Source organism: Salmo trutta, chromosome 29, assembly GCF_901001165.1.
Source record: "Salmo trutta chromosome 29, fSalTru1.1, whole genome shotgun sequence".
Taxonomy (NCBI): Eukaryota; Metazoa; Chordata; class Actinopteri; order Salmoniformes; family Salmonidae; genus Salmo; species Salmo trutta.
The window spans coordinates 15,083,399-15,146,793 of record NC_042985.1 but is presented as its reverse complement, the minus strand read 5'-3'; the positions used below and the strand labels follow the sequence as shown (position 1 = coordinate 15,146,793).

The 63,395-nt window shown below is 42.4% G+C and overlaps 3 protein-coding genes across 7 annotated transcripts; 1 reads left to right on the top strand and 2 right to left on the bottom strand.

Moving 5' to 3' along the window:
• Positions 1–3,909: 3,909 nt before the first annotated feature.
• LOC115166993 (proline-serine-threonine phosphatase-interacting protein 1) lies at positions 3,910–20,393 on the top strand. 4 transcript variants are annotated; one of them, XM_029720986.1, is made up of 15 exons: positions 3,911–4,247; positions 5,185–5,285; positions 5,441–5,515; positions 9,606–9,640; positions 9,719–9,825; positions 9,932–9,994; positions 12,651–12,749; positions 15,070–15,115; positions 15,336–15,415; positions 17,236–17,334; positions 17,561–17,657; positions 17,888–17,984; positions 18,234–18,459; positions 18,497–18,556; positions 18,750–20,188. In XM_029720986.1, exons 1-15 carry the CDS (start codon positions 4,215–4,217, stop codon positions 18,825–18,827), a joined length of 1,296 nt encoding a protein of 431 aa, XP_029576846.1. In that variant the 5' UTR covers positions 3,911–4,214; the 3' UTR covers positions 18,828–20,188. The 4 variants fall into 4 exon arrangements, with proteins under 4 accessions (XP_029576848.1, XP_029576846.1, XP_029576847.1 ...); XM_029720988.1 differs by lacking the exon at positions 12,651–12,749 and having other exon boundaries at positions 3,910–4,247; XM_029720987.1 differs by lacking the exon at positions 18,497–18,556 and having other exon boundaries at positions 3,918–4,247; positions 20,076–20,393.
• Positions 20,394–21,393: 1,000 nt separating this feature from the next.
• On the bottom strand, positions 21,394–30,194 carry LOC115166994 (tetraspanin-3-like). 2 transcript variants are annotated; one of them, XM_029720991.1, is made up of 8 exons: positions 30,143–30,161; positions 29,984–30,053; positions 28,030–28,221; positions 27,840–27,914; positions 27,600–27,701; positions 27,328–27,480; positions 26,396–26,479; positions 21,394–22,539 (listed from the first exon to the last, which is right to left on the bottom strand). In XM_029720991.1, exons 2-8 carry the CDS (start codon positions 30,044–30,046, stop codon positions 22,447–22,449), a joined length of 762 nt encoding a protein of 253 aa, XP_029576851.1. In that variant the 5' UTR covers positions 30,047–30,053; positions 30,143–30,161; the 3' UTR covers positions 21,394–22,446. The 2 variants fall into 2 exon arrangements, with proteins under 2 accessions (XP_029576851.1, XP_029576850.1); XM_029720990.1 differs by having other exon boundaries at positions 29,984–30,194.
• A 22,753-nt stretch (positions 30,195–52,947) lies between these two features.
• On the bottom strand, positions 52,948–60,840 carry LOC115166992 (signal peptidase complex catalytic subunit SEC11A). Its single transcript, XM_029720985.1, has 6 exons — positions 60,653–60,840; positions 59,957–60,066; positions 59,615–59,764; positions 59,201–59,320; positions 53,608–53,665; positions 52,948–53,379 (listed from the first exon to the last, which is right to left on the bottom strand). The coding sequence occupies exons 1-6, from the start codon at positions 60,701–60,703 to the stop codon at positions 53,329–53,331; spliced, it is 540 nt and encodes a 179-aa protein (XP_029576845.1). The 5' UTR covers positions 60,704–60,840; the 3' UTR covers positions 52,948–53,328.
• Positions 60,841–63,395: the final 2,555 nt, after the last annotated feature.

The following is a 63,395-nucleotide window of genomic DNA, read 5'->3' as shown; positions in this document are numbered from 1 at the left end:
TCAACATACAACTGTGTGTTTGTGTGTGCGTGCGTGCGTGCGAGAAAGAGAGAGGAAGAGAGCTTCCCCGGCCCTGCTGCCCAGACCCCAGTAGCCATAGGGAACACAGCAGGGAGTAATGGACGAGGAGGATCAGATTGATTAAGCCCCTCGATCTTAGGAGTGATACGGCTGATTAACCTGCTAATAAATGTTTCATTTGAAGCCAGATTTAGATCAAATGTGAGAAAGCCAAAGGCCTTCAGCTCGCTTTGTTCATTGGCTTCAATGTCTTGGGTCCTGGGTTATAATCAGTGTCCAAAATGGCACCCTATTCCCTACAAAGTGCACTACTTTTGACCAGACTGCACTACCTTTGACCAGAGCCCAGGGCCTTGGTTAAAAGTAGTGCTTTATTTAGGGAATAGGGTGCCATTTGGGACGGTCCCCAGCTGTTGGTTTTATGAACTGTATTATTATGACAGCGGATCATCTCACTAACAACTACAGGCCCCTGCACTGCTGCCTACACATCATTAGCCATCCATCTGTCAGGATACTAACATGTTTCCACTAACGTGACCAATCAATGCTCACTTCACTGCATTCCTATTCACCAGAGTCGGAGAAGGGGATACACAGCTCACACACGCACGCGCACACACGCACGCGCACACACACACACACACAAACACACACACACACACAAACACACACACACACGTACCCAGGGCATCGGAGGGGAGGTGGCGATAAAGGGCTGGTGCCAATAGTCGATTGGGGATTACAGAGGATGGAGAGATGGAGGGAAGGAGGGATGAAGGGATGGAAAATGTGTGAAAGCAGTGAAGTCACTCACACTACCCCAGAGGCACAGAGCTTCACACACGCAAGCAAGCACTCAGGCAGGCAAACACACTCAGGTCAAGTCATAGGAATATATGCATGCCCAGTTGCACAGCACACACACCTACATACTGTATACCAATACACACATACTGAACGGACATAACAATATGGACCTGGAAATGAAAAGAGTGGAAAATAACTTCACAAGTTGAAACGGGTGAAAACTCCATACAGTCATTGGGAAAAACTCTATGGCAGTGGGGACAATGGACTGCGGTGAATGATCTGCCTCCCTGTGTAACCCTATCTGAGGAGGCTGAGGAGGGGGAATACACCAGTGGTTGGTTAATGGGAAGGTCATTCCCCCAGGTAGGAGGCTAGTCCTGGCCCTGACACGGCTCGTTTGTCACAGTTCAATAACTGCAACTCTAGGGAGCCCCTGTGTGGAGGCTGTGTGTGTATGTGGACCCATTGGCCTGGGTAGGACATGACTACACAGCTGATTTCTAGTGCTGCCTGACCCTCCATTAGAGCCCTCACACGGGGTCCAACACGTAGATAGACCTGCTCACACGGACCCTGGGGTGCAGGAATCAGTAGCCATAGCTAATAGGCTGGATAAATGTCAATTCCCCTATTCATCCAGACTGGAAGGATTAAAAACTTTTGAGGATGATGTACACTGTTAGAAAATAAAGCCTTCCAAAAGGGTCCTTCGGCTGTCCCCATTGGAGAACCCTTTTTGGTTCCAGGTAGAACCCTTTTGGGTTCCATGTAGAACCATCTGTAGAAAGGGTTCTACCTGTAAGCAAATTGGTTCTACCTGCAACCAAAAAAGGGTCCTTCAAAGGGTTCTCCTATGGCAGGGGGTGGGCAAACTTTTTGGCTCGAGGGCCACATCAGGATATTGAAATTCAACGGAGGGCCGGATTTTTTGGGGACCTATTGTTTGTTAAAATCAATTTGCGGGGGCCTCCCGAGTGGTGCAGCAGTCTAAGGCACTGCATCGCTGTGCATGAGGCATCACTACAGACCCGGGTTCGATCCCAGGCTGTGTCACAGCTGGCAGTGACTGGGTGACCCATGAGGCGGCGCACAATTGGCCCAGCATCGTCCTGGTTAGGAGAGGGTTTGGCAGGCCGAATTTCCTTGTCCCATCGCACACCAGCGACTCCTGTGGCAGGCCAGGCGCACGCACGCTGACACGGTCACCAGGTGTACGGTGTTTCTTCTGACACATTGGTGCGGCTGGCTTCTGGGTTAAGCAAGCAGTGTGTCAAGAAGCAGTGTGGCTTGGTTGGGTCGTGTTTCGGAGGACGCACGGCTGTCAACCTTTGCCTCTCCCAAGTCTGTACAGGAGTTGCAGCGATGGGACAAGACTGTAACTACCAATTGGATACCATGAAATTGGGGAGAATAAATGTTTACAAAAAAAATATACAATTTTTTTTTTGTAAATGTCTCGCGGGCCGGATTGAAGTGCCCATCGGGCCGGATACGGCCCGCAGGCCATACTTTGCCCCCCCCTTGTCCTATGGGGACAGACGAAGAACCCTTTAAGGTTCTAGATAGCACCTTTTTTTTCTAAGAGTGTAGAGAAGGGGCAAAGCTCCATCACTAAAACCCTTGAGATTATTTAGGGTCCGGTGACATTATTGGTAATAAATGAGTTGATGACAAACAATACCGAGGAGTTGAAAATGTTAACTTGCAAGCCCAGTACCTCAGGCCTATCGTTTTGTCAGACAGAGTGCTATAATTCTAGTGCTGAACTGTCTGTATTGATTGTAATGCCCTCTGTAACCCGTCTCTGTCTCTGGGTAGATAATAGTAACTAGGTGATTCCCCTGCTAAGAGAGAGATTTTCACACATCTTATTGATCAGGAGGACAGTGAGAGACTGAGACACCACACAGCCATCCTTTCTCACTCTGAAAATCAATAGGCTTTCATGTGTTTGTTCACCCATGTGTTACCATGTCCTCAGTCACACATGCCCAGGGCACAATTGAGACATAAAACTGAGATTTAGGTTTTGGGTCGATTTTCGGTCTAGTGGGATTTGGTGGACCTATACAGTATTTTATTGTGCGTTAATGCTTAGTGCCACGAGGAGAGCAGAAAAGGTCTGTGTCTCCCTCTTGTGGTCATATTGTGAAACATACATTTATTGTAGCCCTAATCTGAATAAAGTATGTTTGTTTGCACTCCCGTTGAAATTAGAAAAACAATACTCCATATTCCAGTGTATAAATGCAACAAAAAACAGTTATGGGGACCAGTACCTTAATGTGATACTTAGGCCTATACCCATGGGCAAGTGGGGCAAGTGGCGGCACTGAGAACAGTGCCAAAGAAAAATTTACCAAACGTACACATGCCTTACTATGTCCAGTCCATGGATGTCCATTCTGAAGGATGACGCTGTCATCTTGTCATAGGTACGAGCGTAGGCTAAGCCTATTTAGCAAGTTGTTCTGGTTTACCTCTTGGTTTACCTCTTGGTTTACTTCCCGTCCCGTTGATGGCATTTTACCTGCATGGTCCTTTTCAAGAATTTGAATATGTAACCACAACATGTAGGCCTAATGTTTAACGTTGTGCTGCTACGTTGTTTCAACTTTCAAGGGGATGGTTTTATGTATCTCCCTGAGTAAACCACTAGAGGGCGGTATTTGTTAGCTGTTAAAGTTCAGTTAGTTGTCTGATGTTCACAGGTGGATAGGATGGCTTTTACAAGCAGCGGTTAATTGGAAAGCACATACTGTAGGCATATCAAACATATTATTAAACATAAATAAAAAACTATATTTATACAGATATTATTTATAATACATTTTAGTGTATTTTTTTAAACCTTTATTTAACTAGGCAAGTCATTTAATTTAGAACAAATTATTATTTACAATGACGGTCTACCCCGGCCAAACCCGGACGACGCTGGGCCAATTGTGCGCCGCCCTATGGAAATCCGATCACGGCCAGATGTGATACACCCTGGATATAATCAAATCAATGGCTATTCTTCATGAACAAGGGCACAATCTGTGCCCAATATAGTCTATGAATCCGTTTTAGGTCTGAAATTCTATATGATATATTATTCAAATAATAATCAAAACTGTAGTTATCTACATATCTCAGCAAGAGGCTGTGTCTGTGGATCGTGACATCACAGGGTACTTCTTCCTCATTCAAGCCCAATTCAAAGTTCAACAGTGATATTGCAGTTATAACAGCTGAGGCATTCTGGAGTTGTCCTTCATATATATATATATATTATCTCAATAAGGAATCTGTAAAACTTAAGTGGTTTATGTTTTTTGTAAAAGTTGATAAAGAGGATATTAACATTGAACTTTGAGGAAGTACATGTATAACACAGAATGACTCCCTTGCTGTTTAAAGATGCCTTTTGGGTAAGTTCACTCAGTCTGCTACCTTTGTCTCTTAATGTTCTGCGTTGGTGTGTGTAACTAGATATAACTAGATAGTCTACTGATAACTCATTTAAAAATCTCTATCCAGAAATATTAGTATTTTGTTGATTCTCAACCATTTACAGACTTGAAAGTGTAGTGAGCCTTTTAAAGCAAACAGGTATTAGGTTTCTAAAATATGACAATTGTCTGACAGAATATGATGTCCACAGTAATAACATGCCAATGAAATTTGGAACTGAAATGAGGGATGTGGGAAAGCTGGAATGGTCTGGGTTCAACTCTTACTGCTAACCCCTTAGATATGCACTGTAGGATATGCACTGTGCTTTCACCACAATTTCCTCATTTTAATCTGTTATAACTTATGAGGTATCATAGTATTTTTCCACAGGTGTTCCCCGAGGCGTTGGTTGCTATGGCTCCCTTCCTGCTCACGGTGGTTATGAATTTAGCCCTCTCATTGTCCAGATAGATTTGCATCCAAGGCAACAGTTGATAATCTGTCATCTTCAGACATGAAAGAGAACATATTAAATGGGTTTCTATTATGCTGTCTGCAACTAAAAGTTGTTCAAAGTGAATATTCTACGGTCCTCTGGACAGTCTTCTGACTATATTGTCTGTTGTTTGTAAGTACTGTAACAAGTTATGACGCAAGGCACATTTCAGTGAAAACGTCATATTAATCTTAAATGCTTTGTGAATTTCACCAGGTTCATATACCATGTTGCAAAGACACAAGACCCCATTCTATGGGAACCAATCCCTAAACAAGTTCCAACTTCTGTGGAATCTAACTGTTCAGTATGTGCCACTAAATACAGAGAAAACCAATGGGCAGTTTGAGTCAAACGTTTATGTTGTAACTATTGTGTAACTATGGATTACAACACATCTCTTTCTCTCTCTGTAGGGAGTTGATTTCACTAATCATCTGGGCTATGAGGTTCTGATTCAGAGACTATGTGATGGCAGGCGGATGTGCAAAGATGTGGAGGAACTGCTGAAGATGAGGTAGGGTTTCTCTGACGTCATTAAAACTTCATACAAAATGCACGCAGGGATGTCAGCAGTGATTGCACACTGAATCGGAATGTTCATACAACTCAAAGATTGGTCTACACTACAAAACACAGCACTTTTAAGTCTGCCTGTTTGTCTGTCTACAGGGCCATGGCAGAAGAGAGGTATGGGAAGGATCTGGTGACAATAGCACGTAAAGCTGGGGGACAGACAGAGATCAGGTAAATGGCTGGTTACGTACATATATAGAGATGATATGTTTGGACAATTTCCATAATACCTACTGTGCACAAGTTAGCCAAAATGTTGTCATAACAGATACAAATAACATTGGGGGGGGGGGGGGGAGACGTTGGCCCAAATCAAATGTAATGTTCTTTTTTTTCTTTAAATAATTTGCCATAACCTGGCGTGGCGCGCCTGCTACTTGCTTATATGCCACAACCACTTCACAGGCAATATAATAGGTAGTCAATAGAATAATATAGTGGTATTGTTAGAACATAATAATGATAGAGTCAGGGTTCAGTAGTGGCACACAATGCCATTAAGTCACACATACTAGCCCTCGTGGAATCATTGCCACCAGAGAGAGAGAGAAAATGTGTGTGTGTGCATCCTCAATCCAGTTTCCTGTTCGCACAGTTAATCTTTGCACCATTGCTAATAAGCCAGTCAAGTGACATGGTAAAGTTGGACGCAGAGAAGAGACCAGACGAGGAATCAGTGGTTAAGGATAAACATAATAATGTATTGAGGACGGGAGCTGCAGGATCACAGTACACTTGAAACAAACACTAAGTCTTGAAAACTCACTCAGGAAACAAAGGCACACAGTAAACAATTCAAGCTTCTGCAAAGGACAACAGAAAACACACCTCTTAACAGGGAAATCATTATCGCCTTGGGTCAGGTTCTCCTGTCTGGGCTTGTCGGACCGTGGTCTCAGTACTCCATATCACAGGGTCCACAATGCGGGAGCTGGGGATGATGGGCTGGGAGTCCCTCTCCTCGTTAGAGGTATCGTGTTGGTGGGACAGGACGTATACTTTCTGATTCTTGGATCCTGGGCGATAGGCTAGTGTGAAATCGAACCTGTTTAAAAACAGCCCACCTAGCCTGGCGAGTGTTCAACCTCTTGGCTTCTTGAATGGAGACCAAGTTCTTATGGTCTGTCCAGATCATGAAAGGATGGGGTGCCCTCTCCAACCAGTGTCTCCACCCCTCAAGGGCCCACTTAACTGCCAAGAGCTCACAGTTGCCTACATCATAGTTGCGTTCCGCTGGCAAGAACCACTTGGAGAGAAAAGCGCATGGATGCAGTTTCTTGTCCTCCTCGTTCTGCTATGAAAGGGCCACCCCTGCGCCGGTGTCCGAGGCTTCCACCTCTACCACAAAGAGCCGAGTAGTATCAGGATGAACGAGGATGGGTCCAGAGGTGAAACATCCCTTGAGCTCCGTGAATACACTGTCAGCCTGAGGAGTCTAGTAAAAACGGGCCTGGGACTTAAAAATAATAATAATATAACCTTTATTTAACTAGGCAAGTCAGTTAAGAACAAATTCTTATTTACAATGACGGCCTACCCCGGCCAAACCCGGACGACGCTGGGCAAATTGACTTGCGGGTTAGGACCATGAGAGGCGCTGCCACTGCACCAAAGTTGAGTATAAAACGCCTGTAAAAATTGTTTAACCCGAGGAACCGCTGGACCTGCTTGAGTGAGGTGGGACGGGGCCAGTCGGCGACCGCCTCAACGTTTTTGGGGTCCATTTGGATGCCTGCGGTAGAGATAATGTGACCCAGGAAGGAAACTTTGGATACGTGGAACTCACACTTCTCTACCTTGACATATAGTTGGCTCTGCAGGAGGCATCTCAGGACTTGGCGGACGTGCAGTATGTGTTCCGGAAGGGTTTTGGAGAAGATCAGGATGTCATTGAGGTAAACAAAGAGAAACCGATTCAACATATCCCTAAGAGTGTCATTGATCAATGCTTGAAAGACTGCCGGTGAGTTCAATAATCCGAAGGGCATGATTAAATACTCATAGTGTCCACTAGGGGTGTTAAAGGCAGTTTTCCACTCATCTCCCTGATGCTCACCAGATTTTAAGTGTTGTGGAGGTCCAATTTGGTGAAGAATTGGGCCAACTCCAAGACGGCGGAGGTCAGGGGTAGGAGGTAACGATTCTTGATTGTAATCCAGTTCAGCCCTCTGTAATCGATGCAAGGATTCAGGCCTCCATCCTTCTTACCCACGAAGCCTGCTTCAGGGATTGAGAGATAGTACAGACGGGCCTGGGTAGGTGTGGAGCCGGGTAGGAGTTCTATGGCACAGTCGTATGAACAATGTGGAAGAAGGGTGGTGGCTTGCCTCTTACTGAAGGCCTCCAGGAGGTTGAAGTATTCAGGAGGGAGAGCGGAGAAGTCTTGGACTTCAATGGATGCAGGAGGACATAGCGAGGCTCTTGGTGGGGGTCTTAGACATTTAGTCTGGCAGTCCTTACCCCAGTCTAGTAGGTGTCCCGTGGACCAGGAAAATAGTGGGTTATGTAGTGCTATCCAGGGGTACCCTAGGATAAGGGGGTTCTCGGGAGCAGCGATCAAAAGAAAACTAAGAGTCTGAGTGTTTCACCCCAGCCTGCGGTAGAATATACTTGGTCTGATATTCCACCTGACTGGAGAAAATGGGCCGTCCATCGAGGGCTTGAATCTGCAGAGGGATGGGACATTTCACGCAGGTGATTGGTAATTATCTGGCAAAGTCCTGATCAATAACATTATCTGTGGCCCCGGAGTCCATGAAGGCTTGAATCTGGTGCTGACGGTTGTCCCAGTGGAGGGTTGCGAGTAGTGACAGACAGTGATTGGGAGGTAGCTGCACAGCTCGTCAGGGTCTCCCCTTGTCCTGGCGAGCCCCTGGCGTTTCCCGTCAGCTCTGGGCAGGTAGCACAGAGATGGCCGAGACCTCCGCAGTAGAGGCAGCAGCCGTCGCGGTGGCACCTGTCATGCACCTGTGGACTCAGACGTGTGGGTCCCAGCTGCATGGGCTCCTCAATGCTGGTTTCGGGGGGCTTAAGGTGCTCAGGAAACCGAGATACTGGGGTGGAGTCAAAAAGGCGCTGTCTCACGCATTCTCAAGGCGGTTGTCGATCCTGATTGCCAGCATTATCAGGGACTCAAGGTCCTCTCCCAGTTCCCGAGAGGCCAGTTCATCCTTGGAGTTAGACAAACCCTGGTGGAAAGCAGTTACCAGGACCTTCGTATTCCACCCACTCTCGGAGGCGAGGTTGTGGAACTCAATGGCGAAGTCTGCAACTGGTCTGGCCCCTTGGCAGATGTTGAACAGTCGGCTGGCCACTTCTCTTCCGCCGACTGGGTGGTCGAAGACTCAGCAATGAAGGCTAATATGGAGCTGCAGGATGGTGGCTGCTGTTCCCACACCGCCATTGCCCACGCCAGGGCCTTGCCCGATAGTAGAGAGATGATGTAGGCGATCATGGCCGATTGGTGTGGAATGAGAAGGACTGCAGTTCGAACACCAGAGAACACTGAATGAGGAAGGAACCCCTTGCATCCTCCCGGGTGGCCGTCAAACTGCTCAGGGGCTGGGATCTTGGGTTCCCGGTGCAGGTTCCCTGGAGGAACTACGGCGACATCTGTAGCGCTGGGCGATGAGACTTGGACATTGGCCCCTCTTGGGTTGAGGTTGGACTGTGGTTGGAGGGAGTTGGTAAGTGCCCGGAGGGTCTCTGATATTTGGGAGAGTTGTTCTTGCTGCCTCCCCAGCAGTGCTCCTTGGTGGGTTACAACATTCTTGATCTGAGTGATCTCTGCTGGGTCCATGTTTGGTGCAGAAGCTTGCTGTGACGTGGTAAGGTTGGACCCAGGTGCAGAGAGGAGACCAGACGAGGAATCAGTGGTTAAGGATAAACATACTTTACTGAGAAACAGTAGCCGCAGGATCACAGTACACATGAAAAAACAACAAACACTAAGTCTCAAAACCTCACTCAGGAAACGACCGTACACGGTAAACAATTCAAGCTTCTGCAAAAGACAACAGAAAACACACCTCTTTTAACAGGGAAATCATAATGAATAAATTGGACACACCAGAGTGTCGTTAATGTCTCTAGGACAGTGTCTGCTGCCCTCTGTTGACAGGTGGCACCATGACAAGTCATTGATATCTAGATACAGTTGAATGCAGTGATTTGGCAATCTGTTTATGCATACTGTGTTTAACTAGTATTTAGTATGCTACACTACCTGTTATTGATAAATGCCTCATTCCTATTTTTTCAGCACTCTGAAAGCCTCCTTTGATCAACTTAAAACACGTAAGTTGATCCTGTCTACTGCATCTCTCTCAACAAAGCCCAATGACACTTTACTAAAATAACTGTTTCCTTTGACAGAAATTGAAAACATCGGGAATCTGCATATCCAGCTATCCGGAATGTTACGGGAAGAGATCAAGAAGATGGAAATATTCAGAGAGCGGCAGAAAGAACAGAGGAAAAAGGTTTGAAATGTGTTATTGAGTGCTTATTTCATTTTGAAAATACATTTTGAAAACCTGTGCCAGTAGGTGCCAGTAAATTTCAATCATGTTGTTTGTCCTCGTTCAGTTTGAGGGGATTATGGAGAAAGTTCAGAAGATGAAGGTGTCCTTATACAAGAAGACCATGGAGGTAGGCATACTATTTACTCAGGGAATTACATACTGACTTAATAAGTCAGCTTAAGTACTGAGGTACATACACAGATGGTAATATAACAGTCTGAATGTGGGACTTTATCCACATGCTTAGAAAAATAGGTATCTAGAATTTAAGGGTGCTTCAGATGTCCCCATAGGAGACAGGTGGCAGGTAGTCTAGCATTTAAGTTAAGAGCATTGGGCCAGTAACTGAAAGGTCAGTGGTTTGAATCTCAGAGCAGACTAGGTGAAAAATCTGCCTACGTGCCCTTGAGCAAAGCACTTAACCATAATTGCTCCTGTAAGTCACTGAATAAGAGCGTCTGCTAAATGACTTAAATGTGAAATGAGAATCCTTTGAAGAACCCTATTGGTTCCTGGTAGAACCCTTTCCACAGAGTGTTCTACATTGAACCCAAAAGGATTCCACCTGAAAACCAAAAGGGTTCTAGCTGGAACCAAAAAGGGTTCTCCTATGGGGACAGCCAAAGAACACTTTTGGAACCTGTTTTTCTGAGTGCAGTGTAAGAGTTCATACCCAGAAAAGAGGAAGGCTGACATTACACCCAGTAGACCTAGCTACGCCTCAGAGATGGGTGAGCTACCCAAGAGAGAACATACATCACAGTGCAATTCTGCAAGAGGAAGAGGGTAGGAAACAAAGTATAGACACACACACCTACACACCAACCACAGACTTTGGCCCTATTATAGTGGGGAACTGGTAGGATAACACAGGCCTTGAAAATGAACATTTTGGTCTGCATCAATACGGATCTCACCTCTCATAGTCTCATGATTTATGCTCAATTATAAACCGGGTGATTTGAGTCCTGATGGCTGGTATATCAAACCGTATACCACGGGTTTGACAAAAACATGTATTTTTGTGGTCTAATTACGTTGGTAACCAGTTTATAAAATACTAATAAGGCACCTCGGGGGTTTGTGGTATATGGTCAATATATCACAGTTAAGGGGCTGTATTCCAGGCACTCAACGTTGCGTAAAGGGGAAGAACAGTCCTTAGCTGTGGTATATTGTCCACATATCACATCTCCTCGGGCCTTATTGCTCAAATATACATAAACTTGGACATATTTTCGTGAGTATCATTATAGTATCATACTTACACCCTGTATAACACCCTGTATACAGTGCCTTCGGAAAGTATTCAGACCCCTTGACTTTTAATATTGATGAAATTGTTTTCTTTCCCTCATCAATCTACACACAATACCCCATAATGACAAAGAAAAAAAAGTTTTCTACACATTTTTGCAAATGTATTAAAACTAAAAAACTGAAATATTACATTTACATAAGTATTTAGACCCTTTACTCAGTACTTTGTTGAAGAATCTTTGGCAGTGATTACAGCCTTGCGTATTCTTGGGTATGACACTTGGCACACCTGTATTTGGGGAGTTTTTCCCATTCTTCTCAGCAGATCCTCTCAAGCTATGTCAGGTTGGATGGGGAGCGTCGCTGCACAGCTATTTTCAGGTGTCTCCAGAGATGTTCGATCGGGTTCAAGTCCAGGCTCTGGCTGGGCCACTCAAGGACATTCAGAGACGTGTCCCAAAGCCACTTCTGCATTGTCTTGGCTGTGTGCTTAGGGTTGTTGTCTTGTTGGAAGGTGAACCTTCACCCCAGTCTGAGGTCCTGAGCACTCTGGAGCAGGTTTTCATCAAGGCCTTTCTCCCCCGATTGGCTGGGCGGCCAGCTCTATGAAGAGTCTTAGTGTCCAAACTTCTTCCATTTAAGAATGATGGAGGCCACTATGTTCTTTGGGACCCTCAATGTTGCAGAAATGTTTTGTACCCTTCCCCAGATTTGTGCCTCGACACAATCCTGTCTCAGAACTCTACAGACAATTCCTTCAACCTCATGGCTTGGTTTTTGCTCTGACATGCACTGTCAACTGTAGGACCCTATTTGACAGGTGTGTGCCTTTACAACTCATATCCAATCAATTTAATTTACCACAGGTGGACTCCAATCAAGTTGTAGAAACATATCAAGGATGATCAGTGGAAACAGGATGCACCTGTGCTCAATTTCGAATTTCATAGCAAAGTGTCTGAATACTGTTTTTTATTTTAATACATTTGCAAAAAAATTCTACAAACATGTTTTCACTTTATAATTATGGGGTATTGTGTGTAGATTGCTGAGGATTACATTTTTTATTTAATCAATTTTAGAATAAGGCTGTAACGCAACGAAATGTTGAAAAAGTCAAGGGGTCTGAATACTTTCCGAAGGCACTGTATAACCATATTCTCTATGCGAGCATTTACATACCGAATAGATTAGCTACATCGTTAGGCTACTCTGTGGTGAGACAAGTGACAAGAGCCAATGGCAGAGTGACATAAATGGAGCTAAAGCGGTGAAGACTGATTATCCTGTACAAGAAACAACCAATCTGAAGCCAGAAATACATATTGATCTAAATGTTTGCTTAAACTGCTGAGTGAGGACTGCACCATTCGCCATTTTGACATTGCATACAGTTACATACAGTTTTACAGAGATCCAACATTGCTACAGGTTTTATTGATTGTTACATAAAACATGACACCACAGACCACTGTGGCTGCTTCAATGATGATTCCCTGAATGTCTCTTCTGTCCATCTCCAGTCTAAGAAATCCTATGAGCAGAAATGCAAAGAAGCAGACGAGGCAGAGCAGCTTGCTGACAGGAGCACCACAGCCACAACACCAAAACAGTCTGAGAAGGTAACACCACCTCCCCAAACCCTGGAACTATACAAACACACAGCCCCCAAGCAGTCTGAGAAAGTATTGTAATCCCCCATACCTGGAATTACACACACACAGCCACAACACCAAACCAGTCTGAGAAGGTAACACCACTGCCAACCCTGCAATTATACACATGTAATACACCTAGTTATTCAGTGCATTCGGAAAGTATTCAGACCCTTTCACTTTTTCCAAATGTAGTTACCTTACAGCCTTTCTTCTAAAATGGATTAAATTATATTTTTTACTCATCAGTCTCTACACAATAACCCATAATGACAAAGCGAAAACAGGTTGTCATAATATGTTTGCAAATGTATTAAAAATAAAAGTAGAAATACCTTATTTACATAAGTATTTAGACCCTTTGCTACGAGACTCGAAATTGAGCTCAAGTGCCTCATGTTTCCATTGATCATCCATTGAGATGTTCCTACAACTTGATTGGAGTTCACCTGTGGTAAATTCAATTGATTGATTGGACATGATTTGTAAAGGCACACACCTGTCTATATAAGGTCCCACAGTTGACAGTATATGTCAGAGCAAAAACCAAACCATGAGGTCGAAGGAATTTTCCGTAGAGCTCTGAGACAGGATTGTGTCGAGGCACAGATCTGGGGAAGGGTACAAAAACATTTCTGCAGCATTGACGGTCCCCAAGAACACAGTGGCCTCCATCATTCTTAAATGGAAGAAGTTTGGAACCACCAAGACTCTTCCTAGAGCTGGCCGCCCAGCCAAACTGAGCAATCGGGGGAGAAAGGCCTTGGTCAAGGAGGTGACCAAGAACCCGATGGTCACGCTGACAGAGCTCCAGAGTTCCTCTGTGGAGATGGGAGAACCTTCCAGAAGGACAACCAGCTCTGTAGCACTCCACCAAGCAGGCCTTTATTGTAGAGTGGCCAGACGGAAGCCACTCCTCAGTAAAAGGCACATGACAGCCCACTTGGAGTTTGCCAAAAGCCACCTAAAGGACTCTCAGACCATGAAAAACAAGATTCAACAAGATTCTCTGGTCTGATGAAACCAAGATTGAACTCTTTGGCCTGAATGCCAAACGTCACATCTGGAGGAATCCTGGCACCATCCCTAAAATGAAGCAGGGTGGTGGCAGCATCATGCTGTGGGGATGTTTTTCAGCGGCAGGGACTGGGAGACTAGTCAGGATCGAGGGAAAGAGCAAAGTACAGAGAGATCCTTGATGACAACCTGCTCCAGAGTGCTCAGGACCTCAGACTGGGGCAAAGGTTCACCTTCGAACAGGACAACCCTAAGCCCACAGCCAAGATAATGCAGGAGTGGCTTCGGGACAAGTCTCTGAATGTCCTTGAGCCAGAGCCCGGACTTGAACCCAATCGAACATCTCTGGAGAGACCTGGAAATAGCTGTACAGCGATGCTCCCCATCCAACCTGACAGAGCTTGAAAGGATCTGCAGAGAAGAATGGGAGAAACTCCCCAAATACAGGTGTGCCAAGCTTGTAGCGTCATACCCAAGAAGACTCTGAGTCTGTGATCACTACCAAAGGTGCTGCAACAAAGTCCTGAGTAAAGGGTCTGAATAGTAATGTAAATGTAATATTTCCTTTTTTTATATATAAATTTGTGAAAACGTGTAAAAACCTGTTTTGCTTTGTCATTATGGGGTATTGTGTGTAGATTGATGACACAAAAAAAACTATTTAATACATTTTAGAATAAGGCTGTAACGTAATAAAATGGGGAAAGGTCTGAATACTCTCCGAATGCACTTTAGTTCTTGTTGTGCTACTGCAACTCAATTTCTCAGTATCAGAGAAGGCTATGAAACAGTTCCCTTTGTTACTGTTTTCCTACTACAAGTAAAACAGTGGTATAGTGGAGGAAAACGCAAATAAACGCAGTCTACCCACTTTCTTCTTTTGCCCAACAGTTCATCCACCTTTTGTAGAAAAATGCATTGAAAGAATAGGAAGTGTTACTTTTTTCACCACGGCCAGCGATCAGAGTTTACCCACCTCTTTTTTTCTTATTTTCTTGTAAACTAGACTGGTTCTGTGAGTCTAAATTGGTTATAATGCAAGGCATTTACAAATGAATGTCCAATGAAATGATGGCAATTCCTGGTATTTAGTTATCTATTTATTAGAAATGTTTGTTCTGTGTGCTGTAGAGGAACAGAGAGTCAGGAGAGTAAAGAGAACACATCCTGATATTTTCTTCTAAAGGAGAACTGTCTCTTTTATTTTTTGGTTTAGCAGTCACGTTTTGATTCAGAGCATGACCAGTTCCTCTACTGCTGTCTTTCTCAGGTACAACACAAGGCCAAGCAATGCAGACAGGCCGTCACTGAAGCAGGTCTGAATCATACCATACAATATACTGTGCTTTTCTTTGTTGGTGATCATATCAAAGGATGAATGAATCAATGAATCTGTAAATCCATTACGAATGTATTATCATTGATCTGATTATTTAAAAAACATTTATTTATTATTGTAATCCAAGTAAAGAAGACTGCTTAGGATGCAATAAATGTAAAGTATTCCCTAACCTCTATTGTGCTCCACCTGTACAGAGAAACAATACATGTTGAACGTAGAGCAGCTGGAGAGAGTTCGTCAGGACTGGGAGGGAACACACAAGAGCACATGTGAGGTTAGAGCTCTCTGTTACACAGCAACAACTTTTCACATTGCACCCACCCACAACTGTTACTAGCCCAACTACAACCTCACACCACAGCACACCACACCCCCTTCCGCAGTATGTCTGAGTAGGCCTATATCTCTCAGTATAACACCCCCCTGTGGCTTATGTACATACATCCAGAATAGACTACACTGTTAGAACAAAAAGGTGCTATCTAGAACCTAAAAGGGTTCTTCGGCTTTCCCCGTAGGAGAACCCTTTGAAGATGCCTTTTTGGTTCCAGGTAGAACTCTTTTGGGTTCCATGTAGAACCCTTTACACAGAGTTCTACATGGAACCAAAAAAGGTTACTCTATGACGTCAGCCAAAGAACCCTTTTGGAACCCTTTTTTTCGAAGAGTGTAGGTCAGAGTATGTCATTCACAATAAAGCATGGTGCCTCTCAAAGCACAATATTGAATGTTACCGATTGAGCAGGTAAGCCTGATGAATCAGCTATTACAGTAGCTTGTAAAGCTATTTAGAGCCTGGTTACGCCTGGTTAGCCTCCTTAATGTATGCAGAGCCTGGTTACGCCTGGTTAGCCTCCTTAATGTATGCAGAGCCTGGTTACGCCTGGTTAGCCTCCTTAATGTATGCAGAGCCTGGTTACGCCTGGTTAGCCTCCTTAATGTATGCAGAGCCTGGTTACGCCTGGTTAGCCTCCTTAATGTATGCAGAGCCTGGTTACGCCTGGTTAGCCTCCTTAATGTATGCAGAGCCTGGTTACGCCTGGTTAGCCTCCTTAATGTATGCAGAGCCTGGTTACGCCTGGTTAGCCTCCTTAATGTATGCAGAGCCTGGTTACGCCTGGTTAGCCTCCTTAATGTATGCAGAGCCTGGTTACGCCTGGTTAGCCTCCTTAATGTATGCAGAGCCTGGTTACGCCTGGTTAGCCTCCTTAATGTTTGCAGTCGCTTTTGAGCCAGATTGTATACTTAACAAAAATATAAATGCAACATGCAACCATTTCATTTATTTTATAGAGTTACAGTTCATATTAGGAAATCAGTTAATTTAAATAAATTCATTAGGAACTAATCTATGGATTTCACATGACTGCGAATACCAATATGCATCTGTTGGTCACAGATATCACAGATATAAAAATGGGCCTCAGGATCTCGTCACGGTATTTTTGTGCATTCAAATTGCAATTGCATTCGTTGTCTGTAGCTTATGCCTGCCCATACCATAACCCCACCGCCACCATGAGGCACTCTGTTCACAACGTTGACATCAGCAAACCGCTCGCCCTCATGACAGCATACACATTGTCTGCGGTTGTGAGGCCGGTCGGGCGTACTGCCTAGTTCTCTAAAAAGACGTTGGAGGTGGCTTATGATAGATAAATGAACATTCACTTTTCGGGTAACAGTTCTGGTGGACATTCCTGCAGTCAGCATGTCAATTGCACACTCCCTCAAAACTTGAGACATCTGTGGCATTCTGTTGTGTGACAAAACGACACGTTTTAGATTGGCCTTTTATTGTCCCCAGCACAAGGTGCACCTGTGTAATGATCATACTGTTTAATTAGCTTCTTGATATACCACACCTGTCAGGTGGATGGATTATCTTGACAATGAGAAATGCTCACTAACAGGGATGTTAACAAATTTGTGCTCAAAATTTGAGAGAAATACGTTTTTTTGTGTGTATGGAACATTTTTGGGATCTCATGAAACATGGGACCAACACTTTACGTTACATTTATATTTTTGTTCAGTGTGTATATATAGGGATGATTAAAGGTTTGTACTGTATGTGTGTCTCTGCTGTTCCAGGTGTTTCAGCAGCAGGAGGTGGACCGCATCACTATCCTCAGGTGTGCCCTCTGGGACCACTGTAATCACTTCTCTGTGCAATGTGTCAAAAACGACGAGGTGAGCTCAACAATGACCACACTTCAGACAATAAGCAAATGGATTATGTATGGGTCCATGAACTACTGTCTACATTAAACTCTATTAGTACCAGTACCACACTGTCTAACATGCAATGTATCTGGTGATCAACCGAAATGGATCCTATTTGTCAACCCAGAACAATTTAAATCAATGAAGCCTCTTTGAAGATTGAGCATGAATATGAGAAATGTTTTTTTTACAGTTTTACGAGGAGGTGAGGAATATTCTGGAGACGTGTGACATCACAGCAGATAACAACTGTTTCATAGAGATGAAGACAACAGGTTCAAGTCCACCAGGTAAGAGATCACTGAATACAGGAACAGAGCGTGAAGGGCCAGGGTTGCTGTCAACATTGGCACCAATGGCAAACACTTCTTAGAGTAATTGTAATGGGTTTGTACTGTGTGTCTCTGCTTTTCAAGTGTAACAGTTCCTCTTAATAACATTTGCCATTTGTAATATTATACGCAATACAGCTCTATTGGCTATGCTTAATTTCTGTGGACTTCCATCCTCTTCTCTCTAGACCCCGTTGTGTTTGAGAACTACTATGAGAGGGAGCCATCGCCAACGGGCGACAACAACGGCAGCACTCGCTTCGGAGGGGGAGGGGTCAGGAAAAGGTCAGTTAGCAGAACTTGGGACTCGTAGGGGCAGTTTCCTGAAGACAATCGAGGAGTAGGCTAAATTGTGTCCAGGAAACCACCCCATAGTGTTTCTGCGAAAAAAGCTCTATCACTTTGTAACACTGAAATAACAGTTGAATGCATAGGAATTCTAATATGGACATTGTATCACTACATTCTCATAGCTATACATCATCTACACATTCATATATATTTGAGAATGCGACATGAAAAATATTTGTGCAGGTTCTCCAATCTTCTGCCACGAAACTCTGGTTCAAAGATGAGTATCAGTGAGGGTTCAACTTCCGAGCCAGCGGCGCCACCTGTTGGTCAAACAGTGCCTGAGAGTTCAGATGGAGTGTATGCATCCATACCTGGCTTCCAGTCTGCAGCTGCAGCGGCCCTGCCTGCAGTGACAACCGATGAGGATGATGATACCTTCATGGTGTTCTATGACTACTCTGCACAGGTGAAACCTGCACACAGTTACAGGTGTCAAGTTATAGGTGAAACCTGCACACAGTTACAGGTGTCAAGTTATAGGTGAAACCTGCACACAGTTACAGGTGTCAAGTTATAGGTGAAACCTGCATACACAGTTACAGGTGTCAAGTTACAGGTAAAACCTGCACACACAGTTACAGGTGTCAAGTTACAGGTGAAACCTGCACACAGTTACAGGTGAAACCTGCACACACAGTTAGAGGTGTCAAGTTACAGGTGAAACCTGCATACACGGTTACATGTGTCATGTTACAGGTGAAACCTGCACACAGTTACAGGTGTCAAGTTACAGGTGAAACCTGCACACAGTTACAGGTGTCAAGTTACAGGTGAAACCTGCACACAGTTACAGGTGTCAAGTTACAGGTGAAACCTGCACACAGTTACAGGTGTCAAGTTACAGGTGAAACCTGCACACAGTTACATTTGTCAAGTTACAGGTGAAACCTGCATACACAAATACAGACGCCAAGTTACCGGTGAAACCTGCAAACACGGTTACATGTGTCATGTTACAGGTGAAACCTGTGTACACGGTTACATGTGTCATGTTACAGGTGAAACCTGCAAACACGGTTACATGTGTCATGTTACAGGTGAAACCTGCACACAGTTACAGGTGAAACCTGCACACACAGTTACATGTGTCAAGTTACAGGTGAAACCTGCATACACGGTTACATGTGTCATGTTACAGGTGAAACCTGCACACAGTTACAGGTGAAACCTGCACACACAGTTACATGTGTCAAGTTACAGGTGAAACCTGCATACACAGTTACATGTGTCAAATTACAGGTGAAACCTGCGTACACGGTTACATGTGTCATGTTACAGGTGAAACCTGCACACAGTTACAGGTGAAACCTGCATACACGGTTACATGTGTCATGTTACAGGTGAAACCTGCATACACGGTTACATGTGTCATGTTACAGGTGAGACCTGTGTACACGGTTACATGTGTCATGTTACAGGTGAAACCTGCGTACACGGTTACATGTGTCATGTTACAGGTGAAACCTGCGTACACGGTTACAGGTGTCATGTTACAGGTGAGATCTGCGTACACGGTTACATGTGTCATGTTACAGGTGAAACCTGTGTACACGGTTACATGTGTCATGTTACAGGTGAAACCTGCATACACGGTTACATGTGTCATGTTACAGGTGAGACCTGTGTACACGGTTACATGTGTCATGTTACAGGTAAAACCTGTGTACACGGTTACATGTGTCATGTTACAGGTGAAACCTGCGTACACGGTTACATGTGTCATGTTACAGGTGAAACCTGCGTACACGGTTACAGGTGTCATGTTACAGGTGAGACCTGCGTACACGGTTACAGGTGTCATGTTACAGGTGAAACCTGCGTACACGGTTACATGTGTCAAGTTACAGACGTCATTACAGAACTCTGACATGAAATATAACTAGTTGAGATATTGATGGATCATGTTTACATAAACTTTTCCACTGATCTGTATTATACTGTATGTGTGTACTGTATATGAGCCATACAGTAATTCAAAGCCTCATACTTCTATTACTAACAATATGTTCCCTGTGCTCCCAGGACCCAGAGGAGCTGTCAGTGTCTAAAGGGGATGTGGTGTTGGTGATAGAACAGAGTGAAGACGGCTGGTGGACAGTGGAGAGAAACGGACAGGTTGGGCTGGTACCTGGCTCCTACCTGGCCAAAGTCTAGACATAGTCACACACACATTCATGCATGGACATACACACACGCACCCGCACACACTCATGCACACAGGTACACGGATTCACACACAGATACTCATGCACAATCACCCGTACATACTGTAGTCTTCAAAACCTTACTATGCATAACCCAGATGCAGCTCACAGACGGATGGTCTGACATTCTCCTGTAGAATTCTGATACAGACCAGAATTCATGGTTCCTTCTATTAAGGCAAGTCGTCCAGGTCCTGAGGCAGCAAAGCATCCCCAAACCATCACACTACCACCATACTTGACTGTGGGTATAAGGTTCTTAGTGTAGAATGCAGTGTTTGGATTTCACTAGGCATAATGGAACCCATGTCATCCAAAAAGTTATACTTTTGACTCATCTGTCCATAGAACATTCAAGAGTCTTGATGATCATGCATGTGCTTTTTTGCAAAGTTGAATCAACTTTTTGGATGATATGGATCCCATTTTTTTTGTTTTAGAATGGCCTAGTCACAGTCCAGACCTAATCCCAATTTTGATGTTGTGACAAGACTTGAAACAAGCAGTTCATGCTTGAAAACCCACAAATGTCAGAGTTAAAGCAGTACTGCATGCAAGAGTGGGCCAACATTCCTACACAGCGATGTGAGACTGAACAACTACAGGAAGCATTTGGTTGCAGTCATTGAAGCTACAGGTGGCACAAAGTTACTGAGCATTGGAGGGCAATTACTTTTTCACACAGGGGAATTGGGTGTTGTATAACTTTATTACTTAAATAAGTAAAATAAATATTTTGTTGTCATTTGTAAACTCCGGCCCTTTAATCTAATATTAGGTTTTGGTTGAAGATCTGAAAACCCTCAGAATCAAAAATATGAAAAAGTAAAAATCAGAAAGGGGGAAAATACTTTTTCACAGCAGTGTAGGGAATCTCAGATACCATACAGAAAACTAGTCAAACTTTAACTGTATCAACTGTAAATGTGTGAGGATAAAATAACTGCACTTGTCTACACCAACCTGAGAAGTGATCTACAAGAGAAAGTAGAAGTGTATCTGAATCAAGACCAACAGCTGTACTGTATTTGATGTGATATTTGATTCATAAAATATGTCATGTTTACTTTGAAGTTTCCTTAGTTTGGATACATTGAAAAGGGGTGCTTCAGTTGATCAATGAACAATAAAACATGTTTTAGTTTACATTTAGGAGGTTTATTTCAATCAAAGTTCTTTCCTCTCCACAATATATTTACATGATTTTGTTTCACATTATATTCTGCAATGCTACAAGTCTAAATATCAACTTCTGTTTGAAAAATAATACACAATGCCACAAAAATACAAAACAAAAGTGACTCCCTCAGTCCCAGACCCAATTCTTTGGTGGTTTACATCAAATTCCCAGGCAGGTTTGAATCTCGAGTGACTCAATTGTATTCCTCATGTCCTCCCTCCTCAGCTTCTCAATGCACAGATCTGAGGTTTCTCCACTTGGATCTTCTCCTCCAGTGCATTTTAAAAAGGAGGCAAGGAGAGAGGACAAGGGAATCAAGAAAATACAATTGAGATTCACCCCTTCCCTTTCATACGTGGTATTAGAATGTGTGTGTCGGAAAACACCTACATATGTACCAACTTGTAACACAAAGCTCTATCTACACATGGGTCTTAGGTAACACTGGTAAAGTACCTCTACACTACCTATGAATGGAGACTGGAGATGGGTTGACTGACTCACAATTTAGTGGTAAACTACAGGGTCCCTCATAGATAAAGGTACTTCTAATATTCACATGATTAAATATTCCTTAAATACCTCCAGAGCTCTAGTCATAGTGCAAACTGACACATGAGAAAGGAGTACATTCCACATATTGAGCTGAACAGTAGTTCTCTTCTATAAAGAGCCCCTAATCCTCCCATGGTCCCCAAAAGGGAAAAGAAAATAGGCAAGGCTGTATTTCTTGAGCAAAAGAAAAACAACAATATCTATTTGCCATTTAACAACTTTCGTAGTGTCTAAAAAACAAACATTTAAAATAAAGTTACAAAGCATGTTCAATAAATAATTATTTTCACAGACCCCCCCCAAAATCACCAGTGTATACCCAATAGTTATCCTGTGCAAGGTGTGCTTGAGCTTACTACTGCTGAAAACTACAAATTGTGGACATGTCAGTTGAGGCTTCTTTTCTTTATTCTTATTGGTGGAGCCCTTGGTGCGGGCCAGGCCGGTGTCCTCCTCATGCGTAGGTTGCTCCGGTGACCAGTAGCTCATAGGCCGGGTCGTGCCCCCTCCTGCACAGCACCACACAGGCACACAGCATCCCCAGCATCTACAGGCAGAAGGAGGAGTACAACAGTATGCATAGTTAGCATTATCATCATCGCTGCACCCAGAATAAAATGTCACGTGCACTGGCCAGATACTCAGTCTTGTTGTGAAAGACTAGAATTTCCAGGAGTCCTACTCCTAGAGCGACAGTAGTGCAGAGTTTCTGTCCCTGCCTTGTGCCATGCCATGCCATGCCATCACACGTGATTTCTTTTTGATACCGTCGCAAAGCTAACTAAAAAGCAGCATTCGCAAATGGAGGATGGCTTTCACTTCAGCAGTAATACATATATGAACTTCTTTGAGGAAAAGATCATGATCATTAGAAAGCAAATTACGGACACCTCTTTAAATCTGGGTATTCCTCCAAAGCTCCATTGTCCTGAGTCTGCACAACTCTGCCAGGACCTTGGCTCAAGGGAGATACTAAAGTGTTTTAGTACTATATCTCTTGACACAATGATGAAAATAATCATGGCCTCCAAACCCTCAAGCTGCATACTGGACCCTATTCCAACTAAACTACTGAAAGAGCTGCTTCCTGTGCTTGGCCCTCCTATGTTGAACATAATAAACGGCTCTCTATCCACCGGATGTGTACCAAGCTCACTAAAAGTGGCAGTAATAAAGCCTCTCTTGAAAAAGCCGAATCTTGACCCAGAAATTATAAAAAACTATCGGCCTATATCGAATCTTCCATTCCTCTCAAAAATTTTAGAAAAAGCTGTTGCACAGCAACTCACTGCCTTCCTGAAGACAAACAATGTATACGAAACGCTTCAGTCTGGTTTTAGACCCCATCATAGCACTGAGACTGCACTTGTGAAGGTGGTAAATGACCTTTTAATGACGTCAGACCGAGGCTCTGCATCTGTCCTCGTGCTCCTAGATCTTAGTGCCGCTTTTGATACCATCGATCACCACATTCTTTTGGAGAGATTGGAAACCCAAATTGGTCTACATGGACAAGTTCTGGCCTGGTTTAGATCTTATCTGTCGGAAAGATATCAGTTTGTCTCTGTGAATGGTTTGTCCTCTGACAAATCAATTGTAAATTTTGGTGTTGCTCAAGGTTACGTTTTAGGACCACTATTGTTTTCACTATATATTTTACCTCTTGGGGATGTCATTCGAAAACATAATGTAAATTTCACTGCTATGCGGACGACACACAGCTGTACATTTCAATGAAACATGGTGAAGCTCCAAAATTGCCCTCGCTAGAAGCCTGTGTTTCAGACATAAGGAAGTGGATGGCTGCAAACTTTCTACTTTTAAACTCGGACAAAACAGAGATGCTTGTTCTAGGTCCCAAGAAACAAAGAGATCTTCTGTTCAATCTGACAATTAATCTGGATGGTTGTACAGTCGTCTCAAATAAAACTGTGAAGGACCTCGGTGTTACTCTGGACCCTGATCTCTCTTTTGAAGAACATATCAAGACTGTTTCAAGGACAGCTTTTTTCCATCTACGTAACATTGCAAAAATCAGAAACTTTCTGTCCAAAAATGACGCAGAAAAATTAATCCATGCTTTTGTTACTTCTAGGCTGGACTACTGCAATGCTCTACTTTCCGGCTACCCGGATAAAGCACTAAACAAACTTCAGTTGGTGCTAAATACGGCTGCTAGAATCCTGACTAGAACCAAAAAATTTGATCATATTACTCCAGTGCTAGCCTCCCTACACTGGCTTCCTGTTAAGGCAAGGGCTGATTTCAAGGTTTTACTGCTAACCTACAAAGCATTACATGGGCTTGCTCCTACCTATCTTTCCGATTTGGTCCTGCCGTACATACCTATACGTACGCTACGGTCACAAGACGCAGGCCTCCTAATTGTCCCTAGAATTTCTAAGCAAACGGCTGGGGGTAGGGCTTTCTCCTATAGAGCTCCATTTTTATGGAATAGTCTGCCTACCCATGTGAGAGACGCAGACTCAGTCTCAACTTTTAAGTCTTTACTGAAGACTTATCTCTTTAGTAGGTCCTATGATTAAGTGTAGTCTGGCCCAGGAGTGTGAAGGTGAACGGAAAGGCTGGAGCAAAGAACCGCCCTTGCTGTCTCTGCCTTGCCGGTTCCCCTCTTTCCACTGGGATTCTCTGCCTCTAACCCTATTACAGGGGCTGAGTCACTGACTTACTGGTGTTCTTCCATGCCGTCCATGGGAGGGGTGCGTCACTTGAGTGGGTTGAGTCACTGACGTGGTCTTCCTGTCTGGGTTGGCGCCCCCCCCTTGGGTTGTGCCATGGCGGAGATTTTTGTGGGCTATACTCGGCCTCGTCTTCGGACGGTAAGTTGGTGGTTGTAGACATCCCTCTAGTGGTGTGGGGGCTGTGCTTTGGCAAAGTGGGTGGGGTTATATCCTGCCTGTTTGGCCCTGTCCGGGGGTATCATCGGATGGGGCCACAGTGTCTTCTGATCCCTCCTGTCTCAGCCTCCAGTATTTATGCTGCAGTAGTTTATGTGCCGGGGGGCTAGGGTCAGTCTGTTTCATCTGGAGTATTCTCTTGTCTTATCCGGTGTCCTGTGTGAATTTAAATATGCTCTCTCTAATTCTCTCTTTCTTTCTTTCTCTCGGAGGACCTGAGCCCTAGGACCATGCCTCGGGACTACCTGGCATGATGACTCCTTGCTGTCCCCAGTCCACCTGGCCATGCTGCTGCTCCAGTTTAAACTGTTCTGCCTGCGGCTACGGAACCCTGACGTGTTCACCGGACGTGCTTGTTGCACCCTCGACAACTACAATGATTATTATTATTTGACCATGCTGGTCATTTATGAACATTTTAACATCTTGACCATGTTCTGTTATAATATCCACCTGGCACAGCCAGAAGAGGACTGGCCACACCTCATAGCCTGGTTCCTCTCTAGGTTTCTTCCTAGGTTTTTGGCCTTTCTAGGGAGTTTTTCCTAGGGAGTTTTTCCTAGCCACCGTGCCTCTTTCACATGCATTGCTTGCTGTTTGGGGTTTTAGGCTGGGTTTCTGTACAGCACTTTGAGATTTCAGCTGATATACAAAGGGCTATATAAATAAATTTGATTTGATTAATTGAAGAGAACTTGGTGTGTGAAGTGAAGTTCTTCGAATGAAGGAGAACAATAAGGAGAACCAGAAGAATCATACCTACAAAAAAGGTGGGAAAAAAACACAGGTCGAGGCACTCTAGTCTTCATTAACCGGGTATATTGAGCATTAACACCTGCACAATGTGACGCATGCCTTCATCAGGGTTGGTCTTTAAATGCTCTTTATGCCTGGAGAATAAAGGCTCTCTATATTAAAACCCACTAGAGTGCTTCAACTTCAAGTTTTCTACCACTTTACACCTTTTTGGTGGATATGTTTCTTCTTGATCTCCCCCATCCCAGAGACAACCGTGGCTGTTTGGGATACCTGCAGCTACATTATGACTCATGAGACTGCATTTCAACATCCATTTCATAATCGCATGCATCCAGTGACTCCACAAATAGACCAAGTTATCCTCATAAGGAGAAGGGAAGTGACTGGTCAGCAGAACCCATGTTGTGATGTCCCCGTAAGGTAGTGTTGAAACATTGAAAAAGCGATTTGACACAATCAGGTCAGCTTCTCAGCAGCAGATCAAGGCCTACTAGACTAGAGACTCCCACTGCAGGAGGACATTACTGCAGCTCTAGTTAACATGCACCTGGTTCAGATGTTATTACAGAAGGACTCAAATATCGGTCTAGGAACAGTGGTTTAACTGCCTTGTTCAGGAGCAGAACGACAGATTTTTACCTTGTCACCTCGGGGATTCGATCTTGCAACCTTTTGGTTACATGTCCAACGCTCTAACCACTAGGCTACCTGCCTATATTTGTTTACCTGTATTGCAGCGAAGGTCAGAGCAGCCCAAATGACATACATCATGATTTCTTTCAGCTTTTTCACAACAAGAGCTTCACAGCCCTAGAGGAAAAAATACAAATATTAAAAACATGTGTGTGTATGTCAGTATTTTCTTTAGGAAGGAAATGTGCCGGTCGAATGTCCAACCAAATCAAATAGATTCCCATTTGAATGCCGTCATGTGTTAGGTAATGGTTTTCTAGGAGTGCCCACTGACAATTCATTGACACCACATGCAAGTGACTACAATAAATATGCAAGGAGAAATGAGGGCCTACGAAGTGAACGTTAGCTCCTTGCACAATATCCTGTTTCAGTGTTAATTTAAAAATAAGTTCTGTGCCTCCATCCTTGTTAGCCAACTAGCTAACTTGATTTGCACGGTATCCAGCATTTTAAGATAATTGATTAAGCATTAGATTAGGAGGAAGAGGGGGGAAGCAAAATGACTTCATCTAAATATTCCTCATTGGTGGACTTGTATGATGTCTGTAAATTCTCTTTAAAATACAGTGAACACTTTTCAGATTGACTGGCACAGGAAACCTTGTGGGCCGGTACCAGTTGATACAATGCTGTAAGTTCTCTACTGAGAGCGCACTCTCAAGACAGACAGGCATAGTAGAGAGATGATGCGATTGAAAGACAACCTGAACCAATCACTATGCGTAGCCAATGGGATTTGTAATAAATGCCATTTAGCTGATACTTTTATCCAAAGTGACTTACAGTCATGCCTGCATACATTTTACTTTGGTGTGGTCCTGGGATTCAAACCCACTACCCTGGCGTTACAAGCGCCATGCTCTACCAACTGAGCTACAAAGGTCCATTTATAGACAATATTTATTTTCATTGGGCTATTTACCGGCTAAAGGAAACGCTTGGGTGTGCGTGTTCTCTCTTACCTCTGGGTAGAGGTCACCAGGCCGGCTCATGGTTCCAGTACAGTTGCTGATGTTGGGTTTACAGCAGCTGACTGGAACACTGTTGTTTCTGGACTCTTTGAACCAGCGAGTATTCCTCCAGTCAGAGTAGTTGTGAATGCCACAGCAGTGAAGCTATGACGGGGGAGAGGGTGGGAGAGAGACGGGGAGAGAGAGTGAGACTGTTGTAGGTACCTGCAAATTCATCTATAGTCATCTTTTAAAAAACATGTCAGGAGAAATAAATCTGTCACCTGTCTCTGCACATAGTCGATGGCACGGCTGGGGGCATCTGTGTTGGTGCCATTGTATTCATCATACACCTTCTGAATGGAGTGGTTCACCTGATCTTCCACCTGAGTACAAGCAACAACATCAATTTAATCTGTGCAAGAATTGTAACATTCATATTAAATTCTAACAAACTGCATTCCCATTCACGCTTTTCTATTGTTATTGTGTGATAAGACACTAGACAGTAGGCCAATACTAACCCTAGCTCTGTAGATATAGCCAATAACAACCACAACAACTTCTGTGACAAACACCAGCAGGAGAATGACAGCAAACTGCAGAGCAAAGAGAAGAGATATGATCAATTCAATATCTAGTCCAAAGACTAGAAATTACCTTTACCTGCATTATACAAATTACATTTGTATCCATGTGCTTTTCAATACTTACAGCTGTTAGTCCGCAGGAGCTTTCCCGTATTGTGGCACAGCATCCAATCAGCCCAATGATAAATAGCAGAGTCCCGACTGCTATTATAATGGAGGCTGGGATCAAGGTGTACACATCCTCAAAGAAGTGGTCATAGTCATCATATGTGATGAACACATAGGCTCCAATGTAACACAGAATTCCAGCTGCAGCCTAGAGAGGGGGCAGTGAGAGGGAGACAGAGCAAGAGAAAGAGTCTGGGTGAGGCATGTAACATCAAACGTTTTTTTGCTTATCAGAAAGAAACTCCAATATTGTGTGCAGACTGAGACATAGCTTTATGTGTGTTTGTTAAAACAATGTTGGTATGTGGTCACTGGCTAGCTGCTGGTGTGTAGCAAGGGTATCCTCAGTTTCACTTTAAAAACTTGCACAAAATATACCCTTGCAATAACTTGTCTAAATTCATGGACTTAAGAGGACATATGCCTTTTTGTGATAAAGTGTGACTGAAGTTATTTTGGAGTCAGTTAAGTAATTAAAATGTTTTATTTCATTAATATGACCCAGGTTTTTACAATGAGACAATGTTATTCAAATAAAAACAAAACTACTTGAAATCTGTCCTTAAATGCAATATATTTTCCCTTGAAATTCAATAAAATATCTACAATTAGTCAATGTTTTTAAAAACATACTTTAACTTTTAAAGCTGTTGTCACTGGCAATTCATGTATTGGGATTTTACTTTAATGCTATTTTATGTTTCCTCAGAGAAAAATACATGTGTAGTGATGTCCTATGTTTTTTTGCTATTATATTGCAATTGGAAATGTTGTTTTAAAAAAAACAAAAACGGGAATCCTCAGTCATGTAAAACTAAGCTAAGTGAACATTGCAGCACACTGTATTACCAAGCACTATCAGATTTGTCTGGCTGCTACCCAGACTACTTGCTCGGCCCAAACTCTACGCCCGTTAGTTTCTTCTCGGTAATTAAAGTATGTCGCGAACGATAGAGCAGCGTAATAATTTTGTGTGAGTAGTCAGGCTACTATCAGATGAGATTGGGTGAGAGGTTAGGCCTAAACAATATGAAATGCTAACTTGTGAAAACACTGATACTGCAATGAAATGTCGGGGACATCGGCACATGGCGGCTAGGCGTTAGCTAGAAGGCTAGCTAGGTCTCTCACAGTGATACCAAATGTTTTTCATTATTCTCTGTGGTGATACGTTTTCTGCTAAACTGACTGGCACAAACTACAATCGTGCATATAGTCTTACCCACCGTTATGCAGTATTTCATTCAATCTAACGGGGTTTCATGCAACAAATTGCAGCATTAAATGTCAGACGGTTAGCTAGCTAAAAGCTAGAGCTAACAACAATGGCAAATGCCTGTCCGGCATTAGCCAGCAGATCCGACACGCTTGCTCACAGCTGCATTAGTCTCTGACACCGCGAAGCCGGCGCGATATATAACTCGTTAAATGTACTTTAATCCAGGGATGGGAAATGTGTTGTACTCCGAATTGTCCCATTATCCCAACTGTTACGCTGAGAAGATTGTATAATTAAAACTAGTAGTCGTTCAGACGTTTTCTTCCACATGTTAGCTAACATGTGGCAACAGCAGCCATTTACGGAAAGTGTCTTATATACACAGGAATGCTGTCCTGCCCACCAACGGGTCGGATCTGCCGGCTACCTGTCCTTGTTCTACCCGTGCTTACAATAACAGCAAAACATACATTTCAGAAACAATGTATATTTTAATAAACAAACTAGACAAGATGGTTGGAAAGCTCCACATACTCATTTTGTAGAGAATTAACGTGAGCTAGCTGATGTTAGCAGACGCCTCCCTTTGCTGCAGCTAACGTTAGCAATTTCTGTTGCGTACTGTAATTAATCTCAACCTTGACTACCTAGCGTCAAATACATGTTTTGAAACAAGTTCGTGATATCTTACCCAGAATATTAAATTCAGAAACACCAGGACGGTCTTTGATGAAGTAATCCCACACTGGCCCATGGTTGCGCTGGAATAAAAATATGTTACTGTAATTTCGGCTGGATCATGGATGTTGTTATGATAATAAAATGGCTGTCCTGTCCGTTCTTATTATACCTCAGTGCAGTGGTAGGTTCTGCCCCACTGCCTTCTTCAACAAAATCGCCAAAAGAGCGGATATGTCACGTGTGCAGATGAGATCATCAAAACAACCCGACGGTTGTTTTGTGGGGTTTATCGGCGGATGGCATCCACTGTTATGGGTCATTACTGCTACCTACTGTACTGGAGTGTGAGCTAGAGGGAGAGGAATCATACCTAAATCCTACCTGCCAGCCCTGTTTCTCCTATAAAAAATATAAACAATTATACTGTATTTAATGTAAAAAAATAAAAGGGTGCTGACAGAGTGGGCTACCTCGCTTCTAGTCCTTAGGAAATGTTGCATTATTATTTTATTTTTTTATGTATTATTTCTTACATTGTTAGCTCAAAAAATCTTAAGTGTTATTACATCCAGCCGGGAAGAACTATAAGATATCAGAGCGGCATCAATTTACCAGCACTACGACCAGGAATACAACTTTCCCGAAGCGGATCCTTTGTCCGAACTACCCAGGGAATTTGAGCTGATTCCAGAGGCTGACCCAAAACAACGCCACCAGAGAAGAGGTAGACAGAGCGATCCTCTGGTCAGACTTCGGTGGCGCGCACACCACCCACCGCTTCCAAGTATATTACTTGCTAATGTCCAGTCTCTAGATAACAAGGTAGATTAAATTAGGGCAAGGGTTGCTTTCCAGGGAGACATCAGGGATTGTAGCATACTCTGTTTCACAGAAACATGGCTCTCTTGGGATATGCTGTAGGAGTCGATAATGCCACCTGGATTCAGTGTACGTCGCGCCGACGGGAATAAACATCTCTCCGGGAAGAAGAAGGGCGGGGGTGTGTTTCATGATTAACGACTCATGGTGTAATTGTAACAACATACAGGAATTCAAGTCATTTTGTTCACCTGATCTAGAATTCCTCATAATCAAATGCTGACTGTATTATCTCCCAAGAGAATTCTCCTCGGTTATTGTCACAGCCGTGTATATCTCTCCTCAAGCCGATACCACGACGGCCCTCAAGGAACTTTAGGAAGCCTTGTTCTCAAATTTGCTTTGTTAAAATCCCCAGCTACAATAAATGCAGCCTCAGGATATATGGTTTCCAGTTTGCATAAATTCTATCAGCATATTGACTGTAGTACTCGCGCTGGCAAAACTCTGGATCACTGCTACTCTAACTTCCACAATGTATACAAGGCCCTCCCCCACCCTCCTTTTGGCAAATCTGACCACGACTCCATTTTGCTGCTCCCTTTCCCTTCCTTTAGGCAAAAACTCAAACAGGATGTACCTGTTTTAAGAACTATTCAACGCTGGTCTGACCAGTCAGAATCCACGCTTCAAGATTGTTTTGATCAGGCGGACTGGGACATGTTCCGGGTGGCCTCAGAGAATAATATCAACGTATACGCTGATTCGGTGAGTGAGTTTATAAGGAAGTGTATAGGAGATGTTGTAACCACTGTGACTATTAAAACCTACCCTAACCAGAAACCGTGGATAGATGGCGGAATTCGCGCAAAACTGAAAGCACGAACCACCGCATTTAACCATGACTGGGATTATAGCCGAAAACAAACAGTGTAGTTATTCCCTCCACAAGGTAATCAAACAAGCAAAATGTCAGTTAGAGACAAAGTGGAGTTGAAATTCAACGGCTCAGACACGAGATGTATGTGGCAGGGTCTACAGACAATCGCGGACTACAAAAGCAAAACCAGCCACGTCACGGACACCGACGTCTTGCTTCCAGACAAACTAAACACCTTCTTTGCCCGCTTTGAGGATAATACAGTACCACTGACGCGGCCCGCTACAAAGGACTGTGGGCTCTGCTTCTCCGTGGCCAACGTGAGTAAGACATTTAAACATGTTAACCCTCGCAAGGCTGCCGGCCCAGACGGCATGACTAGCCGCGTCCTCAGAGCATGTGCAGACCAGCTGGCTGGTGTGTTTGCGGATATATTCAATCTCTCCCTATCCCAGTCTGCTGTCCCCACATGCTTCAAGATGCCCACCATTGTTCCTGTACCCAAGTAGGCAAAGGTAACTGAACTAAATTACTATCGCCCCGTAGCACTCACTTCTGCAATTAGGAAGTGCTTTGAGAGGCTAGTCAAGGATCATATCACCTCCACCTTACCTGTCATCCTAGACCCACTTCAATTTGCATACCACCCCAATAGGTCCACTGATGATGCAATTGCCATAACACTGCACACTGCCCTAACCCATTTGGACAAGAGGCGTTGCCATGCACGCCTCCAACTCAATCATCAATTTTGCAGACGACACAACAGTACTAGGCTTGATTACCAACAACGACGAGACAGCCAACAGGGAGGAGGTGAGGGCACTCAGAGTGTGGTGTTAGCAAAACAACCTCTCACTCAACGTCAACAAAACAAAGGAGATGATCATGGATTTCAGGAAACAGCAGAGGGAGCACCCCCCCCCCCCCCCCCATCACCGCCTGGTACGGCAACTGCACCTCCCACAACCGCAAGGCTCTCCAGAGGGTGGTGCGCATCACCGGGGGAAAACTACCTGCCCTCCAGAACACCTACAGCACCCGATGTCACAGGAAGGCCAAAAAGATCATCAAGGACAACAACCACCCGAGCCACTGTCTGTTCACCCCGCTACCATCCAGAAGGCGAGGTCAGTACAGGTGCATCAAAGCTGGGACCGAGAGACTAAAAAACAGCTTCTATCTCAAGGCCACCAGACTGTTAAACAGCCGTCACTAACACAGAGAGGCTGCTGCTTACATACAGACTTGAAATCGTTGGCCACTTTAAAAAATGTATCACTAGTCATTTTAATAATGCCATTTGAATAATGTTTACATATCTTGCATTACTCACATTACTCATACTCATATCTCATATGTATATACTGTATTTTATACCATCTATTGCATCTTGCCTATGCCGCTCTGTCATTGCTCATCCATATATTTATATGTACAGTTGAAGTCGGAAGTTTACATAGACCTTAGCCAAATACATTTAAACTCAGTTTTTCACAATTCCTGATATTTAATCCTAGTAAAAATCCCTGTCTTAGTTCAGTTAGGATCACCACTTTATTTAAGAATGTGAAATTTCAGAATAATAGTAGAGAGAATGATTTATTTCAGCTTTTATTTCTTTAAATCACATTCCCAGTGGGTCAGAAGTTTACATACACTCAATTAGTATTTGGTAGCATTGCCTTTAAATTGTTTAACATGGGTCAAACATTTCAGGTAGCCTTCCACAAGATTCCCACAATAAGTTGGGTGAATTTTGGCCCATTCCTCCTGACAGAGCTGGCGTAACTGAGTCAGGATTGTAGGCCTCCTTGCTCGCACACACTTTTTCAGTTCTGCCCACACATTTTCTATAGGATTGAGGTCAGGGCTTTGTGATGGCCACTCCAACACCTTGACTTTGTTGTCCTTAAGCCATTTTGCCACAACTTTGGAAGTATGCTTGGGGTCATTGTTCATTTGGAAGACCCATTTGCGACCAAGCTTTAACTTCCTGACTGATGTCTTGAGATGTTGCTTCAGTATATCCACATAATTGTCCTCCTCATGACGCCATCTATTTTGTGAAGTGCACCAGTCCCTCCTGCAGCAAAGCACCCCCACAACATGATGCTGCCACCCCCGTGCTTCATGGTTAGGATGGTGTTATTCCGCTTGCAAGCATCCCCCTTTTTCCTCCAAACATAACAATGGTCATTATGGCCAAACAGTTCTATTTTTGTTTCATCAGACCAGAGGACATTTCTCCAAAAAGTACAATCTTTGTCCCCATGTGCAGTTGCAAACCGTAGTCTGGCTTTTTTATGGCGGTTTTGGAGCAGTGGCTTCTTCCTTGCTGAGCGGCTTTTCAGGTTATGTCGATATAGGACTCGTTTTACTGTGGATATAGATTATTTTGTACCTGTTTCCTCCACCATCTTCACAAGGTCCTTTACTGTTATTCTGGGATTGATTTGCACTTTTCACACCAAAGTACGTTCATCTCTAGGAGACAGAACGCATCTCCTTCCTGAGCGGAATGACGGCTGCGTGGTCCCATGGTGTTTATACTTGCGTACTATTGTTTGTACAGAAGAACGTGGTACCTTCAGGAGTTTGGAAATTGCACCCAAGGATGAACCAGACGTGGAGGTCTACAATTTCTTTTCTGAGGTCTTGGCTGATTTCTTTTGATTTTCCCATGATGTCAAGCAAAGAGGCACTGAGTTTGAAGGTAGGCCTTGAAATACATCCACAGGTACACCTCCAATTGACTCAAATGATGTCAATTAGCCTATCAGAAGCTTCTAAAGCCATGACATCCTTTTCTGGAATTTTCCAAACTGTTTAAAGGCACAGTCAACTTAGTGTATGTAAACATCTGACCCACTGGAATTGTGATACAGTGAATTATAAGTGAAATAATCTGTAAACAATTGTTGGAAAAATGACTTGTGTCATGCACAAAGTAGATGTCCAAACCGACTTGCCAAAACTATAGTTTGTTAACAAGAAATTTGTGGAGTGGTTGAAAAACGAATTTTAATGACTCCAACCTAAGTGTATGTAAACTTCCTACTTCAACTGTATTTATTCTTATTCCATCCCTTTACTTAGATTTGTGTGCATTCTGGAGTTGTTGTAGAATTGTTAGATTACTTGTTAGATATTTCTGCATTGTCAGAACTAGAAGCACAAGCATTTCGCAACACTCACAATAACATCTGCTAACCATGTGTATGTGACCATTAACATTTGATTTGATTTGATTATGTTCTAGTTAGTATGCTCATTAAACTCAATTCCTGTATCCCCTTCTCCCTCATACTGGATCTCAGTATCTCTTCCCTTTCATACTGCTCACACTATATCAGCACATGCACCACTGTCTGTTTCCTGGCAAAAATCACACCTTCCTGTTGGATGCTGTCTTATGCAATCAGCTGTGTCCATCTTGAAGCAGGTGGGGACAGTAGACTGGGATAAAGGAGAGATTTAATATGTCCGTAAACACTCCAGCCAGCTGGTCTACTCATGCTCTGAGTGCACGGCTAGGGATGCCGTCTGGGCCGGCGGCCTTGCGAGGGTTAACACGCTTAAACGTTTTACTCACGTCGGCCATGGAGAACGAGAGCCCACAGTCCTTGGGAGCGGGCCACGTCGGTGGCACTGTGTTATCCTCAAAGCGGGCGAAGAAGGTGTTTAGCTTGTCTGGGAGCAAGACTTAGGTGTGGCTGGTTTTCCCTTTGTAATCCGTGATTGTCTATAGACCATGCCACATGCTTCTCATGTCTGAGCCGTTGAATTGCGACTCCACTTTGTCTCTCTACTGACGTTTTGCCTGTTTGATTGCCTTACAGAGGGAATAACTACCCATCACCCAAAGCTCATGTTCCCAGCATGCCTGTAGCACCCCTTTCGCAGGATGAGACACCCCATGTCCCTATAGGTTGAGCCAATCGTTAATTGCCAACTGCTGTCTCCCTAATCTGCAATGGCATCTCCCTCATCTCCACCTGACACTGGGGAGGTCCGAAATGCCCCACTACATATTCTGAGTCCTAGTGCCTGTATGACATCTTTTCAGTGAGGTCCGGGCTGCTAAACCATGCGCTCAAAGTCTATTACAGATGGAATCAATGCAACATACATGGTCCTCAGTGAGGAATACACAGCCCCCATTCCATCCCTGTCAGACAGTGCATCGCATTTAGCACCTTCTTATACTTTCCCACCACTCTCTCAATGTGTTCTGCTCAGGTCAGCCTAGTGTCAAAGTACACCCCAAGGAACCTGAAGACCCCCACACTCTCCAGTTCTCTCGTACAACCTCAGGCGTACCTCATCTACCACTTTCCTCCTGGTAAAGAACATTGTCTGAGTTTTCTCTACAGAGAACCTGAATCCCCACATTAATGCCCACCGCTCTACCTCATCAATTTCTTCCTGTACTTTCCTGACTATGTATGGTACATATCTTCCCCTCTTCCATAAGGCCCCATCATCTGCAAATAAAGACCGCCCAATATCCAGCAGTACCTGCAGACAGTAAACTGTAGGATACTGTAACATTATGAATTGATACAATGTATAACTTGTTTTGTTAAAATAGATTACAGATTAGTTTCAATTAACTCCAACATGCCTAGTAGCTTATAATTATCGAAAATATATCAATCAAACACAAAATATGAGACGCACATACACACATACTGTACATAGTACACACATACAAGGCCTATACTAATAGCTACTTAGGGTTTAAAAACTGATAGGCAGTGAGTAAGCAGTAAAAGATTAGAAAAACTCAGACAGGAAAATGATCATTCATACCAGAAGGTGGCAGTATACCCCCTCAGTTGTTAGCTTTGACTTGCATCAATTTCTGTACAACAGGAGACAAAATATTGATGCACACACACTCAAAACTCCTGTGAGAGGATTGTGTGTTTCTCAAAGCACGCAGATCTCAATGTGTTCCCAATGTCTTTCTCAGATCCACTGGGTTTTATGTGTTGATTATATTCAAACGGTTAAACCCACATACCGGTATGGTCTCGTGAGTTTGCATTATAAAACTGATGAATTACCTCTACCTGACAGCCAACATCAAGGTTTTGAAATTAGACAGAATGAATACCTTAGGGTCTACATTATCTCTGAGGTTGTGGGCTATAGCCCTTGCCTAAAGCCTTTCCTTTATTGAGCTATTAAATGCTACCTAGATCCATCTATCAGTCAGCCAAAGGTAATATAAGCTGGAAGCCAAATGCATTTTTGCATCATGATAACAAGTCTCTATGGCTAACTTTCACCAAGAGTTTCATTGGCATTCAGAGCAAATGTATTTTTTGGATCCGTTTAGGACGGGAAATCATGACCTAACTAACAAGACAAACTGTTAGTATTTCATTCAAATTGTCCAGGCATATGCTATAATCTTTGTTTTACAAACATACATTTGAACCAGGAACAATTGTTGTTATATTGGAATCAGTCTACTCATCATACTGATGTCATAAACAGAAGCGTAATGATTCATTCTCTCTCACCATCAGCATTGCAATGGCTTGACCTGTTCCTTCAGTATAATTTTATTGTGGGGGTAATTAAACCATTCAGAAGAGGGTTAACACACACACACACTAACACACTTAGGTTATTTGTGGTGCTGGGAGTTACTGCCCCAAAATACATTTAAACCACTTCATATCTCCCTGTAAATTTAGAAAAACAAAACATCTGCCAACCCAACATTGCAAAATTATGATTACCACAAAACAACTCCAAAAGCAAATTAAATTGGCTTCATACAGGATATCTTTGAGTCATCTATATGAATGTGATATCTGTGTCACTATCAAGTGATATAAGGACATAGTTTACTTTCTTAATAAAGAAGCTGTCCACCCAATCAACATTAGTGCGTTCATGAGAGCAAATGACTGCTTCCTCGGCTGTCTGTCTGCCTGTTGCCCTCCTCATCCTTAACCTGGTTAATATCCTATCAGCCTCCAGCTAGACACGTCAGCAGATGTGTATGTGACTGTCAGAGGAGACAGATCACTGTGTATATTCTACCACGCAAGGAAGGCAAAACTGGAATTTGGGTATTGGAGTGAGTGGGAAGCAAGGAAATGCCATTGCGATGATAAATTAAATCTCTCTTCCCCAAGGAGAGAAGGAGCATATGTCAGTGGAGATCTAGTGTTGGGGGCCGGCGGGCTGGACTAGCACGTCATATTCTAACTGGGGATGCCGCCTACTACTTACTCAATGACCAACATTGAAAACATTACAGTCATGCACTTCTTAGGGCTCAGACACACCAATAGCGTTTACTGGCCGAGAGTACTTAACACCTCGGAAGGTAATTTGCGAACGCAGTGCGCACCTATTTTACCTGTGGAACCGCTTGAAAAATGTCGGCAGTCAGACGTCTGCAGTGGGTGGTCAAAACAAAGCGCGCGGGACGATCGGCAGACAAACCCTAGATCCACATTCGGTGCGATGTGTGCAGGGCTGCGAGCTATTAGTCACGGAAAGACAATTACATTTCAATTAAATCAACTGTTCATTACGAAATACAATTAAGACTATGGTATGATGTGCTACACTGTAGCCTATACATGGGTGGGTGTTACCTCATCTGACCATTCAAACTGTTGATTGTTTGTTTATTTATTTACTGTATCTACACATTACATCATGATGACACTTTGAGATTTAGCATATCATTCTGAATAGACAGCCTAATTAAATGTAAAAGCATTTCCCCAGAGGTGTCATGCATGTACATAGGCTAGTCGAGGGGCCACTGATTATAGCCAAATTCAATATCTCTGAATGAATTCTGTGTAGGAGAATGTATTCCTCCTACTCCATACTGACGGTGTATCTGGGAGCTATGCAAGGCTAGTAATAATAAGGATAATAACACCATGCAACACATGTTACCATGCATAATATGGTAATATTAATGTGTAACCTACATGTATAAAATATATTATGTATACTTGTGTGTCATCCCCAATCCCCAATAAGGCCTGAGGAGGTGTGGTATATGGCCAATATACTATGGCTAAGGGCTGTTCTTAAGCACGTCACAACACGGAGTGCCTGGATACAGCCCTTAGCCATAGTATATTGGCCACACCACAAAGCCCCTAGGTGCCTTATTGCTATTATAAACGGATTACCAAAGTAATTAGAGAAGTAAAAATAAATGTTTTGTCATACCTGCGGTATACAGTATATGGCCTGATATACCACAGGTGTCAGCCAATCAGCATTCAGGGCTCAAACCACCCAGTTTATAAACAGTAATTACAACTGGGAAACTTTAATCAGAAAACATTTGAAGAGGAACAATCATAAATCAACCACATGAGACAACAATGTGAGAAGAGGTGTTAGTGTATTAGAACTACACAGCTGGAAGTAATCAAAACCCAGAGTGACAAATACATTCATGCTGTGTGAAGAGAACACAAGGACAATACCTAATATACTTCGTTAAAAAACTTCCTAATCTAATCAATCATCTAACCTCTATTATACAGAGACCTCTGACTGGATTGTAGGAATGCTTTTCAGACATTGGGTGCTGAGGATATGGCATTTATTTGTGACATAGGAGGTCACCCAACATAATGATAAAAAAATGAAGAGTTCAAACATCAGACAGTACAGACCAGGGTAGGGGTCCATTCCATTTCAATTCCAGTCAATTCAGGAAATATGCTGAAATTCCCATTTGAATGCTTTTCAATTAGAAAAATATGGAATTGGAATTTGGTTTACTTTCTGAATTGACTGGAATGTAAATGGAATTGACCCCAACCCTGGTACAGAGCAGTGGAGAGATAACTGACGAATACAGAGGCAAAACAATAGAACATCAGACATCAGACATGAGGGAGGAGTCAGACAGGTGAGGACACAAAGACATCAGAGAGAACGCCATTGGGTTATTTAAAAGGAATCCTAAACAGGTGTGTTCTCAGGTGTGTTTTTGAGCGTGAACAGAATGTTTGAAGTGGGTCTGAACTGAAGTGGCAGATGTGTGGTGGGAGTGAGCAGACCCAGGGTGCAGACCTTACTGAATGATCAAGCACCCAGTGTGAGATGGGGAAATGTGGCTATTGGCTACCATAAATGTAAATGTCATTGAAATACAGTTGGCTAATGTTATTGGTTCTGTTTATAATACAATGGGTTGTCTCAGGGCAATAAAGGTGAAATACATTACATTGCCATTATTGATTGAGAAGGCCAGAGATCATCCCTTCATGCAAAAAAAGGCAGATAATAAAAAATTTGTTGGATAATAAGAGATTGAATACTGAGAGACTGGACGATACTGAGAGAAATGGTGAATGTGAGTACCATATTGATTTTTTTCAGTTTGAAGACAAGATTTAAACATTAAATCATGAATATACATTATTTATGTAAGGCGCCCACATGTAGTGTTTATGTAAGTAAGTGTTGCTTGCTTCAACTTGATTTTTAGTACACACTTGTTATATTTGCTCGCATAAAAAGCAAGTTATTTTCTCTCACTCACGCTGTGAGTACAATCTGTTGATTTCTCAGTCCTGCTATAATCCTGAGGAAAAGTGAAGCTTCTCTTCCCTGGATGACTAAAGTCATCTGGTTTAGGCCCCTATGGAATATCAGTCAATATCAGTGTTAAAGGGGGCAGAAACTGACAGAATGAATATCTATCCACTTGTACTGTTTTGTGCATTTTTAATAAACCCTGTTTCCACAACATAATGGGATTTCAATTCTCAAGGACAGAATCAAAGCGTTTATTTATTAGTCAGAGCATTATGGTGATAATGTGATTTATTCTATTCTCAAGTACAGAATCTTTGTATTAAAAAATAAAAAGTTATTTATCAGTCAGATCAATTTGAAGTTTTCTCTCTGTTTCTTCAATTAAAGCTTCAGGAGACAAACACATGAGAATGTAGTCAATTAGTAGACTAGTCTTCCAGTCAACAAGTAGTAATGAGACGATTTTAAGTGAAGAATGGGTCTTGTTCATATCTCTCTGTGTTATTAAATAACTTTATTGGTCTTCTGAAGTGCCTGATGATATCATGCCTTGAATTTCACATTGTGGAATGATTATTACGATGGTATGCTGCGTTCCCCTTAGTTTTTGGTCTATGTGTGTAGGCTATGAGGGGACGAGGAATTATTTTTGTCAGTAAAACTAACGGATTCCGTTCTTACAATTCCCTGGAGTATTTTTTACATTTTTTTATTTAACCTTTATTTAACCAGGTAGGCTAGTTGAGAACAAGTTCTCATTTGCAACTGTGACCTGGCCAAGATAAAGCAAAGAAGTTTGACACATACAACAACACAGAGTTACACATGGAATAAACAAACATACAGTCAATAAAACAGTAGAAAAAGTCTATATACAGTGTGTGCAAATGAGGTAGGATAAGGGAGGTAAGGCAATAAATAGGCCATAGTGGCGAAATAATTACAATATAGCAATTAAACACTGGAATGGTAGAATGTGCAGAAGATTAATGTGCAAGTAGAGATACTGGGGTGCAAAGGAGAAAGATAAATAAATAAATACAGTATGGGGATGAGGTAGGTAGATAGATGGGCTGTTTACAGATGGGCTATGTTCAGGTGCAGTGATCTGTGAGCTGCTCTGACAGCTGGTGCTTAAAGCTAGTGAGGGAGATATGAGTCTCCAGCTTCAGAGATTTTTGCAGTTCGTTCCAGTCATTGTCAGCAGAGAACTGGAAGAAAAGGCGGCCAAAGGAAGAATTGGCTTTGGGGGTGACCAGTGAGATATACCTGCTGGAGCGCGTGCTACAGGTGGGTGCTGCTATGGTGACCAGTGAGCAGAGATAAGGGGGAACTTTACCTAGCAGAGACTTGTAGATGACCTGGAGCCAGTGGGTTTGGCGACGAGTATGAAGCGAGGGCCAGCCAACGAGAGCGTACAGGTCGCAGTGGTGGGTAGTATATGGGGCTTTAGTGACAAAACGGATGGCACTGTGATAGACTGCATCCAATTTGTTGAGTAGAGTGTTGGAGGCTATTTTGTAAATGACATCACCGAAGTCGAGGATCGGTAGGATGGTCAGTTTTACGAGGGTATGTTTGGCAGCATGAGTGAAGGTAGATTTCATTTTGGATTGGAGATGCTTAATGTGAGTCTTGAAGGCGAGTTTACAGTCTAACCAGACACCCAGGTATTTGTAGTTGTCCACATACTCTAAGTCAGAACAGTCCAGTATACAGGACATAATCTGCAACCCTGATAAATTGTTCATACCTCAAGTATGAAAACCTTAACTTTTCCTTTTTGGAACCTTTTAATAATTTATTGTACGGTAAATGTCAAAGAATTAGAAAATAATTGGTTTTATTGAATATAAATAATTTAATATCAACAATACAATGCAGCACATCCTCAAAAACGATAAATACACATGTACATTTGATTCACCCTTCATTTCAGATCCAGTGACATTGCAAATAGCATTTTGGTCAACTGTAAACTGAACAGACATTTTACAATCATGTTAAAGCATATGAGATTTGATTCCATATTGACCAAAACCTTTATAGACATAGACTGGATGACTTCTGCTTGGTTATAAGGAACATTATGATAGACTTCTGCATCACTTTCTGTTGTTTTGAATGTAGCTCTCTAATATCTTCATCAACAATCCAGTCTCCTATGGGATATTAAGAGAATGCCATTAAATAATGCAGTAGACATGTATTTTCTACTGCACAGTTAAATCTCGTCAGACCGGTTGAGGCTCACCTGGTTAAGATAATGCCATTAAACAATGCAATTTTGACACAAGATAGTCTCATTATAAATTGTACAGATAAATCTATGGTCATATACAGGTTGGTGTTGTTGATAGCTCACCTGGTTTTTAGAGCGGTTCTCTGTGTCATCTATGAGTTGTGCTTGCAACGCGACCCTCAGCACATCTTGGAAGAGATTTCCCATCCCGTTCTGCTCCGGACTCAAGGCGACCTCGAACGCATCCACAGACTGCCCATCGGGAGACTGGCGCAGAGGGCTATCCATGACACTCTTCTTGCCCATAAAATGACCTTGGAGGTAAGAGAAAGTTATATTTTGGTCATTTGATTCTCAAGTGAAATGAAATATTTCCTAACATGTTGAAAGTCTATATTCTGAAAGAGTAAATATAGCTTTCTTTGATAAGAGCTAGACTTAATCCATTGTTGTAATTAGGAATAAAAAATATATCATTGCCAGATTTGACATTCACAATTGTATGCTGTGTTGTAGATGAGATTGAGAATAGCCTTCGCATGCCTTACCTGTCGCCCAAAGATTCCCTCTTTGATTAACTTTAATTTTCGCAACTTTATTTCCAAGTTCGGTTAAATCAAAACTCACTGAAGTGGTTACAGAAATGTAAGAAAAAAGCACAAGGTAGGTAAAAAAACCAAGTTGGCAAACGTTCAAAAAAAATGCGGACATCTCTACGGAAGAAATAGGCTATAGAACTCTCCTCCTGGACGCAAAATTTCCAAATGGCAATAGAAGCGCAGTTATTCGTGACAGACTTTCAACCCCATCCGATGCTGCATTTATACCATGCTGATCTGGGTGGGCTCTCTTGCGTGACACCGACACGAAGTCAGGGGAATTTTATGCAGAGCAATTCACAAGCATGGTTGTTGACCAAACCCAAGCGGTCAGTCATTCTCACAGTTTAAATCGGTCACAACGTAATGATTCGTGCGTAATCTTTAAATCTATAAATGATATTTGCTGCGTAAATTACGGGCGATTAGCTCGAACAATAGGTGGCTTAAACATAGCCTATCAGTGTCAACAGTTATGTGGAAACATGTCGATGTCAACATGTCAATGATTTCATAATGAATTAGTCCATAGTAAACTCAATTAAGAGCACTGCAGGGGGAATATTCCAATATTCTTAGTTTAGAAGACTAATCTATAGATGAATAGGCCTATTTTGGAGAACTCTGCAATGCAACTATTGAAGTGGTTGATCATATTACAGACGGCCTTATCAGTCCGCTAATACAGGACTAGCAAAGGCACTACTTTTTTGAGAACATTTTTTTCCTTTAAAAAAAACAACAACATTTTATTCATATTTTTTTAATTATTCAGATGTTTCTGGGGGTGATGCAGCAGCTCTACTAATATATATGTATTATCAACAGAGAAGTCAGTATTAGCCCCTTGAGATAAATGTATATTTTAGGAGAAATGATTGGAGGTGTAAATTAGGTCCATTATCAGCTCTGCCCACAACAGATCCCTTCAGCTTTCCTTACACCATGGATGCATGGCAGGAAATTCAGGCCAACACAAATGGAACCCTATACATCGTGCACTACTTTGACCAGAGCACCATGGGCTATGTAGGGAATAGGGTGCCATTTGGGATGCAAACATTATTTCCTGCCAAGACACCCCCAAGGCCTTAGTTCCACATGAGTAGCCTGACATTTGGCTGTCAGTTGTGGCACACATGCAGTCGTGGTCACTGGACCGCGGACCTCAGCCTCCGGTCTTAGGACAGGAGGGCTTGGACCCCAAATGGCACCCTATTCCCTATGTAGTGCACTACTTTTGACCAGGGCCCGTAGTGCTTTGATCAAAAGTAGTGCACTATGGAATCGGGTGCCCTTTGAGATGCAGAAGAGGACTTGCCTATTCTCACCCTAGAACTAAAGCTGTTGAGACAGTGTCCTTTTTGACACTTCAGGGTGCTAACTGGGACGTTAAGTAAGAGAACTAGGCCTACTACTTGGTTTTGTCCCTTGTCTAACCTTTGACATCCAAGACTCCAGTCACACTGTTCCTTCATTTAGTCTGGGTGCCGTGGGTTTGTGTGACAGAAATTAGGATAATATGAATGGACTATCAAGACAACCAAGTGCATTGATGAAGGAGTTTGATGCAAGAGAGACACAGTACGTTCAGACATTTGGGGCGGTTTCTCAGGGCACAGATTAAGCCTAGTTCTGGAATAAAAGCATGGTCAATGTAAAATCTCCATCAAATCAAATTGTATTTGTCACATGCTGTAACGGCTGTCTGAGGAAGAAGTGGACCAAAATGCGGCGGAGTTAGGGTTCGTCATATTTAATTACACGAACTCTATGCAATTTACAAAAACAACAAAACTGACAGCCAACACAGTCCTGTCAGGTGCAACCACAATGACAAGCACAATTACCCACGAAACACAAAGGAAACGTAGGCAACTTATGTGTGACTCCCAATCAACCACAACCCTCTACAGCTGTGCTTGATTGGAAGTCACACGGCCAAAATCAATGAAACAATAAAAAACACACACTCCCTCCTGCCACGTCCTGACCCAACTACCCCCTCTACTGGTCAGGACGTGACACATGCACCGAATACAACAGGTGTAAACTTAACCGTGAAAATGTTTACTTACGAGCAATTTTCAATAACACAAAGGGGATAAAATGGCTTAAAAGTTGCTTTTTTGTCCAGGACTAAACGCAATCTGTGATCGGGAAACTGCCTCTTAATAAATGAAATTACCTTGACAAGGACAATACTTGAAAGGTTGATTGAGGTCTGTGGTCGAGCTGGACTCGACTCGCATGGATCCATGAATTTGAAGGGCTCACTGATTAGAGGTTATTTCATCTTAAAGTGCCTGAAGGATGTGTGAAGTACCTACAGACTGAGTCAATGCAGGTAATTCCCTAGAGACCTGGAAAGTGTTGGTGTCCCCCAAACATACCTGATTAACTCTTTGGTGGGGATTAGACTATGTTGGAGGGATTTCCAGTATTCTATATAAAGACGTATAGGATTCACCATTAGATAAATTAGAAATGGTATAAGCAAACGAGGACCACATCTAGACTGCATGTCCTTTTAAGATTGTCTGAATGTGAAGTAAAACAAACTGCGGTAACTGCTGTGCTTTAAAATCCCAGTCTACCACCATCAAACCATCTATCACTCTACAATAGCAACATCCTCCATAAATGCAAGATGATTTTAAGACTGTGACCACCCACGGTTATTTAGAATTTTAACTCATACCATCAGGGAAACTGTAAAGGGTGAAGACTGTGAGCAAAATCTGCCTTAATATCTGTTAATAAATAATGTATAAAATATGGTTGTATTTATTGTTTTATTGTGTAACAATTTTAACGGTGTGGGAGGAATACTGTTTGGCCGCGTCTCAAGAATATTTGGATGCTGTACAGTGTTTATTGAATAACGCCCTTTGCCAGGTTGTGTCCCAAAGCTTTAAAACGCTTGATTTGAAGAGGCAAATATTTATCCTTCATAACATCTTCATAGTAACTTTGTTTATTCTTAGTTCTTCCTCCTCACCATGAGAGCATATACAGTGCCTTCAGAAAGTATTCACACCCTTTGACCATACTTTGTTGTGTTACAGCCTGAATTTGAAATGGATAAAATTGAGATTTTGCATCACTGGCCTACACACAATACCCCATAATGTCAAAGTGTAATTATGTTTTTAGACATTCTTACAAATTCATATTTTTTTTTCTTCTGAAATGTCTTGAGTCAATAATAATTAAATCCCTTTGCTATGTATGGCAAGCCTAAATAAATTCAGGGCTAAAACTTTGCTTAACAAGTAACATAATAAGTTGCATGGACTCACTCTGTGCGTAATAATAGTGTTTAACATGATTTTTTTTACGACTACCTCATATCTGTACCCTCATATATAATTATCTGTAAGGCCCCTCAGTCGAGCAGTGAATTTCAAACACAGATTCAACCACAAAGACAAGGGAGGTTTTCCAATGCCTTGCAAAGAAGGGCACCTATTGGTAGATGGGTAAAAATAACAAAAGCAGACATTGAATATCCCTTTGAGCATGGTCAAGTTATTAATTGCACTTTGGATGGTGTATCAATACACCCAGTCACTACAAAGATACAGGCGTACTTCTTAACTCAGTTGCTGGAGAGGAAGGAAACCACTCAGCGATTTCACCATAAGGCCAATGGTGACTTTAAAACAGTTACAGAGTTTAATGGCTGTGAAAGGAGAAAACTGAGGATGAATCAACAACATTGTAGTTACTCCACAAAACGAGAGTGAAAATAATGCAGTCTGCACAGAATTAAATAAAATATCCCAAAACATTCATCCTAAAGTAAAACAGCAAAATATGTGGCAAATAATTTAATTGTATGTCCTGAATGCAAAGCGTTATGTTTTAAGGGCAAATCCAACACAACACATCACTGAGCACCACTCTGCATATTTTCAAGCATGCTGGTGGCTGCATCATGTTATGGGTATGCTTGTCATCGGCAAGGACTGGGGAGTTTGTTTAGGATAAAAAGAAACGGAATAGAGCTAAGCACACGCAAAATCCTAGAGGAAAACCTGGTTCACTCTGCTTTCCAACAGATACCGGGAGACAAATTCACCTTTCAGCGGGACAATAACGTAAAACACAAGGCCATTGAATTAAAGTTGCTTACCAAGATGCCATTGAATGTTCCTGAGTGACCTAGTTACTGTTTTTACTTCAATCGGCTTGAAAAACTATGGCAAGACTTGAAAATGTCTGTCTAGCTATGATCAACAACCAACTAGACAGAGCTTGAAGAATTTAAAAAAAGAATAAAGTGCAAATATTGTACAATCCAAGTGTGCAAAGCTCTTAGAGACTTTCCCAGAAAGACACAGCTGTAATCAAGGCCAAAGGTGACTAACATATATGGACTCAGGGGTGTGAACACTTATGTAAATGAAACATTTCTGTATTTTATTTTCAATAAATGTGCAAACATTTTTAAAAACATGTTTTCTCTTTGTCATTATGGGCTATTGTGTGTTCAGGCTGTAACACAACAAAATGTGGAAGAAGTCAAGGGGTATGAAAAGTTCGGAAGGCACTGTATGTCAAAAGGGCAAACATCGGTTCAGAATATTGTAAAAAAAATAAAAAATAAAATTATTTATATATATATACAGTACCAGTCAAAAGTTTGGACACACCTACTCATTCAAGGGTTTTTCTTAATTTGAACTATTTTCTACATTTTAGAATAATAGTGAAGACATCAAAACTATGAAATAACACATATGGAATCATGTAGCAACCAAAAAAGTATTAAACAAATCAAAATATATTTTATATTTGAGGTTCTCAAAGTAGCCACCCTTTGCCTTGATAACAGCTTTACACACTCTTGGCATTCTCTCAACCAGCTTCATGAGGTAGTCACCTGGAATGCATTTCAATTAACAGGTGTGTCTTGTTAAAAGTTAAATTGTGGAATTTCTTTCCTTCTTAATGCATTTGAGCAAATCAGTTGTGTTGTGACAAGGTAGGGGTGGTACACAGAAGATATTTGGTAAAATACCAAGTCCATATTATGGAAAGAACAGCTCAAATAAGCAAAGAGAAATGACAGTCCATCATTACATTAAGACATGAAAGTCAGTCAATCCAGAACATTTCAAGAACACTTTCTTCAAGTGCAGTCGCAAAAACCATCAAGCGCTATGATGAAACTGGCTGTCATGAGGACCGCCACAGGAAAGGAAGACCCAGAGTTACCTCTGCTGCAGAGGACAAGTTCATTAGAGTTACCAGCCTCAGAAATTGCAGCCCAAAGAAATGCTTCAGAGTTCAAGTAACAGACACATCTCAACACCAACTGTTCAGAGGAGACTGCATGAATCAGGCTTTCATGGTCAAATTGCTGCAAAGAAACCACTACTAAAGGACACTAATAAGAAGAAGATACTTGCTTGGGCCAAGAAACACGAGCAATGGACATTAAACCGGTGGAAATCTGCCCTTTGGTCTGATGAGTTCAAATCTGCGATTTTTGGTTCTAACCGCCGTGTCTTTGTGAGACGCAGAGTAGGTGACTGGATGATCTCCGCATGTTTGGTTCCCACCGTGAAGCATGGAGGAGGTGTGATGGTGGTTTGCTAGTGACACTGTCAGTGATTTATTTAGAATTCAAGGCACACTTAACCAGCATGGCTACCACAGCATTCTGCAGCGATACGCCATCCCATCTGGTTTACGCTAAGTGGGACTATCATTTGTTTTTCACAGGACAATGACCCAACACACCTCCGGGCTGTGTAAGGGCTATTTGACCAAGAAGGAGAGTGATGGAGTGCTGCATCAGATGACTTGGCCTCCACAATTTCCAACCTCAACCCAAGAAAAGAAAATCCCTTGAATGAGTAGGTGTGTCCAAACTTTTGACTGCACATATATAATGAACCAAAATATAAACGCAACATGCAACAATTTCAAAGATTATAAAGTTACAGATCATATAAAGAAATCAGTCAATTGAAATAAATTCATTAGGCCCTAATCTATGGATTTCACAACTGGGAATACAAATCTGCATCTGTTGGTCACAGATACCTTAAAAAAAAAGGTAGGGGCGTGGATAAGAAAACCAATATCTGGTGTGATCACCGTTTGCCTCATGCAGCGTGACACATCTCCTTCGCATAGAGCTGATCAGGCTGTTGATTGTGGCCTGTGGAATGTTGTCCCACTCCTATTCAATGGCTGAGCAAAGTTGCTGGATATTGGCGGGAATTGGAACACACTCTTGTACATGTCGATCCAGATCATCCTAAACATGCTCAATGGGTGACATGTCTGGTGAGTACACAGGCCATAGAAAAACTTGGACATTTTCAGCTTCCAGGAATTGTGTACAGATCCTTGCTACATAGGGCCATGCATGATCATTCTGAAACATGAGGTCATGGTGGCGGATTAATTGCACGACAATGGGCCTCAGGATCTCGTCACAGTATCTCTGTGCATTTAAATTGCCATCGATAAAATGCAATTGTTTTTGTCTGTAGCTTATGCCTGCCCATAACCCCATCGCCACCATGGGGCACTCTGTTCACATTGACATCAGCTAACTGCTCGCCCACACAACGCCATACACTTGGCCTGTGGTTGTGAGGCCGGTTGGATGTACTGCAAGATTCTCTTAAACAACGTTGGAGGCTACTTATGGTAGAGAAATTAACATTCAATTATCTGGCAACAGCTCTGGTGTACATTCCTGCAGTCAGCATGCCAATTGCACTCCCTGACATCTGGCATTGTGTGGTGACAGAATTGCACATTTTAGAGGTCTGTTTATTGTCCCCAGCACAAGGTGCACCTATGAAATGACCATGCTGTTTAATCAGCTTCTTGATTTGCCACACACATCAGGTGGATGGATTAACTTGGCAAAGGAGAAATGCTGAGAGAAACAAGCTTTTTGTGCATATTAAACATTTCTGGGATCTTTTATTTTAGCTCATGAAACATTGGACCAACACTATGTATTTTTGTTCAGTGTATATAAAAAATGTGCTTACCATGAATAAGATATGTGGTTGTCCCACCTAGCCATCTTACAGTTTTTCTCAATTGCTAAAACACTAAAACCCATTGGCTGAACAAAGTTCTCAGTTGCCTGGACTCATTTAGCTAATTATGCAGTCTGTTGTCAATACCTTAAACCATTTCACATGGTAAAACACAATTTGCAGATCTCACTTAGACTTTTCAGCAAAACTCTAAACACATTCTCATTCTCAAAACACATTCTGCACTCTAATGCACATGTCATCCATACTGGTAAACACAAGTGGCAACAATCAAATACAAATAGAGAACACATGTCATTGACTGAACACAACCACTCAAAATTGATTTAACCTGTTTCAAATGATGCGACACAACCAATATAAGCCAGTTCAGAGAGCAAACAGGTTGTTGAAGGTGGGAAGGAGAAAGTCTGAGAATGGATAGAAGAAACAATGTGAGAGGACGAGGACGAGTGCGTATGCGAGGTGGGCGACGAGGAGGAAGAGGAGGAGGGCAAGAAACAGGAAGAGGAGGACGAAGAGGAAGACAAAGAGTGGAAATATCTGATGAAATTCGAGCAACAGTTATAGACCATGTTCTTGTCCATGGACTGACAATGAGGGAAGCAGGACTTAGAGTGCAACCCAATTTGAGCCGATTTTCTGTGTCCACCATAGTAAGGACACTCAGAGAAGAGAACAGGGACAGCATACTACTGTAGTTTTGTAATTGCAAATTTACTGTACTACACTATATGCAGCTGTTTCAATAGACATTTGTAAAGTTAATCACTGTATGTATTGTACTGCATGAATATGTTTTGTAACTGCACAACTACTTTTTGTAGAATTGCGAGGCTGCCACATGCAGGTGGAAGGACAGCTATATTCACTCGGGAGCAAGAGGCCGTTATAGTTGGCATGGTCCTTCAAGATAATGCAATACGACTCAGAGAAATCCAGGAACGAGTGATACAAGACAACACACACGTCCAGGGAATCGACAGTGTGAGCATTTCCACAATTGACCGTGTCCTCCATCGTAACAGGATGCGAATGAAACAAGTATTCAGAGTACCTTTTGAGCGCAACTCACCAAGGGTGAAAGAACTGTGAGCTCAGTATGTGCAAGTAAGTGTACATTCAGAAACATTTACTGTAATCCAGATTGTCTACAGTACTAACACATACTATGTGAATGACATTACTCTTCAGTACATACAATGTATGTGAATCAGAAGTGCATACAGTAGGCCTAATTGTACTCTACAGTATAGCACTGTCTCTGTACGACTTACAAAATCCTACATACAGTATATTGTATTTCTACACAGACAATATTTGACTTGGAATCCTTGGACAGACCCTATGAGTTCATCTTTGTCGATGAAGTAGGCTTCAATCTAACAAAGAGGAGAAGGAGAGGCCAAAACATGATTGGACAGCGGGCCATTGTTGATGTCCCTGGTCAACGAGGTGGCAATGTCACAATCTGTGCTGCTATCATCAACCATGGTGTTCTACATCACCATGTTACACTCGGGCCATATATCACCCAGCACCTTCTAAGATTTATTGCCAATCTAAGATATATTTTATTTGAGCAGCAGGTTCAAGAGCAGCAGGGTCAAGAGCTAAATGAGAATCCCATTCCCACCTATGTGATAGTGTGGGACAATGTCAGTTTCCACCGAGCTGCTCAGGTAAGGGAATGGTTTAACATCAATTGGCAGTTTATGAACTTGTACCTCCCTCCATACTCGCCTTTCCTGAATCCGATAGAGGAGTTTTTCTCCTCTTGGAGATGGAAAGTGTATGATAGACAACCCTACACCAGAGTAAATCTGCTGCAAGCCATGGATTTAGCCTGTGGTGATATAGGTGAGGAATCATGTGAGGGCTGGATACGGCACACAAGAGGCTTCTTCCCCCGTTGCCTCAGGAGGGACAATATTGCTTGTGATGTCGATGAAGTGCTCTGGCCTGACCCAGCCCAAAGACAAGAAGAAGCGCATTGATCACATGTTTACTCCTTTGATTTTTGTCCCTTTTAGTATTGTATACTGTAGTACAGTGCATTGTAGGCTGTATACTGTATAATGGACAAATTGTATGGCCCTGAACATTGTGCTTTCCATTTATTAACAGTACTGACTGCTCAATAGATTTTGACTGGTTGCAGGTTCATATCAACAAAGAACAAGAATTACAGTATCACAGAGACAAAGGACAAGTTTGTGAGATGCAGGATACAGTACTGTAAAAATAGGGGTACAAGGAGGAGGAAGAACAAAAAACTAAATTGCAAAGAGCAAAGCAGAGTAGTAATTTCTGATCAATTTTGAACATGTTTTCGTTCATCAAAGACAATGACGGAAAAATATGAATTTTGTTTAGATTAAGAATTTACTGCTCCCTGAGAATTGTATGTTTTGAACAATGTGTTTTCTATTTTTCGGTGTATTGTTTACTGACTGCTTGAGAGTGTATATCATTTTGATCACTTTGTTTATGATTTGAGAGCAGTGTTTGATTTTGAACACAGGTAAAACTGTTTTGAGGCGAATGTTCAATTTTGCGAGAGGAGTCAGAGGTTATGTAAATAGTGCTTGAAGATGAGGTTTTGTGTTTAATGTTTTCAGGAAATGGAGCAAGGTTTCAGAAATTGTGTTTTAGCAATTGAGAAAAACTGTAAGATGAATGCACTAAGTCGCTCTGGATAAGAGTGTCTGCTATATGACTAAAATGTAAATGTCATATTTAGCCTGCATGTAAAATAATGGAATTTTGAAGATGCACAAATGTGTTTTAGTGAAGTTATGCTTGAATATAAGAAAAAACACTAGATGCATAAGTTACCAGAATGCAGGATAGAGGGTAACAGATGTCATATTTAATGTCAAACATATCACTTGTCATTCAATATTTCAAGCAAAGCAAAACCTCATTAAAAGTGAAAACAAAATACACAATTAACCATCTAAAATGTTGGATTCATGTTCTGAAAAAAATAAAATAAAGAAATACAGCTCTTTATTCTACTTAACTTATATCCAATTTCCCTCACAAAAATAATGAACGCTTGTTTTTTATAATGTAAACACTATCCACATTTCTAGACACAATTTAAAACATATGGTACAGAAAAAGCAACTTAATTTGACATAATCAACATAATTCTGTCTTAAAAGGCATGGTGGGGTGGGGATTTCCAATTCTTCCTCCGTGGCAGATAGTTAGGTAGTCTCTTCCTCACTCCCGATGGACCAGGACAAACAGACCCAGCAGGAAGAGAACAGCGTACTGGGAAGGGGAAGAACAACAAAACACTAGTATCCCTGTTCCAAGGATCTGAAACCAACAGGTTTCCGTCTGCCAGTTGATCTCCCACTGTTTAGTGTCTGGCTGCTGGTCAGGCTCTCTAACCTTTAGAGTACCTGCATAACGCTCCTAATAAGGCTGAATTTAGTAAACAATTCATAAAACCTATTGTGATTTTCCTTCTAGTGATGACGATGTAAAATATCTTACCTTGAATTTGGGATAGTCGTTCATCAGAATGGTAACGATTCCTATGTATGGCACAAACCTGGAGACAAAATTGATCTTCAACATCAGATGACATGTTCATGACAATGTCATGACGCTGTTATGATGTACAATTCAAGTAAATTATTACCTAACATTACATCTTCAATAGTTAAATACAGTGGTAGAAAAAGTACTCAATTGTCGTTCTTGAGTAAAAGTAAAGATACCTTCATAGAAAATTACAAGTAAAAGTCACCCAGTAAAATACTACTTGAGTAAAAGTCTAAAAGTATTTGGTTTTAAATATATTTAAGTATCAAAAGTAAATGGAATTGCTAAAATGTACTTAAGTATCAAAAGTCAAAGCAAAATCCTTTCAAATTCCTTATATTAAGCAAATCAGACAGCAACATTTTCGATATACGGATAGCCAGGGGCACACTCCAACACTCAGACATAATTTACAAACGAAGCATTTGTGATCAGAGGCAGTAGTGATGACCTGGGATGTTTTCTTAATAAGTGTGTGAATTGAAAAATGTTTGGGTGTCAGGGAAAATGTATGGAGCAAAAAGTACATTATTTTCTTTAGGAATGTCCCAGGCCCTCCCATTTGTTGACTTCTGTAATCGAAAAAGCCTTGGTTTCATGCATGTTAACATCAGAAGCCTCCTCCCTAAGTTTGTTTTACTCACTGCTTTAGCACACTCCGCCAACCCTGATGTCCTTGCCGTGTCTGAATCCTGGCTTAGGAAGGCCACCAAAAATTCTGAGAGTTCCATACTCAACTACAACATTTTCCGTCAAGATAGAACTGCCAAAGGGGGAGGAGTTGCAATATACTGCAGAGATAGCTTGCAAAGTTCTGTCGTACTTTCCAGGTCTATGCCCAAACAGTTCGAGCTTCTAATTAAAAAAATTAATCTCTCCAGAAATAAGTCTCTCACCGTTGCCGCCCGTTATAGACCCTCCTCAGCTCCCAGCTGTGCCCTGGACACCATATGTGAATTGATTGCCCCTCATCTATCTTCAGAGTTCGTTCTGTTAGGTGACCTAAACTGGGATATGCTTAACACCCCGGCAGTCCTACAAGCTAAGCTAGATGCCCTCAATCTCACACAAATCATCAAGGAACCCACCAGGTACAACCCTAAATCTGTAAACATGGGCACCCTCATAGATATTATCCTGACCAACTTGCCCTCCAAATACACCTCTGCTGTTTTCAATCAGGATCTCAGCGATCACTGACTCATTGCCTGCATCCGTAATGGGTCTGCGGTCAAACGACCACCCCTCATCACTGTCAAACGCTCCCTAAAACACTTCTGCGAGCAAGCCTTTCTAATCAACCTGGCCCGGGTATCCTGGAAGGATATTGACCTCATCCCGTCAGTCGAGGATGCCTGGTCGTTCTTTAAAAGTAATTTCTTCACCATCTTAAATAAGCATGCCCCTTTCAAAAAATGTAGGTTCACTCCAGACCTGACTGCCCTTGACCAGCACAAAAACATCCTGTGGCAGACTGCACTAGCATTGAATAGTCCCCGCGATATGCAACTGTTCAGGGAAGTCAGGAACCAATACACACAGTCAGTCAGGAAAGCAAAGCCCAGCTTTTTCAAACAGAAATTTGCATCCTGTAGCTCTAACTCAAAAAAGTTTTGGGACACTGTAAAGTCCATGGAGAACAAGAGCACCTCCTCCCAGCTGCCCACTGCTCTGAGGCTAGGTAACACGGTCACCACCGATAAATCCATGATAATTGAAAATTTCAATAAGAATCTCTCTACGGCTGGCCATGCTTTCCTCCTGGCAACCCCAGCCCCGGCTAACAGCTCCGTCCCCCCCGCAGCTACTTGCCCTAGCGTTCCCAGCTTCTCCTTCACCCAAATCCAGATTGCAGATGTTCTGAAAGAGCTGCAAAACCTAGACCCGTAGAAATCAGCTGGGCTAGACAATCTGGACCCTCTATTTCTAAAACTATCCGCCTCCATTGTTGCAACCCCTATTACCAGTCTGTTCAACCTCTCTTTCGTATCGTCCGAGATCCATAAAGATTGGAAAGCTGCCGTGGTCATCCTCCTCTTCAAAGGGGGTGACACTCTAGACCCAAACTGTTATAGACCTATATCCATCCTGCCCTGCCTCTCTAAAGTCTTCGAAAGCCAAGTTAATAAACAGATTTTTACATTTCACTGACCATTTCGAATCCCACCGCACCTTCTTCGCTGTGCAATCCGGTTTCCGAGCTGGTCACGGGTGCACCTCAGCCACGCTCAAGGTACTAAACGATATCATAACCGCCATTGATAAAAGACAGTACTGTGCTGCCGTCTTCATCGACCTGGCCAAGGCTTTCAACTCTGTCAATCACCGTATTCTTATCGGCAGACTCAATAGCCTTGGTTTCTCAAATGACTGCCTCGCCTGGTTCACCAACTACTTCTCAGACAGAGTTCAGTGTGTCAAATCGGAGGGCCTGTTGTCCGGACCTCTGGCAGTCTCTATGGGGGTACCACAGGGTGCAATTCTCAGGCCGACTCTTTTCTCTGTATATATCAATGATGTCGCTCTTGCTGCGGGTGATTCCCTGATCCACCTCTACGCAGACGACACCATTCTGTATACATCTGGCCCTTCTTTGGACACTACAACTAACCTCCAAACGAGCTTCAATGCCATACAACACTCCTTCCGTGGCCCCCAACTGCTCTTAAATGCTAGTAAAACCAGATGCATGCTTTTCAACCGTTGGCTGCCCGCACCCATCCGCCTGACTAGCATCACTACCCTGGACGCTTCTGACCTAGAATATGTGGACAACTACAAATACCTAGGTGTTTGTTGACCACGGCAGCTTTCCTACCGATCCTCGACTTCAGCGATGTCATCTACAAAATAGCTTCCAATACTCTACTCAGCAAACTGGATGCAGTCTATCACAGTGCCATCTGTTTTGTTACCAAAGCCCCTTATACCACCCACCACTGCGACCTGTATGCTCTAGTCGGCTGGCCCTCACTACATATTCGTCGCCAGACCCACTGGCTCCAGGTCATCTAGAAGTCTATTCTAGGTAAAGCTCTGCCTTATCTCAGCTCACTGGTCACGATAACAACACCCACCCGTAACACGCGCTCCAGCAGGTATATCTCACTGTTCATCCCCAAAGCCAACACCCCCTTTGGCCACCTTTCCTTCCAGTTCTCTGCTGCCAGTGACTGGAACGAATTGCAAAAATTGCTGAAGCTGGAGACTTATATTTCCCCTCACTAACTTTAAACATCAGCTATCTGAGCAGCTAACCGATCGGTGCAGCTGTACATAGTCCATCTGTAAATAGCCCACCCAATCTACCTACCTCATCCCCATATTGTTTTTATTTACTTTTCTGCTCTTTCGCACACCAGTATCTCTACTTGCACATCATCATCTGCTCATTTATCACTCCAGTGTTAATCTGCTAAATTGTAATTATTTCGCTACTATGGCCTATTTATTGCCTTACCTCCTCAGGCCATTTGCACACACTGTATATAGACTTTCTTTTTTTCTATTGTGTTATTGACTGTACGCTTATTTATTCCATGTGTAACTCTGTATTGTTGTTTGTGTCGCACTGCTTTGCTTTATCTTGGCCAGGTCGCAGTTGTAAATGAGAACTTGTTCTCAACTGGCCTACCTGGTTAAATAAAAGGTGATTTTTTTTTAAATGTAGTGAAGTAAAAGTTCACCAAAAACATAAATAGTAAAGCCAACTACAGACACACACAAAAATAACTACTTAAGTAGTACTTTAAAGTTTGAGAAGGGTTAAAGCAACAAAAAAATCCTGTGACTGAAACTTTTCTGGGGTCAAGTTAACATGCCCTTTCATGTAAGAAAGTCATGGCCATCATGCTTTCAGGGAAAGAGGATATGTGTACATGTATTAGACCTAAACTGCGAGTTTGACCAATTCCAGTCCCCTTCCTTAGGGGGTCCGGGGTCCACCCTGGGATAATTTGTAAGTAGAAGACTGAGAAGCTCAGTTCTGCTGACTTTTTAAAGGGACATTCTACTCCAAAATGAAAATAAAATTATGCTGAAACCATTTCAAATTAAATTACCACCTCCAGAAATGTGTCCAATAAAATATTGGTAAAATCATATTGGACCATGCATATAGCCTATGCATGGTCTATATTATCAGATATGCTATAAGCAATATCACCTGTAGCCCAACTGATGCAGCATAGTGACTAAAATGTACATAGGCTGAAGCATGGAGTTTGTCCATCTGCATTTACCCATTGGACACAACATCCTGATTGTTATTAATAACTATACTTTTATTATAAATATACTGTATATCAATTAATTATTATTCACTCGAAAAATGTGATATTTTTGGTTTCTATTACAAACTGTCATTGTCCATTTAAGACACCGTTGCCCCTTTTAGAGCTGTTGCATATTGATTCAGAGTCTTTTCGGTGAGCCGGATCATTTGGCTCCTTTCACCTAAGAGCTTCTCATTTGGCTCCTCATCAGTAGTGCTTAGAAATGTACATAAAACCATGAAAAATGGTCAACCCCTAATTTAAAGCCTAAAATGTTACCTACCATTATGTCAAATCGTGAAATTTGAGTTCAAATACATTTTTTCCTGACCGAATTATTAGATGGCTTGCAAAAACAAAAAATAAAATGACAAAAAAAAATTGCGTAGTGCAGAATGAGGGTCTCTCCTCACAGTATGGTTCCTGCACTGAGGAATTACCATCTTCAGAGAATATTTTTTATAATTTATCTGCAGATAGTTGATGTCTGGAGATCAAAAAGCAACAGTATGCACATCAGGGAGTCAAATAAACTGAAAAAAAATGTTTTGCGAAAAATAACCTAATCCTTTAAAAAAAAGCAGTTTGTTCGCAAACTACCCATCACTACTTTGCGCAGAAGTGCCTAAACCATGCTCTGTTGTAACCAGAGCATTTCTAAAATGATGCCACTCGCATAATTGAAGGAGTAGAGAAATAAACGTGGTAGCAATGGAAAACTGGGATCCTCCTCTTAAAATGTTTTGTTTTAAAAAGGCCAAACCCGCTTTCAAAATACATTTGCCAAAACTGCTCTCGCAACTTGAATGCGCCTCGAGTGTTGGGATGTGACAAATGGACCATTTTTCTTAACGTTTAAACTGCCATTTTCATCTGAACATCCGAGTGTCAGCAACAGTATGTCAGTTCAGTACACACAGTGTAACAGAGAAAATCACATATTTGATAATACATTTATTTGGGAAAATATTACTTCATATCAGGATATGTGATCTCCAAATCAGCCCCCCACCTTTCCCCCTGAGATTTTTATTGCGGATCTACACTGATCTCAAATCCATCACTGTGATGGAGAACTTTAAACCATGCTTGAGCCCTTCCACTACTACAGGCTAGATGAGCGCAGACTCAAGTTCAGTTTAATTTTGCACAAAATAATATCTCAAGGGAAATGGTATCATATAGATCCAGTGAAGTGAAGCATGAGACTGAAGTCATACAGCAGACTAAGCCTAGTATCACTCTAGTGGAATGAGATAAATGCTCACCCTCTGGCTCGTCCCACCACATCTTTCTTCTCTAGCCAGTGCTGTCCCGGCTTGTACAGCCCTCTGTCATCTACAGAGTTGTTGTCACCTTTGGTCAGGAACTTGATTTCGCCATTTTCCCTGGAGATAAACAACATTTAGATTTAGTTTGGATGTCCTACATCGATTTCCTGGCCCCAGAGCAGCTTATGAAGTTGCTCTGACAATGACATTTATTCAGTTACCCAGCATATACTAAAAAAACATATACGAGGTAAGAAATATTATAGAATATTTAGAGCCTAGTTTGAGTGTTATGTATCAATAGAAACTTTTTGGGGGAAGTAGGCCTTCTTAAACTTGTAACAAACAAAGAGAACTATCCTGAGAGAGAACTAGCGCATTTCAATAACTACAGAAACATCATAGACCAACTTTTCATGAATCTTTAGTACTCTGTGTACTATGGGGATCTCTCTGCCCTCTATCCTGAAGACCACAATCTCTCCGACTCTGATGGGGTCCTCGACCCGGTTTGTCAGGAACAGAAGGTCTCCTCGATGGAAAGCAGGCTCCATACTTCCACTGAAAGCAAGGACATGTTACAGTCAAGGATAGACAGGTTACTGAAAATTAGCAGATGCGCTTCAGACAAACAATAGGTATGTTGGTGCTACACTTTGGTTGTGAAAGTGGCAAATTTCCCCTTACTATGTAAAGCGCTTCGAGTGTATTGAAAAGCACACCATCTACATAAATCCAATACCAATGCTTTACCTGAGAACAACAACAATAGGGCTCTCGCTGCCTGTCACGACCATTAGTCCTTTCCAGATCATCAGGGCTGAGGACACTATCATACCAAAATTCAGCACCTGGTAGTAGAGCTGAAAACAAATAAGACAGGTTGTCAGGTGGAGACAAGGATAAGCTAGTGTTCGCTTATAACAACTTCATAATAACTATATCTACCAACAGCTGGTCCTGGGGACCAGGTGTGCAGGCTTTTGTCCCAACCCAGTACTAATACATATGTTTCACTTAATACAGGGTTTGGTGATCAGCAGAATCTAGTAGAAACTAGTAGGCTGGAATAAAAGTCTGCACACTGTAGGTCCTCAGCACCAGGTTTGAAGAAGACTGAAGTAACACCATATTTAGGCAGAGGAAATTGTACTGGCTAAAGCTACATTGATTTTGGAAGGTTGCTAGCTAGTTATTTTGACAACCCAGTTTATCATGCATGTTCAATAGGCGATGTAACGTATTTAACTAGCAGGGTAATTTTCTTTGCACATGATTAAGACCACACGGAAAGCTGGGTAGCTAGTTAGCATAGCCGACTTGACATTTTAAGCAACGTGTTATTAACCAGCCGGCTAATGTTGCTAGCATAACTAGATAGCTAGCTAACTAGCCTTGGAAAAATCCGTCACATTCACACAACATCAAAAACAATATTATCGTACATACCTGGCGCTTATTCATCCGCCGGACATCATCAAGGAAATCTAAAGACAACATCGTCCCGGTATTGAGTTTATAAAATTACCTAAATTAAATAAAAACCAGTGATCGATACATAAAAAGCGAACATATGGATGAACGTCTGAGAAACTTGCATCCAAATCTTCCGGGTACACTCAGCCGGAAGTTCCGCCCACATTCAATATATTTTGTCGAGGTGTCGCTTCTCGATACGGGGGCTGGCAGACAGAAGGTTTGGATATGCAAATGTTAAGAGCTTTCATTCACTTATGTAGTGAACACGCGATTCAATTGCAATCAGTCGATCTAATCGACAACTATCATTAGAAATGAAGCGATATGAATCAGACAGAGGGGCGCCGACTGCAATGAATGTATGAAAACTCTAAAAGCATAAAAAACTATGAGGTCTGAAATATAACAAAACAAGATAGAACTTTCTACAGGCTGGCACACTTTATTATAACATTCACCAGAGAGACAACCACTAGGAAAATTGCTATGTATTGGCCAATGAGAGGCTTTGAAGCCACCAGTCTGCCATATTGTAAGAGACAATTAAATCCACCAGCACAGAGAGAAAACTCTTCACTAGTGACCTAAAGAGAGAATACCCTTATCCAGTGACCTACAGAGAGAAAACCCTACTCCAGTAAACTACTGACAGGTCCCATCATCTCTCTCTGACTGAGCAGGGTTTCTGTCACAGGACAGAGGGAGTGAGGCAGGGTAGTAGAGGAAGGCCAAGGGTAGGCGGAACAGCCAGAAACATTGCACCGCTTATAGCTATACTGAAGAAAAATATAAATGCAACATGTGACAATTTCAACGATTTTACTGAGTTACAGTTGATATAACGAAATCGGTCAATTGAAATAAATTCATTAAGACTTAATCTATGGATTTCACATGACTGGGCATAGACCCACCCACTGAGGAGCCAGGCCCACCCACTGAGGAGCCAGGCCCAACCAATCAGAATGAGTTTTTCCCCATAAAAGGGCTTTATTACAGACAGAAAAACTCCTCAGTTTCATCAGCTGTCTGGGTGGCTGGTCTCAGACGATCCCGCTAGTGAAGAAGCCAGATGTGGAGGTCCTGGGCTGGCATGATTACACGTTGTCTGTGGTTGTGAGGCCGGTTGGACGTACTTCCAAATTCTCAAAAACGACGTTGGAGGCAGCTTATGGTAGAGAAATTAACATCCATTCTCTGGCAAAAGCTCTGGTGGACATTCTTGCAGTCAGCATGCCAATTGCACGCTCCCTCAAAATTAAGACATCTGTGACATTGTGTTGTGTGACAAAACTGCTGTTTATACTCCCCAGCACAAGGTGCACCTGTGTAATGACCATGCTGTTTAATCAGCTTCTTGATATGCCACACCTGTCAGGTGGATGGATTATCTTGACAAAGGAGAAATGCTCACTAACAAGGATGTAAACAAATTTGTTCACAACATTTTGGGAATCTTGTTGCATTTACATGTGTTTATATTTTTGTTCAGTATAATTGCCATCAGCACTTCTGATTTGAGCAGTCCATTGACATTGACACACAACTCTAAGGAAATGAGAGGTGTGGACACAGAATATTGCTGGTCCCCAGTGCTAATGGCTACAGACATTTCTTATAATTTATCTTCGTTTTCTTTTAACCCAGCACCGGGATTCTCATGTGTGGAATGTGCATAACACATTATTTTTCTTCATCGACACACAAGTCTGCCTTGTGTGTGTGAGATTGTGCATCTGCATGCATTGAGTTTGCATATGTGTGTGTGTGTGTGTGTACCTGACACCTGCAGTTGACACACAGGTCTGACTCGTATGGTCCACATGGTGTTCCATCCATCACTCTCTCTGCAACCAGGATGGGGGAATCTCTCCCCACAGGGGAACAGAACAGGGCACACTGCTTCTCTACAGAGAGAACACACAGGGGGTTAATGATGGGGGAACAGAACAGGGCACACGGCTTCTCTACAGACAGAACACACAGGGGGTTAATGATGGGGAAACCGAACAGGGCACACTGCTTCTCTACAGAGAGAACACACAGGGGTAATGATGGGGGAACAGAACAGGGCACACTGCTTCTCTACAGACAGAACACACAGGGTTAATGATGGGGGAACAGAACAGGGCACACGGCTTCTCTACAGAGAGAACACACTGGGTTAATGATGGGGGAACAGAACAGGGCACACGGCTTCTCTACAGACAGAACACACAGGGTTAATGATGGGGGAACAGAACAGGGCACACTGCTTCTCTACAGAGAGAACACACAGGGGGTTAATGATGGGGGAACAGAACAGGGCACACTGCTTCTCTACAGAGAGAACACACAGGGTTAATGATGGGGGAACAGAACAGGTCACACTGCTTCTCTACAGAGAGAACACACAGGGTTAATGATGGGGGAACAGAACAGGGCACACGGCTTCTCTACAGAGAGAAAACACAGGGGGTTAATGATGGGGGAACAGAAAAGGGCACACTGCTTCTCTACAGAGAGAACACAGAGGGTTAATGATGGGGGAACAGAACAGGGCACACGGCTTCTCTACAGAGAGAACACACAGGGGGTTAATGATGGGGGAACAGAACAGGGCACACTGCTTCTCTACAGAGAGAACACACAGGGGGATAATGATGGGGGAACAGAACAGGGCACACTGCTTCTCTACAGACAGAACACACAGGGGGTTAATGATGGGGGAACA

Coding starts and splice junctions, on each gene's coding strand:
- LOC115166993 (XM_029720986.1), top strand. CDS start 4,215: ATGACTCCCTTGCTGTTTAAAGATGCCTTTTGG. Junction 12,750..15,069: donor CACCAAAACAGTCTGAGAAG/GTAACACCACCT, acceptor TGTCTTTCTCAG/GTACAACACAAGGCCAAGCA. Junction 17,658..17,887: donor AACAGGTTCAAGTCCACCAG/GTAAGAGATCAC, acceptor TCTTCTCTCTAG/ACCCCGTTGTGTTTGAGAAC.
- LOC115166994 (XM_029720990.1), bottom strand. CDS start 30,046: ATGGGCCAGTGTGGGATTACTTCATCAAAGACCGTCCTGGTGTTTCTG. Junction 28,222..29,983: donor TTCTGAATTTAATATTCTGG/GTAAGATATCAC, acceptor CCCCCTCTCTAG/GCTGCAGCTGGAATTCTGTG. Junction 27,481..27,599: donor TCGACTATGTGCAGAGACAG/GTGACAGATTTA, acceptor CCCCCGTCATAG/CTTCACTGCTGTGGCATTCA.
- LOC115166992 (XM_029720985.1), bottom strand. CDS start 60,703: ATGTTGTCTTTAGATTTCCTTGATGATGTCCGGCGGATGAATAAGCGC. Junction 59,321..59,614: donor GTACTAAAGATTCATGAAAA/GTTGGTCTATGA, acceptor GTTTATCTCCAG/GGAAAATGGCGAAATCAAGT. Junction 53,380..53,607: donor ACGACTATCCCAAATTCAAG/GTAAGATATTTT, acceptor TCCCCTTCCCAG/TACGCTGTTCTCTTCCTGCT.